The sequence below is a fragment of the Megalops cyprinoides genome, chromosome 7, assembly GCF_013368585.1.
Source record: "Megalops cyprinoides isolate fMegCyp1 chromosome 7, fMegCyp1.pri, whole genome shotgun sequence".
NCBI classification, from domain to species: Eukaryota; Metazoa; Chordata; class Actinopteri; order Elopiformes; family Megalopidae; genus Megalops; species Megalops cyprinoides.
The window spans coordinates 39,963,491-40,035,579 of record NC_050589.1 but is presented as its reverse complement, the minus strand read 5'-3'; the positions used below and the strand labels follow the sequence as shown (position 1 = coordinate 40,035,579).

Here is a 72,089-nt window from a genome sequence, read left to right as displayed (position 1 = left end):
CGTTTTCTGGAGGTCTTGGGTACCGGTCCCTTGGTGTGCACCCGAGTTCAGAAAACAGCTTTCACATCAGCAAAACGAACCAAACTAACGGCTCGGATCCGCACCAAAGGCTCTAGTGTGAAAGCACCCTAAGAAACTAACAGGAGACCCTTCTGTTGTTCAAAACTCCCCTTCTCCCTTCTCTCTTTCCTCTCCAAAACTCTTGGATGTGCAGTTTTGAATCAACTGTCTGACTTTTTCACACTGAATGACCTGCATGATCCCAATCAGTCTGGTTTCAAAGCTGTCCACTATACTGAAACAGCTCTTCTTTCTGTCACAAATGCTCCATACACTGCAAGAGCTGCTACCCAGTCCGCTATTTTGATCCTCTTAGTTATTTGTGCAGTCTGTGACACAGTAAATCGCCATATCCTCCTGTCTACCCTGGCAGCTCTGGGCATCTGAGGTACTGTTCGTAGGTGAGTTTTGTCTTACTTCTCAGGTAGCACCTATTCACCTTTTTCACCTGCATCGCCATATTGATTTCGAAACGAGTCTTGGGTGGGTAAATGATTCTAGTAAAGCTTCATTCATATTTCAACTGTGTTTAGCGATTTTAAAATTTTAGCTACCCAGCTGATGACTGTCATGTGAGATGACTGTCAGATGCGAGAACGAGGTAGCTAGCAGCTAGCTAGATAACAGTATCGAAATACAATTAACCAATGAATGGACAATATTCCAATACTAATTAACATCTCACTAACACATACAGGGTACACAAACTGTTAGCCAGCTGGTGGACACTTAATTAGCTAATATTTAATCCGTGTTTAGCGAGCTAAGAGAGCTAGCTAGGCAACGTCACCCAGATGACTGTGAGATCGAGGTAACATTAGCTAGCTAAATAACAGTAGCAACACACAATTTACATATGAATGGGCAACATTTCAACAAGAATGATCACCAGACTAACACATACAGGGTTCACAAACTGTGGGTAAGGTGTGCCCTTTTGCCTTTGGGCACAAGCAGTAGGTTTTGTGTCCATCTTTCACATGCCATGCCCAGCTAATGTCAAATTACCTCAGGGGGGGAACTGTTTGTTTACCTATCCAAGCCTCATTTTCATTTTCAATATGGTCACGAGGTGAAAAAGGCTAATGACACTACACTTATTTAAACGCCTTACTACAGGAATCCCCTCCAGGTTTAGTCCTCATCCCACTTCTATTTTCCTTACACACAAGATCGCTTAGCTCAGTCATTCCTTCTTATGGTTTCTCATATCACTTTTATTCTAATGACACTCAACTCTTCCTCTCTTTTCTCCATCTGATACCTGGATATTTTCACACATCTCAGCTTACCTAACTGATGTCTCTTCATGGATAACTAATTATTACCTGCACCTCAGTTTGGCCAGGGTAGAGCTTCATTATGCTAAGTCTTCCCTGCTAAGTCTGCTCTGTTCCAGGACTTGGCCAGTATCCTGGAAGATACAACAGTGGCCCCTATGCTGTGGAATGAACTTCCTGTTGTGGTCACAACAGCTGAATTGCTAGCTAAATTGTTACAGACTGAAGACGGGACCTCTTCAGTCTGTACCTCATTTACATACGTTGTAGTTTTGCTGCATGGTATGTAGTACACTATAGGAAGCCTCTTGTCAGTGCAATCCATACCTGAGAAGGAGTTACAAAATACTAACTGTATAGATGTCAATAAATATGAACTAATTTCTTGTGTTTTCTGGTTAATTAACTAATTTATGGTTTTATGTATGGATGTGTTGTTCAGTAGTATTATAAAAATGAAAAATAGTCCCAACTACCAACCTTCTGCTCACATGCAAGAAGTGGTGAATATGTAAAATATATGTAAGTCTGTAGGGTTCATAACAGCTCAGTTATGTCAGTTAGCTAGCTAGCAAAGAATGTCAAAACATGTCAAAGCATGATCACATACTGGAAATGAAAAAGATACATTTGGCTTATTTACCACAATATTGTTTTTTTTCATTAGTTTTATTTTTAGGTTTCACCCTTCAAACTTCATGTTTTCTCAAGTGATGTCTAGCTAGTTAGCTGATGCAGCAAATTGATAGAAATGGGCACTGAATGAAGTACTGTTTTTGTTCCCAGGGGCTTGACTGGAAAGGTGCTGCTGACTGGCATACCTATTAAAAGATGGGAAGAGGAAATAACTGCAGCTGGATGGGGGCAGAGATACCTCTGTCTTCTGAGTTCTTCAGTGGTAAGGATCAGAGAGAGGGGTGGGGTCAGGGGTAGGGAGTGTATGCTGTGTCATAAGGAACGGGTGACTGGTGATGTCAAGGCACAGGCAAGGACTCAGGCGCGGACCACGAGAACTCCAGAATCCAGGCGTTTATTAACAGAATGGTAGAACAAACGGGCAGTCCAAAACAGGCAGGGTCAAAATACCAGGAAGGCAGTCCAAACACAGTCAGGAATCAAAGCCGGGGACAGGCAGGGTCAAACCAGGTAGTCAGGAAGATCAGGTGAACAAGGCAGGACAGCAGGCAGGAGCAAGGTCGAAGAGCAGGCAGGGTCGATTCAGGGAACAGCGATCAGGCAGAAAACACAGCGGGAACGAGACAGGTAAAACACACTGCAACGAACTGGCAACAAGACAGAGACATGCAGGGTAGATATAGGGCTGGGCTGATGAGGAGATGGGAAGCAGGTGTGTAAGCAGGCAGGAGGGGATGATCGGGTGGGCGGAGACAGGGCGGAGAGTGGGGCAGGGCTAGAACACAAGGAAAACAAAAGCACATGGACAGGGAAAAACAAAACACAATAGCTAGGGGGCGGGAGCACTGACAGGTGAGCTACTGATAATGGCAGGTGGCAACCTTATTAAGAAGGCAGCAAGCCTATTATATACATATTAAAACAATTGATGTTTCAGAGAAAGGCTAAGCCCATGGCTCGGATTTGATTCCAGCTAGGCTTGGGCTGATACGTGATATTGTTTTATGTTGTGGTGTCTGTGGGCTGTTGCATGAATCTAAGTCTGTTAAACTTTTCTTCTTGGAAGTCATACTCTGCTGGTGTTGTGCAGTTTGTAATTGAATAAATCTGTTGGAACTAAACTTTTTAAACAAATCAGTGTACTGTTTCTACTGGTTCACTATTCTAAAAGATTTGTTCATTTGATTCATCAGTCAGGCAACCTCCCCAACATGCTTTGAGTGACAATTTAGGTTATTATAGAATTAATAGCCTACTATATTTTTAGCGGTATAGTGTAATTATGCTACAACAATATCTAGAAATTTTACTAAGGAATATAGTCAGTGTCATGAAGTCATATCAGCCTGTTTAAAATGGAACAATCTAAAATGAGATGACATCACTACTTTGCTGAATGAAGCTATTAATTTGATTAGGTGTTGTTTATCTTGCTTTATCACATAGTCAGTGTATGGGTTTTGTAACAAACTGGCATTACTGATCAGGGTTCATTTTCCTTTATCTGTCTTTGTTAGTGTAGTGGGCATTCAGGCTGAACAGAAGAAAGTCAATACAGTGAAATAAAATATGTGGAGATGGGCCTTGCGCTGTAATATCATATCTATCTTGTAAATACTTTAAATAGCCAATTGCACTTACATTACATTATTTAGCACCGTGTTTCCCAACCCTGCTCCTGGAGGCACACTGTCCTGCATATCTTCTGTGTATCCTTCCTGCTTGACTAAATCAGGTGTGCTCAGCTAATCAAAAGTGCCACTGATGAGTTCAGTCAGGTAGGTAGAGCAGGGATAGATAGAAGATATGCAGGACGGTGTGCCTTCAGGAGCAGGGTTGGGAAACGCTGATTTAGCAGATGCTCTTATCCACAGCAGCTTACATAGGTTACAATTTTTACATGTAACAGTTGAGCAGGAGGAATCCAGATGCAGAGATCATACAAAAAACACAGATAGGTTTAAAAAGACAAAAAAAAATCTTTACTAGAGACTAGAAGCAGGCAAACTTGGGACACAGGAAAGCACACAAGGCAGGGTAGCTCAAGACTGAGCACTAAACAAAGGAACAGGCAAGGCTTGTATTGAACACAAAACACATGACAAGACTGACTACACACAGGTGAACACGTTTAACTAAATTAGACAAGGCACAGACAGGAAGAAAGACCCTCTGGAGGATGTAGCAGGCAACAGGACCCGAAAGCAGTTACGAGGACGCCTGCTGGGTGTTGCGTGTAGAAGTCTCTGAAACCCTGACAGGATATTTACAGAGGAATTTACTGAGGTTTTTTGGATTAAGTACCTTCCCATAGGGTACAACGGCAGTGCCCCAGTGAGCAATTGAATTGGCAACTTTGTGGTTATGAGCCCTGCTCCCTACCACTACTCCACACTAATAATAAAGCGATTAAGGACATTTCTCTGTTACTGTCAAGATATAGATTAGCCTACCTAATAATGATATTAGATATTTCTGAAACTAAGTATGGACAGTTTTGCTGTTTTTAGTGAATGTTTAAGTCATGTTGATTCAAATCATATTTATTCATGGAGACCTCACTGTTTTGTTAATAACTAACATCATTCAGGTAGAATTAAGGAAGGAAGGGCATTTGATGACATTACATCATTTTTAATGGTCACATTTTTATTTTTTTACATCTTCGTGTCTGGTTGAACTTAACATGTCATGGTATCTTAACATACATAATGTTAGTTTTTGACTACTTTCAGATGAAGTATGGTTGTCATAATATCATAGTGGGAGGTGATATCAATGTTGTTTGGGATGCAAAACTGGATATTTCCTGATCTGATGTTGTTTATGATCATTCTGGTTTGGAGCATGAATGTAATGACTTTGGCATGTTGCATGTATTGAGGCTTTGCTTTGCCAAGGGCAGAGAATTCCCACACTAAGCAGTGCATCAGTCTCATTCAAGAATTGATTATTTATTAGTTTGCGGTGAGGTAGGGTGCTAGATGGTGTAAGTGCTTGCTATATAGGAGGATGCACCCATACTTATAATATCCCTTATATTATGAACTACATTATTAATAATAGCAGAGAAACTGGATGTATTTTATCCACAAACAATGTAGATTCAACTGACCCTGCTCTTATCTGGGAGACTGAAGGCAGGTTCCAGAGGTATGATTATGTCTTATGTCCCATTGAAAAAGTAAAAAGAGAGGGTGCTTCAAAATGATTTAGAAAAATCAATTGCAGGTCTATGATTAATTTACCTAACAAAGCTATAGTGGAAAAAAAATATTGCCATTACGGCTTCATTAGATGCACTCCTGTATGCTAGACAAAGGATTTACAAATATGGGAACAGACCAGGGAGATACCTTGCAAACGTTATTAAGGATAAAATTGAAAATATGTAATCAGAAATGAGTTCCAACACTGTAAATATTTGAGGAAGGATGTCACTAACAGTTAGACAATGTCATGAAAATCTTTATAAATCACAGTGTACAGTCTCCAATTTGAAGATGCACACCTTTCCAGACAAATTAAACCTCAACCTAAAACAAGTTTCAGAAGAGGAAAAACCTGTCTTGAACATTTGCTCTTAGAGGCTGAATTAGTAAAGGCAATAAAGTCTGTTCCTAATAATAAATATCCGTTTCCACACAGGTTTGGTATAGAATTTTATAAAGCCCTTTTTGATGTTCTCAAGTTGCCACTTCTTAATAGGTTTAATGATGCACTTGATGCAGGTACTCATTCTCCATCCTGTAAATCTTCCAACATTACACTCATCTAGAAGAAGGATAAAAACAGGGAGGATCCCACTTCATACAGACCAATTACATTAATGTTAGTCAATAGTAAAGCTTTGGTAAAAATTCTAGCACAAAGGCTTGAGGGAGCATTACCTAATATTATTAATCCTTATTATTAAGGGAAAGTAATTGTTAAATAATATAATGTAAGGTATGTTTTGAATATTACACAGTACTCCCAAGTATCCATGGTTGAAACAGTAATAGTGGGGGTGAATGCTGAAAAAGAGTAGGCCTATATGTTTGAGATATTGTAGTAAGGGACTTAGAGAGAGCCATATCACTACATATGGTGAATGAATTCATGTTTTGTATAAGAACTCTAAAGGACATGTAATTAGCAAGGGCTTGTGCACTGGAGCATTTAGCTTGGGCAGAGGCACAAAACAAGGCTGCTCAACTTCACCCCTGTTATTCAATATGGTGAATGAACCCTTAGCTGAGGAAATTAGGAACGATCCACATATTTACATTGACATTTATTTAGCAGATACTTTTATCCAAAGCGACTTACAAGTGCGGTACAATACAACACAAGCGAAAAAATCATACAGAGTCAACAATATTAGAAGTACTGCATGACAAAGTTCCAAAGCTTGGCCAGGCGAGGCACAAACTAGCAGGTAAAGTTAACGAGTGTGTTAAACCATTACAACCAAACCATTATGTTAACCATTACAACAAAACCATTACATTTTTTTATAGTTTAGAAGGAGAAAGAGACCACTTAATGACAAGGGCCTTGCACTCATCAGCAGCATACCTGGATTCATTTGGATGAAGCATAGAGCTCTGAAACTGCATGGAGTGCTCTTCATCACCATACACGTGGGATAGAACCACACCCAGTCCTGTCTCAAATGATCACAGCAGTTGGCAGTTTCTCTGGCAATCCCCTCCTCATAATGTCTGTTAATGGAGCTGCTGTGGAGGAGAAATGACGAATGAAATCTGTACCCAGCCAAACCAAGGAAGGCACAAACAGCTCATTCACCATTTCTTCACAGCTTCCACCTTCTTGCTTTGAGGTTTCAGCAGACCACGGGCGATGGTGTATTCCAAGTATTGTGCCTCGTTTTTACACTATGTAGCTCTTAGCCGGATTGGTGGTGAATCCTGCTCATTATACATAGTGCTCCTAGTACCACCTGGATGTGGGTTACATTCACAGCCCAGATGCTGGAGGCTGGCAGGGGCATAAGTCAGCACCATATTGCACAATCTCATGAAGCATAGGGATAGGATCCTCCAAGGTAAATAGGCTAACCGGTGCTGCCATGGTGCCCTCCTCTCCTCTCTTCAGTAGGTTAACATGGTACACCTGCTGTAGTTTCTTGGCATCAGGGCTGGTTTACATGGTAGTTCACTGGTCCTGCTTGATTCCTGATAATTAATTACAGTACTACCCCCTGCCAAATGGCAAGTGGACTGGTTATATATCCACTGCTGGGTGTGTTGGGGCTCTGCAATGTGCTCTCACACCACCGGCACTACACCTACACCTACGCATACATTCCTCCCACATGCTCCACAAAGTTGGGTGTGGGGAAGGATGTTCTGCCAAGGTTGCCTTGGTGAATGTCATAGAGTCCCCTTAACTGATATCCGTAGAGCAGCTCAAAGGGGGAGAACCCAGTGGATACCTTGAGGACCCCCCAGATGGTGAAGAGCACCTATGACAGGACCTGATCCCAGATCAGCAGTGGTGACCTCCTAGAGCAAGTTCTTCAACGCCTGGTTGAACTGCTCAACCAGCCCATCTGTGTGCAGGTGACATGAAGAAGTACAAAGGTAATGTATTTGCAGCAGGAGACAAACATCTGCCATTACCTTCAACATTTAGGGTGTGCCCTGATCTGTAAGAATCTCCTTTGCGATGCTCACATGGCTAACAAGGTGCACCAGCTCACGAGCAGTGGCTTTGGATGTTGTGACCCATGACATCATGGGTTCAGGGTAGTGGGTGGTATAATCCAGGATGATCAGAATCTACTGGTGTTTGAATTGGATAGGGGTCCCACCAGGTCGAGGCTAACGCTCTTGAAGGGAGTCTCTAAAATGGGGAGAGGAATCAGTGGTGCAGTGGTTACAAGCAGCTTGTAGTTCCTCATTTTCTTCAGCCAAGCTGGACTTATTTTCTTAAGCGCTTTCACTTCAGTATTGTCATTAATGTTCACTGCATTAAATCTGACAGATTCCTATTGGTGAGTTGCTGTGACTGATGTTGGCAGTGTATGAATTTAGCATATTACTGAAGGATATTTTATCATCAAGCATGAAATGATATGACTCTGAAAGGGTAAGCCTATGAGAAACATAATGGATCCTGTCAATCTAACAAAAAATCCCCCTTTTCTTAAAGCATCTTCTACAATTTGTACACCAATCAGTTCCATCAAAATTGCTGACACCATGGATGGAGAATGTGTCATGACAGAGATTTCAGTGCAACTAATGCTGCACTCATATCAGGCTAATCGGAGAAATAACATAACTCCAAGTAACAACCTAAGCTTTCATGTGATTTGAATGTGTTAGGAATTCCAAGAATGGAATAATGGAGGTTGTTTGTAAATTATTGATGCTCATCATAGTAATCATCACATTTTTCACAAATAATAGGTATCACCTCATTCAGTAAGATAAAGAAAGATAGTTGGTTGCATTCTGTGCATTCAGTGTTAGCTTGGCTAGCTTTTTGTTAGCTTGTAAATGATTCAGTTTAGTTATGGATAATAGAAACATAAACCACATGGTAACAGCAGTATGAGTAGGTATTGTGTGTTTGCACGTAATACTTGCACTGTGTCTTATTGTGCTTGGTAGCAGATGTGGGCTGAGGCATATCTTGCTATGGTAGCTTAATCAGCTCAGGTTAACATCTCAGGTCAACATCTCTTTTGGGAACTCCTTGCCTAATTTCCATGTTATATTATTAACATTATTTAATGCAGATTGCATAAAAGTACTGTTGTGCCACAAAATTTTGTAATGTTTCAATAAGCAGGAAGTTGTGACTCAGTAAAAGCACTCGTTCTGAGTGTAGACTGAGCACTATGGCCTGGGTTCGAACCCAACCGTGTCACTAGCCGACAGTGACCGGGAGCTCACAGGCAGAACACATTAGCTTCATCCCACTGGGGATAGGGGAGGGTACATCGGCAGGGGCTTTGGTCCCATTAGCAACAGTGACCCCTGCTGGTCGATCGGGTACCTGTGGTCCACGTGCTAAAGCTACATACAAAATGTCTTCCTCCGACTCTCCTCTGTGCTAGCTTAGCTTGTGGACTGCAGTGCGAAAAGAAGCAGCGGCTGACATCACTTGTCTCGGAGGAGGGCATGTGCTTGTCCACACTCTCCTGGACTGACAGTGGGGGTTGTGCAATGTGACCAAACATCGATGATGACAAATTGGGCATTCCAGAGTTTGGGGAACTGGCCATTCTAAACTGGGGAGAAAATGGGGAAAAAAAGATTAATGGGCTAGCTCTGGAAATCCATAGTTCAAGCAGTTGTCTTCCTTGTGGTTACATGTGGAAGTTAAAGTCAGAGTTCTAGGTCCAGCAAATTCCAGCCTTTTTATTACTAAATGTTTTAACTTTGTGTAATCTTTCCCTTTAAAGGACTTTCAGTGGCATAGAGGCACAAAGCCAGGTGCTTTCAGTTTGTCTGTGTCTCTGCACCCTATCACAGACTGTGCATGCAGCTCTACAGGCTGTCAGTATGTGTATATTGCTCTGTGGTCTGTCTCAGTGTGCATGTAGTTTTAAAGCCTATCCCATTGTGTGTCCTGTTGTGTGTCTTTCACAGTGATTAGCAGCGACCTGTGGCTCTTCCTCATCCCAGCTGGGCTGGCTGTCATCCTGCTAGCCTTGTTCCTGGAAGAGATGGGCTTCTTTTATCGAAATGTGGCCTCCTCCAAACGCAGGCACCTCTACCTCTGGATTATGGGCATGTACCCGGTATGGTCCCTTTGTGGTACTTCCAATTTTGAATAAATACAGAGTGTGACATTAATCCCTTGTTTACTGCTCTCTCTGTGTTATAGGTTTTTGGAATGACCTCTATCACTGCTCTTTATGTACCTCGCTCCTCTTCTCTCTGTAATTTCATTGCCTCCCTGTGAGTAACATGGTTTTCACACATAATATAAAAAACATACAAGATTGTTCTGTGGCTCATTAACAAATCTCTTTCTCACTCTCTCTCTCTTTCCTGCTGCTCTGTCTTTACCTCTGTCTTTCCCTATTTTGCTCTCTCTCTCTCTCTCTTTCTCCTTCTGAAGGTATCACTCCATAACATTGCTGAAATTCATGGGTCTGATCACAGACTTCTTTGGGGGAAAAGCCAGGATGCTGGAGGCTCTGGCTGGACAGCAGGTCTCTCCTGACCCTTTTCCCTGCTGCTGCTGCTGCTGTTTTCCCCTGATTTCCATCAACAGGTAATTCTAGAACCCTGCTGCTCTTAGCCCATGTTCATCAGTAACAGGCACTACATAATCCTGAGAGTTTGCCAACAATTCTGCTAAGTGCTAGGAGTGCAGCAGTAGGGCTATACAACTTGTCACACTGATGTCAGAAGTGGAATGTAGCCACCTGAGTCAGGTGAAGGGGAGGGCAGTGTCATAGCAGTCAGGCAGAGTGACATCACTAGTAAGAGCTTTATAGCATGACACACCTTATGAGGCCAGCTGGCAATTTGTGCTTTAGCACTGTGGTGCCTCCAACCTCTCTTCACCAATTCCTTCCTCTGCTCATCAGTCCCTCCAGTACCTCTCTCTTCTTCATGCCTGTGGCACACAAAGCAAGTACCCATTGCTGTAATCAAAATTTAAATCTATCCTTGCAGAGATTTAGGGACATTACCTAAATCCATAAAACCTGGGCCTTCTAGTGAGGCTGGTATATTAAACTTTTACTAGCAATGTCACCCTGCCTGATAGGCATAAACACTACAATGTCCTTCCATAAGTGAGTCCCTGAACCTGACATACATGAGCATATCTGCACGGTAAATTATTTTAAAATGCAAGCAAAGAAACTCGGCCTTGGACACAAGCAACACAAACTGTATCTGAGCAGCACCCACACACCTGCATTTAATGTGCTTCTGATTAGGCAGGTGTGGTCCATTAACCAATGGCTGGCATCGCATACACACAGATAATTACAGTGACATACAGTTACATAATTAACATTTAATGATTAACACAAACTAACACTTAACAAACATTCAGTGTCTAGGGGACATGTGAAGACTCTCCTTCACAGTGGCTAGTGGTGGTTTTTCAGGGGGCAGAGATCTCACATGTCAGAGATGAGAACCAAATCCTGGTCTCCCACTCCATGCAGTGACATCCCTACATTGAGAGTTCAGGAATTATAATAAGGCTGGATTGTTGCTATACAACTCTTACTAGCAACATGCTCAATTGTTTTTGCAACACAATGGTAAAACATGCTATCTTGTTTTAGCACCAGCAATAGTAAGACTTTTGTTATCAGGACCAGCCTGGGATGGATGATGGCAGCTGTTCTGCAGCTGTCTGTGGTGAGAACCATCCTCTTTTTCCTTACGCTGGTCCTCTGGACAGATGAACAGTATGACTATGGAGATGTGAGTAAATCAGCTATTATAAAATAACTGAACCCACACCCTGATGTAGACCACATTCCGATATGAATATGTTATTTGTTATTGCTGAAGGGCAACCAGCAGTGTCCCATTTGGGAATAAAACCTATAAACCTTTAGAACATAAGAACATATGATGACGAGAACAGGCCATTCGGCCCAACTAAGCTCGCCATTTCTTAATTAAAGAGTATCCAAAACTGCATCAAGTCTAGACTTGAACACAGCAAGGGTGTCTGCCACAACTACATGACCTGGCAACCTATTCCATGTATTGATAACTCTTTGTGTAAAATAATATTTCCTTATATCAGTGCGGAACTTACTCTTAACTAGTTTCCATTTATGTCCTCTTGTTTTACAGTCTGAACTCACCCTAAAAAATCTATTATAGTTAACCTTATTGATTCCTTTTATAAGTTTAAATACCTCAATTAAATCACCCCTAAGCCTCCTCTCGCTTAGTCTAAATAGGTTAAGTAACTTGAGTCTTTCCTCGTAGCTTTTATATTTCATGCCAGGAACTAATTTAGTTGCCCTTCTTTGAACCTTTTCTAGAGCTTCGATATCGATATTCGATATTTTTTATAGTGCGGTGCCCAGAACTGCACACAGTATTCCAGGTGCGGTCTGACTAAGGCATTGTATAATTTCAATATAACCTCTTTAGATTTATACTCAATACATTTGGCTATATATCCCAGCATCCTGTTGGCCTTTTTTACTGCTACAGCACACTGCCTAGATCCTGTTAAGCTTGGGTCAACCATTACTCCCAAGTCCTTTTCAAATTGAGCACATTCTAGTTTTTTCCACCCATGAAGTAGTCTTGTCTAAGGTTCTTATTTCCTACATGCAAAACTTTACATTTATCTAAATTGAATGTCATCTGCCAGGTATCTGCCCACTTTTAGATACTGTTTAGGTCTTCCTGTATTACCTTGATTCTATACTGTTGGCTTCCTGTATTACTAATGATTCTATACTGTTGGCTAGACCCCCTAGTTTTGTGTCATCTGCAAATTTTACTATTTTACTACTAACCTCTGCATCGAGATCATTTATGTATATAAGAAATAGCAAAGGCCCCAACACCGATCCCTGCGGGACTCCACTTTGTACAGGACCCTGCTCTGATACAATTCCTCCCACAGTTACAGTCTGCTTTCTATTGGACAACCAACTTCAAACCCACTCAGTGATAGCTCCTGTAATTCCTGCAGATGTCATTTTCAATATGAGTCTCTCGTGCAGAACTTTGTCAAATACCTTTTGAAAGTCCAAATAGATAATATCATAAGCTTGGTTTGAGTCCAGACATGCTGTAGCTTCCTCAAAGAAGTCCAGGAGGTTTGTTAAGCACGACCTCCCTCTGTGAAAACCGTGTTGGCTATCATTTAGAACACCATTTCGTTCCAGGAATAATTCCAAATTATCCCTAATGATGGATTCCAGTATTTTGCATGCAATACAGGTTAAGCTGACAGGCCTGTAATTTCCTGGTTCAGTCCGGTCTCCTTTCTTGTAGATAGGTACTACACTGCCATGTTTCCAGTCATCTGGTATTTCTCCAGTTTTAAGGGATTGCTTAAAAATAACTGTCAGAGGCTTGTAAACCACCTCTGCTAGATACATACAATCCTTGTTCCTTGCCAACACAATTGCATACTATTTTTTCCAACTAACTAGTATAAATCCATTTTCACAATATTGCAAACTTCATCAAAAGTGGTTGCTTCTGACTTTCACTGTTCCAGCCTTGAATCTACTTGCATGTTGCTTGTATGTAACGGTGTGTTTCGGACTTTTCTCCCATCAGGTTGACTCACTTAACCCCAATGTGTATGTCAATGCTATCATCGGTATCTCCACCTTCCTGTCATTCTACGGCTATCTGCTGTTCTACAAGGCCACCAAACAGACCTTGCGCGGCTACGGGCTCCGTGCCAAGTTTGTCTGCATCATTGTAGTTCTGATTCTGTGTGGGCTACAGAGCGGAATACTGGAGACCATGGGGGCACTAGAGATCATCCCCTGCACCCCCCCTTTCTCTGATCTCATGAGGTCCCAGCGTGAGTTCTGTACATACATAACATGAACTACATTGTTACTGTTTTGTGTGGCAAAAAGTGTGAAAAAAAGATACAAAGAATATTCTTTCAAAGAGGTTATAGTGTTTCCAGTCTACTGTTATTAACAGTTTATGGTTTACTTGCTGTTTAGCCGCTACGATTCTTGTAGTAGACTATACAAAGTAGTTTTTGTTATTCTCCTTACATCACCACTCTCACGACAGCCCTCAGTCCCGAGACTGCTGTATTTAACTTTCCAATTCACTTTCCTATTTCAGTTATTTACCACTATTCTGTAATTGTGGAGATGTTCTGCATTGGCCTGTTTGCGCGACACATCTTCCGAAAGGTAGAGCCACCACAAGAGGAGGGGCTGGGGGTGGACACTAACCTGGAGGTGGGACTGGCCATAAACCACCAGCAAAGGAGAGGACAGCAAGAAAAGGAAATTCAGACAGAGGAGGTGTGGCCACTCAGGGGACAGGTCAGCTTGATTTCTAGGGAGCCATGGGCAGGTTGGTCAGGAGGTGGAGCCTCTAATCCTGGTTACCACAGTGACAGTGAGGACAGCCTGTGCCGGATTGAGCATGCTCCTCTTGATCGCTTCCCCTTTCCTGTGAACCATGGACCACCACAGACAGAGGACCAAGAGAATACAGTTACCAGAACCTCCGAATGTGCCTCTATTGAGCTTTCCACAGTGACCCTCAGTGCAGAGATCAACTACACTGACACAAGAGAAGCCACCGTGGTCTAACTATAAGCCTCTGAGAGAAGCACAAATCATCTTGAAATTAGGGCACAAAGAGTGTTGGCTCCCTATACAAATGCAGATGGCACAGAAAACTTAAGAGGAATGCACTCCTATATATAAGGTCTTTATAATTTCTTCACTGTTCTGAAAAAAGTGTTACTTTATAGAAAAGCTGATTGCCAAATTGAGTTTCAAGCCAGGCTTTGGTGTTAGAGAAATTTAGAGATTACAGAATTTTATTTACAAAATTGCATCTCTTTCACTTTAATTTGAATGAATTCAGGACCATACAAGAGTAGGGTTTTGTGCATTTACGGCTTGCAAAATCTCCATTTCCTCACTATCAAACTGTACCTGCAACCAGCCAGAGGCATTTTCACAGAAAGCTCAGTCAGGCCATAATGGTATGCTGGCCAACTCTAGCTGTGACAATATTGACTGATGTTACGAATTTCCATGAATGTATCCTTTCAGTCACTCAAACGACTGTACATTTATGATCTGCATTATTAATTTCTTAATAAATTCTGATATTTAGGTTGAAAGCATTTGAATATAGTTCCTCTGCTCTGTGCAATATGTTCTGCATTCCACATTTGAAAGCTTTCAGTCTAATTAACAAATGCTACTGGTGAATTAAGGTTTTCAGTCTCTTTAAGTCTGGCCTTAGGTCTTGACTATCTTGGGTACCAGCAGAATTCTTAAAAAAAATTTCAAATCTCCATTTCTGAATCCTCCCACAGGCCTCCAAATCCATCCCCAAGAGGCATGTGGACTATAGAGATGGAGACTCAATATTTACCAAGTGATCACACATTGATTGGATCAATATTTTGATACTTATGAATTAATAGTTATTTGTACTTTACTGTACTGTTCTTTAGTATTTATTTAGGTGCACCTAAATACCTCATAAAAGCAGATGATAAATTACAAACCATAAGGGTAGATAGGCAGAATTTCTATATTTTAATGCTTTGCCCTTTATGCAACCCTGTTTTGGAATTGCCAGTTATATACTGTATAGGCATACATGCTGAGACAGACATCCACAAGATCAGCCTCTCTGCCAATGATGTACTGCTTTATGTCCAACAACCACGCACATTGTTCCAACACACCCTCATACTCGTAGACAACTTCTGTATTTCTGATTTTAAAATTAATTGGACTAAGTCAGAAATACTATCAATCAGTCTGGTATCTTGGTATCCAGTTCCCTTTTAATCCCTTTTAATCCCTTTTAATTATCTTTTCAGATTCGACCATATGCCAGTTGTCAATAGAGTCTCTGATAATCTCCCTTTTCATTAAAGGGCTGCATATCTGCAGTTAAAATGTCAATCCTCCTCAAAATCAATTAGCCATTGTCCATGATTCCATTAATTTCTAAATAGGCAAAGTTCAAAACCCTGCAGAGTGCCATCAGCAAAGTCTACTGAAAAGGCCAGACCCCTTCAATCAAACTGCAGACCCTGCAAAAACACAGACATCTAGTTGGTCTCAGATCCCCTAATTTCCTACTCTACTGCATATCATTTCAACATCTTCTAAAGGTTAGCCCCGGATACCAACAATACCCTGATCTGACTTACTTGTGGTACACTGAATATGCTCACCCTCTCTGATATGGCTTTCATAAAGAAGATCAAATCACTCCTTTGCTACCAGAACCAATACATTGCAATTCAGGTATGCAGGAAGGCCAACAAAATTCTTAAGCACAAAGTCTCCCCTATTTTTCGTATTTAAAGTTAAAAAGCTCCATCAACTTCTGCTTTGACATGGTTAACATAAACCTTCTCTCATCCCGGCTCCCAGATACCTCTATCAATTGGAAACATTACTCCAAAAATAACCAACTTCAAAGTTCTACCATAAACCTAACTCAGTAGATCAATCATTCTCCCTACCCACCAAAAATGGATTTAAAAATGGACTTTAGAACTTGATGAAGATAAATAAAGACTCCATCAGCTGTGGCAATATATACCTCAACACCTCCTTCTCTGTCAACTGCAGACTCCATCTTATCCAGTATAAAAGTTTTCACTGGGTACACAACACACAGAGGCAGCTATTTCTGATTGGACTCTCTGACGCACCAAACTGTTAACACAGTTCAACATGAGACAATGATTCATTGAAGCACTTAGCCCAGCTGATTTACATATGCAGACCTAGTTATCCCATCCATGTACACTGCAGGAAGCCTGGGAGCTGCCTCTGGAGAGAGAGATTTTGTGGGCCAGCACTGGGTTAGGAGTATGGGGTGACAGAAGGCTGTGAGGGCTGCTGTGGAGAGCAGTCCAGAACATGAAAAGCTGGTGTAGGCGGCAGAAATAATTGGACCGATCCATGCAGTGACACTGCAAACTGGCCACTGCCCTCACACTGGCCCCAGGCAATGCTGAGGCTGTGGACAATCAGGTCATCTTGTAAAGGAGTGCTCCAAGTCCCCCAGACATGAGAGATATGGTCTGGGGTCCACATAGATGGAATGTTGTGGACCCCTAGCTCTTTATCGTGACATTCCCTGTCTGGAGGAGCCCAGCAGCTGAGATGGAGAAGTGAGGCTCCCCCTCCCCTGCATGACTGTTCACAGCTGGAGCTTGCCATTGTGGTGAGCCGGACATGTGCAGGGGACTTTCATCATATCCCTTTCATGATGTGAGGAGGTGTCCTGCTCTGCTCTGGTGGACACTCAGTCTACGGTAGCCCTGGTGTAGCCTGGTGTGGTGCTGAGCTGGGCTCAGTTAGAACCAGTGACTGTGCAGCTACACACTGTGATGGTTGAGCTAGCACCAATGAAGAGAAAAGGGATGTTGATTTTAACAGTGAGAGGGGAGGGTCTATATGAATAACAGTCGTACAAGACCCTTGCATTCTGAGACTGGACTTTATGAAAAGTACAGGCTGACAACTGGACCTACACAGGGGTATTACAGATAGGGATACACCTTAGCTTAGACACCACACTTCCAGTACCACACCTCAAGCACTGGGGGCAGGGTGGAACTTGCCTCCTGGGAAAATAGATAAAAGGGGCAATGGTGTCAAAGGGCAGCGGGGTGGAGTCCCGAGGAGAAGCTGAGACAAAGTGCTCGCATGAAGAACTTCCCAAATGTTTGACCCATTTGTCACATTAATAAAATCTATTGTCTAAACGACCTTAGTGCATTTTAATAAAAATCTGAACGAACCACAACAACAAGTGAGGGCTGGCTGACTCTGCTGTCACCTAAAGGAGCAGGCCCAGTGTTTGCCCAGGTGGAGATAAGCTCACCCTTTTCCCTCAGTGCTACACCCTCGACATTACATTCATACATACTGATGTCCATGTTAAAGCACACATTAGCTTAGGTTACAACTGAAGCTCAGGTAGGGTAATTACCGTATCCCCTAGACCAATGCAGTGTTATTAAGAGCCTATGTATGTAGCCTATTTTCTGCCCTTGGGTCTCAGGTTGTAACAGGGGCACACTGAGCTTTCAGGGAGGCCCAGCAGTCACCATGGCTTCCCCTGGTATCTCTTCCCCACAGCATGCCAGGTGCTAGACACAAGCAGTTCAGCCACAGGAGTCCCATATGACTCATATTTTCTGTTCCCCTCCTACTGTGTGTGGCACACCCGCTACTCTACTGTCTCCTGCTTGTGTTAATTACCCCACAGTATCCCCAAGCACACATCCCACTGCCTGGGTCACACCCCTCTGGCCTAGCAGGGGTCTCAAATGGGAGAGGAGGTGACTTTGTCTGCAGTGAGGGAGATCTGGAGCAGGGCCTGCAATGGCCTTGACCCCCATCAACAGGACCAGCTGTGGCAGCTGCCATCTGAGTTCAGCGACAGCTTTTCTTTAAACCAGGATGGGATAGGTCAGACTCACCTGGTGGAGCATGAGATTGACACGAGAGATGCGTAGCCCATCCGGTCATGACCCTGCCACTCCCCACTGGTATGCCAGGAAGCCATGGACAAATCACTGCAGGAAATGCAACAGGCTGGCATCACTGAAGCCTCTGACAGCCCCTAGCAATCCTCAGTTGTAACAGTCCCTAAAAAGGGTGGCCAGTGGAGGGTCTGCACAGATTATAGATGCCCTAATGAGGTAACCAGGAAAGATTCCTACCATCTGCCTTGCATTGATATGTCACTGGACTTTGTGGCAGGATAAACTTGGTTTTCATCACTGAACCTCCACAGTGGCTACTGGCCAACGTCAAAGCAACAGGCTATTGCAGCTCTAGGCTCTCTCATTTGCTTTCTGTAATGCTCCAGCAACCATTGAGAGGCTGATGGACAGGGTGTTGGTGGGCATTCCCTGGCAGGAGTGTTTAATTTACCTGGATGACATTCTATCTTATGACAGCTCTTTCCTCTTCCCTGGGGGCATTTCAGTGAGTGCTGGAGATAGTGACTGGAGTAAGTAAGTCTGAAGCTCCATCTTGACCACTTTATGTGGAGAGAGGTGACCTTTTTGGAGCACAAACTCAGGGAATAGGGCATCAGCACCATGGATAAAAAGCACAGACAGTCAGAGACTAGTCTACCCTGACCAACTAACCACAGCTTAAGAGTTTCCTAGTCCTGGCTTCCTATTACAGGAAGTTTGTGTGGGGCTTCTCCTGCATTGTTTCCTCATTGTTCTGCATGCTACAAAAGGACAGGGTCTTCTCATGGACACAAGAGTGCCAGGAGGCCTTCAGCACCTGTTTGCTTTGATTGAGATTCCTGAGGTAAGTTCAAATTTGGCAAACTTAGGCGAATGTTCCAAGTGAACGGGTTTTCTTTCAGCTTTTAAATTTGAACGGTTTTGTGTGAACATTCCGAATTGTTCGGTTTAAACTGTAATAAGACGGCGACCAACAAGGCAATTGTATTAGCTGTAGCCTCTATTATTATCAATGATTTTACAGATGAAAACACGCTAGATGTAGTCGATTTGATAGTCGAGTTAGCATAAACAAATGACCACAGAGAGAAATCACTTAGCTAATGCTAAGGATCGATAACGATAGCATACAAAAAATAGGCTTTCAGAAAAAGTATCAATGTAACTGACAGTTAGACAAGGTATTAAGCACTTGAATTATTGTAAGAAGATTAAACCAAATCGAACACTTACATATATTTTCTGGGATAACTCCCATCTGGGCACACATCTCCCTTAATCCAGCGTCCATGTATGTTGGCCAAGAACTACCTCCTCAGACTGTTTGTGTGTGTTCGCAAATGTTTGCCTTTGTTTGCTAATTTGAATGCACCTCTGGGCTCGCACCACCTTATCCCACTCTGGCATTTGCTGGACACTGAGGCTACTAATGGAGGCATAGGCAGGGTGCTAGCTCAGACGGCACCAGAGGGGGAGAAAGTGGTGGTATATTTCAGCAGGACACTCAGCAAAGCTGAAGGCTGCTACTACATCATAAGCCAGAAGCTCCTCGCTGTGCTGATGGAGAGGTATTGGTGCTAAGGCTAAGACCCTCTGTTGACTCTGGCAGGGGTTCTATTGGGGGCAGTTCAGGGGGGATGTGAAGGACTTCTTTCACCGCTGTGACAGCTGCATCACATGGAAGGGCCCTCCAGTTCAGTCTCATGCCAAGCTCCAACAATACCCGGTGACAGTTGCTATGGAGAAGGTGGGAGTGGACAGGTTCCCCCTGATGACATCCACAGTGACCACGGGTCACTTGGGTATGTACATACTTGGGTATTTGCCATCATATATGATTGGCTGGGAATTTGCAATATATCTACCACTTCACTGCACCCCCAGAGTGATGGCCTAGTTGAACGGTTCAACCATACCCTGGCAGAGAAGCTGGGCATCGTCATTACTAAGCATAAGCATGGGTGGGACACTGACTTACCATTGGTGGTCATGACAGGGTGCTCTGTTGCCGAGAACTCCAACCCCTGCACACCTGCCCATGCTGGACAGAGTGATCTGCACCCCTGTGGAGTTGGCATATTGGTCTTTCACCTGATGCCCTGGGTGTTCCACCAGGGCCTGAGTATGTCAGGAAGCTCTAGGATCACTTAAAGACAGCTCACACTTTTGCTTGGCAGAGCTTCTTAAATGTCAGTGTATGGCAAAAGAGAAATTATGACATTCGGGCACAGGGAGGGCACTTTGATGCTGGGGAGCTGGTCTGGTTCTTCAGCCCACAGAGGAAAAGGGCCAATGCCCCCAACTGGACAGACATTGGTTGGGGCCCCGCAGGATCCTTGACAGCATGAAGGACGTGGTTTATCAGATCCATCTGCCTCTCCAGGGAGAAAAGGTGGTGCTGCACCACAACAAGTTATCCCATATAGAGGGGGCTCATCCCCCCTCAAACCCCTTCACCTCCAGTAGACATAGCCACTCCATACACTTCAGAGATCCACAGACACAGGGGAGGAGGGCACACACCGATGCCCCTTTCTGTGTCCCTTCTGCCACGGACTGTATCCCCACAGCCCCAGGCCCCCTTGCATGCTCCCCCTGTGCTACAAGCAGGCTTGCTGCCCTCACCACCTGGTCCATTGCTGGCCAGCCATCAGAGGAAACCGCTGGGTCACTTCTGAGACTTTGTGTGTTCCCTCGGGGGTTAGGAACTTTGAAGAAGGGGGGCTGTGTAGCAACCTCCATGTTGGACATTTAGGCCATTGTGAATGTGAAGGGTGTTGGTGGGAGGTTCTGTGCTTTAGCTGAACAGTTTCACGGGACATACCTGACAGTCATCCTGCTGTCTGCCAACCATAAAAAAATCTGAAATGCTTGTGTCAGGTGCCCTTGGGATTCGTATTTCAGTGGGGGCACTGGGGGTACTCCCTCTCTTTCTGCAAACTCCTTTTTCCCTGGTAGGTTTCTTTGGATTAGCTTATGAATAAATGGCGAATTAAAGTGGGCAAAGGTCATGCAGTCACCTGATGGAATGCTCTGCATTTTAATAAACCGGCAATTCATGATTATCATTGTTGGCAGCATTTTATTTATTTTCTGTGTGTGTTTAACAATTAGCTCACAAAACTCACAATATATTCTCTCTTCATAGCACTGTTTACTCCCTCTGGGACTACATTGCTTCAACCATGTTCTCTCCCCTTCCCTCTGCCTCCTCGGTGAAGTGAGTGGCCTTGACCTATCACCCCAATAAAACAAACTCCTCTTGATCTGTTTACTTCGGCAAAGAAAGGCATCCTAGAAAACTTCATGTTTGCCTTCTATGGCTTCTTAATTTTAAGTTCAGAATTCACCACTTCTGTTCACTTCAACCCATGAAGACACCTTTGCAACTTTGATCTCACCATCATCACTTACAAAGAGATCAGACTGCATCTCACAAACCAAAAACTGATCAGCAGGGAAAAGGAGCGTACATCTTCAACATCAAACTCAATACTTCCATCAGTCCTTAGAAGCCACTGTCAACTTTCATTCAGCCATGTCCTCAACAGTCACATCCCTCTCAACTCAAACACCTAAGATCAGTGCTCATCCTATTTGGTTTACAGACCAGTACTCCATTCATTCATTTCATATTGGAACAGCCACAATTGCAGCTCACCAAGGCATGCCTGACCACCTCATCAAACAGCTTGGGAGATCGCCCTTGGCTGCCTTTAACTCTTATATTCATTCTGCGCTACAAAACCTTCAAACAGTACAACTTGCAAGAGTATCTCTGTGAAATGTGACTATTTCTCCCTTTCGTCTCAAGGTCAAGAATTTCAGGAAGGCCTCTCTGTGTCATTTTACGGCTGCATTGATGTGCTTTTTTCCTTGGGCAGAACTGCTTCCAGTTAACTGTATATTTGGTCTGTCATGTAGGACTGACTCTGGAGCACAGGCTGTTCAGTGTGTGTGTGTGTGTGGGGGGGGGGTTCTGTGCCAGCCTACGGCCTCCCTGCTGAGTTTGCCTCCCTGGGCAGAACTACTTTCAGTCTACTACTACTTAAAGTCTATATTTGGTCTCTCATGCCTCTCAGCTCTGTAGGATTGAGTCTGTCTTACCTGTTTCTCTCAGGGAGCCTCTCAGTGATTTCCTATAGTTGCACTGATGTGTTTTCTTCCCCCAAACATGACTGCATCAGTGGATGCACTTACTACACTGCTCTGACTGGAGCGCCGGTTCTTTGGGAGGGGAGGTAGATCAGCACCATCCTATGGGTATGCTGATGTGCTTGTTGCCCTTGAATATTCCGTTTAACCAAAACTAGTGATTTTGTACTGAATGCTTTGTTTTACTAAGTGTCGTTGGACATTGCCAGGGATTTCAACAGCGCAAATGTAGACAGTACTTCCGAAATTCCACCAGTACATTTGCCACGTGTAGTGAAAACATGCTGGACCTTGTTTACACAAACATCCACGGTGCATACAAGGCCGTACCCCACCCCCACCTCAGACACTCAGACCACATCTCCATTTTACTGACTCCAACCTACAGACCCATACAAAAACAAGTCTGACCAGGCCTGAAGGAGGTGAGAACCTGGCCTCAGGGAGCCACATCAGCACTCCAGGACTGTTTTGACAACACAGACTGGGACATCTTCAGAGAAGCTGCCACCTATGGCAGTTCAGTGGACTTGGAGGAGTACACAACCTCAGTGACTGGCTACATTAGCAAGTGCATTGAGGATATTACTGTCTCCAAAACTGTCACCACCCAAGCAAAGCAAAAACCCTGGTCCTCTGCGGAGGTGTGTGCTCCGGTGAAAGCCAGGGATACTGCCTTCAAGTCTTGAGACAGGGAGCCTGTCAGCACAACCAGAGCCAAACTGTCCCGGGCCATCAGGGAGGCAAAGCGTGCCTACGCAGAGAAAATACACAGCAACTTCATGGACTCGGGGCATGTGGCAGGGAATACAAACCGTCATTGATTACAAACCAACACCTCAGGCTTGCTGCAGTGACGCCTCCTTGCCAGATGCACTGAATGACCCCTATGCACATTTTGAGGCACAGAACTAGGAATTTGTGAGGAAGATCACCCCTCCTCCCAATGACCAGGTCCTCTGCCTATCCACAGCTGACATAAGGAATACTCTATGCAGAGTCAACCCACAAAAGCTGCTAGATCAGACAATATACCTGGCTCGGTTCTCAGAGAATGTGCTGACCAGCTGGCAGGCATTCTCATGGACATTTTAAACATCTCCCTTAGCACAGCGACAGTAACTGCTTGCCTCAAAATAACCAGAATCATCCCAGAGCCTAAGAAGTCAACTGTGTCCTACCAGCCCGTAGCACTCACACCTATTGTCACAAAGTGCTTTGAGAAGCTGGTACTGAGGCACATGATCGCCTCCCAGACCACCTTGACCCAATGCAGTTTGCCTACCACTTTAACTGGACAACTGATGATGCGATCTCTACTGGCCTCCATCTCACTCTTTCCCACCTGGACAGAAAGGACAATTATGCCAGAATGCTGTTCATAGACTTTGCTGTTCATAGACAGAGGCTGGTAGGAAGTTGAGCCTACTGGAGCCATACTGACTTCCTGACTGACAGGCCTCAGTCTATCAGTATAAGGAAGAACACCTCCAGGGTCATCAAGCTGAGTACCGGCACCCCCCAGGGCTGTGTGCTCAGCCCACTGTTGTTCACTCTGCTGACACTTGTCTGTGCTGCCCAGCACAGCTCTAATCACATCATCAAGTTTACAGATGCCACAAGTGGTGGGGCTCAACAGTAACAACGACGAATCAGTTGGGTGGTGGACTGGTGCCAAGACAACAACTTGTCTCTTAACGTTGAGAAAACTAAAAAGATGGGCTGTTAATCAATACCAAGAATGCTAAGAATGTACTTGTGTTCTTGAGAAGAACGTTCTTGCCAAGTGTCCTTGACGAGAACGGTCTTGCAAGATCGCGAGGACAGAGAACGCACCTATCAGAGATTGAGATGCTATGTGTACTTGTGTACTTGCTATTGTGCAATACCCTGGGCGCAGCTCATTTAAGCAGTGATATGACAACTCTGGCATTATCAGCGCAACATTTGATAAACTTTTGTTTTATTGTGTTTGTGTATTACATTTGTGTTTTGCCATAGTATAGGCTGCTACTTTGTTCATATAATAAAGTTAAAGACGAACTCAAAAGTCATATTTGTCATTTCACTCATATGGCAGTGTTAGGATATTTTGCCTTTCTCTGCGGAACTCAATGCAGGATGATGAAGAACACGCTGACAACTGCTCTTAAGAGAATTGATGTTTATTTCAATGCGCAAAGGAGAGACAAACTCAGGACATTCAGGTTGTCTGTGCCGAGAGAGTCTCCAAAGAATCAAGTTGTGTGGTGTGTTGATATACAGTCCATGGTCATACATATCAAAGGACTGAGTTAAGTGGTGGGCTGGAGACAAATGGTCTTGTGCCATGAGAACCCTGGTAGCGCCATTCAGCAAAGATGTGTGACATCCCCGCTGCAGACACCACAGAGGCACCACACAAAGACACACAAACCACAGACACAGTAATAGTAGAAAGGAGACATAACACACCACATACAACACCTATACTTGGTACTGAATAAAACTGTGAACCTATCATTAGGATGAGTACTAAAATGTTATTTAACATTACAAGTGTGATGATGCCCCTGCCCTAAGCCAGCAGTGAATGGCCTTTAAAATAAATAAAGTATCTTGCTCGCTAAGTGGTTGATTGAGCAGGGGCTGGGGTTGGCTGAATAAGGATGGAAAGTAACATAATGTAAATCGTTTTAAGTACAGTTTTGAGGTACTTGTACTTGGCATGAGTATTTACAATTTTGGGGGACTTTGTATTGTTATTCCACTACATTTCAAAGCAAATATTCTACTTTTTTCCACTACATTAATCTATAACAGCTGCACATTCTAGTTACTTTTAGTAAAGGGTTTTACACGCAAAACATGCAGGCAGTTCATACAAATGATGTCCTTTTTTTAACTCAGAGTCAGCCAATCTAAAAAGGAAGCCGTCACAGCAACTATAACCAGCCCACAAATCCTTTTAGTTCCACTTAGAGGTTAATGCATCAAAAATGGAATACCTTTTTGTACTAAATTATGAGAGGACATGATATTAAGTTCTTACTTTTCTTATTTCAAGTAAACAGTACCTGTGAATCAACCTCTGAAAAAAAAGAAAAAAAAATCTCCTCAGCAGAATAAAAAATCTTCCTCCCCTGAATAAAATATTTATGTGAGACTATAGCCTTATTCATATTCATATGATCGATATGACATTTGAAAAGTGCGTATTACCTACTCCAAAAGTGGTAGTGTGTACTCAGCAGTATGCACTTTACAGCAGCTAGACAGGAGGAGGGACTGGTAACAAGGAACTGATGAAATTTATGCAAGAATCAGAGCTAAGCAACACCAGTAGACACAACTGCAGATGGGTTCATGTTCTGAATCATGTGTATGAATTTGGTTCAAAAACTTAAGTGTTTTAAGAATAAGCCATAAGCAGTCCCACACTGAGTGGTAAGAAACTTTCACTAGATCTAGGGATTATATGGTGTATGGAGTATTCAGATGTAAAGCTTCTGCAATGACGTGAAACAAGCATATTGTTGTTATATCTGCTGCCAACTGTCCCCTTAAAACCCCTGTTTGGTCTGGGTGTATGAGCTTGAGTTTTTGAGGTTTTAAGTATACATTTTATTTTCTGTTCCAACTAAACTGATGTCTCTGTAGTAGACACAATTTGTGCGATCTCTGCCCTTCTTAGGGTTAAGGGAGATTGAAGCAGTGTTGAGGTTGCGATGGAAGTATCCTTTTTCAATGGCAGGTTAACTCAATTCAAGAATTACTGGTCCGAGCACACCCCATTTGAAATTTTAAATAAAGTTCCATCAGTGGAATGAATTCCATCAATGGATTTTGCTTCAGACTGTTTAAGCATTAATGAATAATGAATGTAGTATTTGTATACTTTTTGCACAGTAAATTCTGCTGTATGTTGCAATAGATCATTGAGTTCCAGTCTATTTGTTTCTCTGTCACTTTTCTGTTGAGACACTGACTATCAGTGATTGTTCTAGTAAGGATTTTCCAATTAATCAGTTGTCTTGTTTTGATATAGGGAGAAGGGAAAAGAAATGTGTAGTGTTGCTCTGGATGAAGCCTTCAACAGCTAACCATACCATTCAGAAAACACAGAAATGAAAACCTAGGATGAATACATTTGTCATTGATTTAATCCCACTCAGACTGCCATCCTTCCCCACAATCCCAGAACAATTCATAAATTGACAATAATTCCCCTCCCTCACTTCCTGACAGTAGTCCTTGCTAGCCTAGATTTGTGAGTAAATGTAGTCGTTGTCTTGCCACTAAAACCTCTACCCTTCAATTTAAAAATACTGTCTTACTCTCAATGTTGAAGTCATTGATGTTAATTGGCTTCTGCTTTGTTTCGGCCCCAAAAATGCCATATTAGTCTGACCGCAGTCGGGGAGCTCCGTTGCCGATTTATTAATTGTTCGTGTATTTTGAGTAACCAATGTTTGCTCGTCGAGCCAACTGTATCCGTTAGCTGGTTGCGAAACCACACCCCAGTTTCAATTACGTATCTGGTTCCATCGTTTGAAAAATCTATCATAATTCTATTGGCTATTATGGGGTCGTGTGAATGAGGTTGTGTCCAATCAGACTCACGCCAAATGCGACACCCAACCCCCCCTTCCATGGAAAGGCGTTCTGAATTTGGCGGTGGGAAGAAGATGGCGGAAAGTTTGAAAGGTAGGAAGTTTTCCTTTAAAATTCCCACGCATCTCAATGGTTCATAGTGAAAAACGCTTCCCGCAGTTCCTGTTTGATGTACATCACAGCTCACACTTGTTAATGTTGTTAGCCAAAAATGGTTAGCCAAATCTAGCTAGACGGTCAGCTCGTTAACCATGCTTGCTCCCTAGCTAACTGATCGCCGCCGACCTATTCAAAACACGCATATGCAGCCAGTTAGCGATGTCACTTTACTAGCCAGGTATGGGACTCAAGTGGCATTAACTGGCATTAACTAAAGTTTTACAAACATCGCATCTAACCCCTGTGTAGATAGTTAGCAAACTGAACAGGCCGTAACGAACTAGCAAGCTGCTAGTTACCCAGCTCATAGGCGGCTAGCTTCACCAGGCGCCAAACAGAATAGTCTGATATGCTATCTACCATACAGAAATGTAGATTTGACTACCTGTGGAATAATTGTTTAACAGTAATGCTAATGTTTTCTATCTAAGCTTTATTGTTCTGATTTGTGTTCACAGTGCGGGAATTCCGCCACGGTCAACACAGATATGGTACACAGGAAACACGTACACAGAGCATACAATGCTTTGGCGTTTTTTGTGTCTGCTGCATTGACTGGTTTATCTAATGGTTTGGGGATGCGATGATATTAAGCTCTATGAACAGGATTAACTGTCAAGATAAGTTAAAGATGAATGTGTAGTGTGCAAATATACAGACTTTTAATTTAAATTTAATTTAGCAACACTGTTCTTCCAGGCAGGCCTGTGTGCCGTGTATGCGAAGAATAGAAGTAATATATGTTATAATGTATGGTTGGCCCTGTTTCTCTTTCTGTAGGCTGTACAGTTCCTTGTAAGCTGTCTTTTGACCAGCTGCAGATGCTGTGTCGGCAGGAGAAGATATCCTGCAAACAGCTGGGAGTGAGTAGGAATAATATCAATGTTTATGAGGTGGAGTACCTGTGTGACTACAAGAGGATGAAGGTGAGTCAATCCGGAATGGAAGGTACACACTGTCCACATAATTTCAGATGCATGCTTGCTCACGTCATTTTATATATTTTCATTCCTTACCTCTACAGGGTTGTCCTGGCTTTGATTCTGCCTCAGCACACTTGCTTTCAATTATTTACATGCAAATCATTATAGCTCCTCAACTGTCAGCAGCACTGCTGTTCAGAATTCACACTAACCCTGTGCTCTTCTACATGTTAATTTAATTATTTTTTTCTGAAATTAACACAGTTCTGTCACAGTGGCTATGTTCACAACCACATTAATATACAAACCTTATTGTGATGACCATAACCTGAATAAGCTAGTATTCTGGTTCTGAGAAACCTGAATAAGACATGTGAGATACTCCTCCATTTAAAGGAATGTTGAGCCATGTAAACAACATTCCTTGATATTTTCCTTACAAGATTATATTTGTGCATAATCAGTGTTTTACAAAGAGTCTTGGGTCATAATTCACTTGCTGGATAGCTGTCATGGCTAACAAGTGTTCAAGTTTTTTGTAGGAATTAGGAGGTAGTTGTTCACAATATGCTGTTTTGCAAATATCTTCTGAACCATTTGCCATATGATATGATAGGCAGAATTCCTGCTTATCCTGAGCACAGTTTATACAGGAATATAGCTAATGGTCATATTTCATAGTGCATGTAAATGTCTTATTTGAAATATGACTAATGTAAGTAAGGACCATCATCATGAATACCATGAGCATATAAATATAGTCAGTGACACATGGGAACTGTAAAGTGAAGAGGGTGATGTGCAGTGTGTGTGACTGTTGTGTGAGTGAGGGCAAAATCTTCATTGAAGTACCATGGATGTTTTCAAAGTGCAAACCTTTGTTCCTTGCCTCTTGGCAGCTAAACTGCCTGTTAAGTGAAATGTAGTTCGAGAAAACATTAACACCCTACTGCAATGTCACCAATTTAAATATTGCAGAGCCTGAAATTACTGATGGTGATCTGTTTCATGTAATACAAATTTCAGGGGGTAGAATTTTTAATTGATATAAAAAATTACTTAAAAATATATGCTTTTCCTTATTAAAGTAATTGGCAGTTGCATTCTAAGTCCATCTCACCATGGTAACTACCACTCTAGGTGCACTGAAAGTGAGACGAATGCCATCCTCCTATACACTTAAATGTAGCAGCTGTTTTTCACTTTGCAAGTCACTCAGCACTCTTACATGCTACTCTTCTGATGTCATCTGAACAACTCATGGGTGCCTGGGAAATCACAGGGTACCTAGGAAACAAGCAGGCCCTGCTGATGTACCCACTGCTATACCAGGTAGAACACTTTAGATGCTGTACGCCTCTGGTCATCATTGACTAATGCCACAGCTGAGATCAAACCTAGGCCACAGAGTGCAGCTTGTGCTTCAGTCTGTATAAGGTTGTTGGTCCAAGGGCAAATTCAGTTTTTCTGCCATGAAATATTCTGTTCTTGTACTCAGATGGGACAGTTGTCTTTGTAATCAGTGTGGGTTCATTTTTGAACCCCTGAGTGTACTGCATTTTGAAGCTGTACTGTATTTCTGAAGACATCTAATCCAGTTCCACACACACTTGAAAAGGGGAAGAAACAATGTACCAAGTAGCCTGTGCTTTTTAACAGCTTTCTGAAAACCCTCTCACCTGCCACCCATGAACTATAAACAAACCTTTATTCCCAATTCCAAGATATCACGGATGTCCATGGCACAGGTAAATGCGGGGCGAACCTACACACTCCACACATTGGCTAAACTTCTCAGGAGTAAAAAGGTACGCATGAAACTTTTTAATCAAACTTTTGTGTGTGTACATAAATGTGTGTGGAGACACGACAGGCTTATGTGTTCATTACTCAGTTTTATTTTCATTTCATGGTCACAGTCCCTTAGCCTTACAAATGAACACCTATTTCTTTTGGAGGTGGAGGTGATCAAAGCTCATTTAACAGTATTTTTATTTCAGTTTTGTCAATCCATTTTGTAATCTTTGAAATACGGGAAAGTACATTGGCTAAAACAAAGTAACTTGTGTAATTGCATGCAAATGCATTTCACAGAAAATGTATATACATGTGAAAAGCCATTTCACAAAAAATGTTTATTCATTTAATTATTTTTTTCCCTTACTAAAATATTCACTGTGAGGCTGATTCTGACATAAGAAAACAAGTTCTCATGTGGGAGATACACATTTGGGTGCCCTTTGCTTGAAATAAGGGCGTGGTCCCCCAAGTAAAGGTCTGTCGCATGTATTTCCAAGATGTGTCACGAGCTACATATGACAGTGCCATGCAAATTAATCTGCTTTGCAAAGATTTTGCTTGATTCAGCAGCTAAGTACTTATGGTCTGAGGGGCAGTTTCTGTCACATTGCATATTTTGATAGCACATTCCATCAGGAAAAAAGGGGACACCCCTTGATTTTCACTGGCTGTGAGCAAGTTTGATTCCAAATTTGATTTGTTACATACGTATATAATGTTTGGCTATAACATTATCTTTGTTGCTACTTAGCTCATGATATACAGTGTTGCTACCATACAGATGTGAGCCTCAAAATATCCAGTTAAAATTTTGCTTGAGTCACAATAACTTATGACTTAGCCTCCCTTGGCTCAAAAACAGCTGTAAAGGAAGTGGCTAGCTTAATCTACCTGGAATGGAGGCTGCCTCAAACTGCATGGTTACACTGTAGCATGTGCCAACTAAAACCCAAAACAGAAGTGTGCACACCCATGGAGAGTAACTCTAACATTATTTTGTTTCATGAAAAAATTAATGTTGGACCCTGCACTTAAGTTAGTTTCCTCTCTGCAACCTTTGCACTCATGAAAAAATGGTGTGCCATGGTAACAATCATTTGGTACACTGCCATTGTTTGTAATTGGACAGGCTATGTGCAGGTAAAAACATTGAGGACCAAGTTACCATTTGGCAGATACTGAATTTTACATTTCAACCTATTTGATAAGTGCAGAATTAAATAAAATATTGAGGATGTGCTTCCTTAAACTTAATGTTTCAGTGGTCTGAGACGTGCAGGCACAAACAGTCAATGAGAGCTCATCGCGATGCACATTTAGTAATGCGCTTTCAACCTGTGTGATTGATTAATTTGGTTACCCTAGCATGTGCTCACTGGCCGTACGAGCATGTACAGGTGTGCATAAACAACGTGTGTATCATTCTTGCAATCAATCACCAACTTTCAAGCATAAAGGACTAGAGCGAAAAGGTCTCTCCGTGTTGTCCATTTTATCATTACATGTTGTAATGGATCATCTTTTTTTTATTCCCATCATTGTTTCTACAGCTTTAGCAGTACACTGTGGGTCTTCATACGTACAACCCTACAATTTGAAATGTACTGAATTGAAGATACAAGAACGGTTTCCAAAATATTGTAATCTAACCAGAGATAACTTTCTATAGACATTTTATACTTTCTCAAGAATGCAGGTTGCTTAACAATAGCCGAGTATAGCTGATATCCAAAACGCAGATGCTGTGTCCATTTGTTGAGTGAAGTTGCATTCACTATGTTAGGCTGTCAGTCTTCACTCAGCCCTCAGGAGGCAAGTGCTTCAGTCAGTCCTGGAGGAATAACTTCACATTTATGATCTTTGGGAAAATAAACAATTTAGAGGCAGTTGTTCTGAAGATTCCATTCTTTAAAGTGATTGTGAGGCTCCTTATATGACTCAGATGTGTGACCAGACCACGTATCAGGGTTGGTGGCAAAGAATGCAGCAGCAGCTCCTCCAACATCTCTCTATACTTTGCATACTGCTGGAGAAGTGCAGTCAGAGAAAAAAATTTTGGCCAGGGAGCTTGTATCTAGGATGAGTGACTTCAATTAGCTTCTTGAATGCCTCATTTGTGACTGTGCTAACAGGCAGCAGCACTTTTGGAATTCAATATACAATTGCAATTGTCTTTTTGTCTGTTTGTTTTTGTCATTGGACACAGTGCTGGAAAATGCTGATGCTACCATTTGGGTAGTTGCTTTGTAGTATGCAAATGAAATATGATTAAACAGAGAGGTGAATTATGTTAAATTAATTGAACTTTTTTTATGTTTATATTGAGGGAAATTATATCATTTCTATATTTTTCATTATACCATATCATTAGGGCAAGCACACTCCTGTCCTTCTGTCCCTTATTGGTGTGGCTGTTCAAAGGGCAAGTGCACTACTGTTCTTGAGTCTATTATTATTATTATTATTATTATTATTATTATTATTTATTCTTCTAGCTCTAACTGCACCTAAACCATTCGCTCTACAGACACTAAATCAGCACCATATTGACCAGTTCATTCACCATTGTGCTTGTATTTTTATAAATTTATAGTTTTAATGATATATATTTTTTTAATCACTCTAATTTTACCCCCTTTGACCTGCACTCTTCTGTTACAGACTTTTTAAACTGCCATATCTCCGCAAATACTGGATCTACACACGGAAATTCATCAAAACAGGGCTTGTGCAGATTCTCACAGTGCCTTCGGATCAGCGCTGTGATGAATGGTTTTAGAATTATGACCCTTTGTTTGGAGTTTGGTATCCCTTTGTGCTAACCAGATTGACATTCGGTATTTAAATTCTTACAACGGAGCCAATCAGAGACATGCTGTGAACTTACTGCTCTGTGTCAGACTGCAGAGAGACACAGAGTGTGTGTAAAGGGAGAGGGAGAAGGGGATGGCAAGCCCACTGCACAAAAGCACCCGATTTCACTTCTGCTTTAGAAAAACACATATTATAAAACTGCTGTATCTCCACAAATTCTGGCTGTACACGCATTTTGTAGCAGAGCTGAAATGAGTAGCTCTTGTCAGCCCTGTGTAAAGTCAGTAGCAGTTTCAGCGGTTATGTCACTCCCTGAGACTTGAGTAAATACTGTTGTTTCCGATAGGACTAGTGGCAAATTGCCTTTAGCTCAACTGGTAACGAAGCTGGCCGTAAGGGTTTAACTGAGCAGCGAGAACATCGGTTCAAAACTCTCTTCGAAATAGGTTTTTTAAACAGCTTTATGTCCGTCAATTCTGGCTCTACACGCGTAACTTATACGTCAAAACAGAGGATACTTTGTGCAGATTCTAACTATGTCCTATGTTTTGAATAATGAGCTGAAATAGGCACCCAGGTCAGTCTTCGCTCTAAGTCATATAAACACATTCCTTTGTCAAAGGGAGCTCTCAGCGTCTGAAACGGGAGTGAGATGGTACATGGCAGCTAGAATAGCACGTAAGCTCAATAATACACACAGGCATTTTCTTCACAAAATGCACAAAAATCTACTCATTATTATTTATTCTTCTAACTCTAACTCTGCCTAAAACGTTTGCGCCACAGACACCAAACCAACGGCAAATTGACTGGTTCATCACCATTTGTGTGGTAGTATTTTTATGAATTTATAGTTTTATAGTTTTAACGATATTTTATAATATCTAATTGTACCCTCATTAAAAAAAGATAGGACCCGCACTCTTCTGTTGCAAACTTTTCAAACTGCCATATCTCCCCAAAGTCTCTACATGCATAAATTATACATCAAAATAGAGGTACACTTGTACAGATTCTCACAATGTCTTCGGTTCAGTGCTGTGATGAGCGGTTTTTGAATTATGGGCTGAAATATTTACCAAGTTCACTCTCCTGCACGTTCACATTCCTGCGTGCATTCCGACATTTACATATCTTCAACGTAGCCAATCAGAGACAGCTAGTGTGAAGCTGCTGCTTTAGCAACGGATTCAATCAGAAGACAGAGGGAGGGGGATAGGGAGACGGCAGGCCCAATGCACACACATTCAGGACTTCGCTTCCGCGCTTGAAAAACGCTTAACTCCTTACTTATGGCTCTATATAAATAAGTTATACATCAAAACAGGATAACTTGTGCAGGTTCTAACCATGTCTTCGGTTCAGTGCTGTGATGATGGTTTAAAAAAACACTAATTTTACCCCCATTCAAAACTATAGACGAGAACAATGGGAGTATTTCACTTCCATGTTTGAAAATACGTTTTTTAAACAGCTGTATCTACCTCTTTTGATGAGGATCGGTGAGCATCAAAGCTTGCCTTAGTGACATACTGAGTTGGATGAACAGTTCACATTTCAAACTAAATCTTGCTAAAACTGAGCTGCTTTAACTTCTGGCCTCATCCTCTCCCCTTAACGATCTCTCCATTACATTTGATAACACAATGCAGTCTGTATCCAAGACTGCCAAAATCTTGGTGCAGTTCTGAATAACAATCTGTAAGCGCTGTTGATTCTTTATTTGCAATATTTTACTTAGCAGCATGTTACTTTCAAATTGATACCAAGCCATACACCTGCTGGACCACTCCATTCTACAACCGTGCGATGTCACATGTTCCAAAATTGACATCCCCCAGCCCACCAGTGCTAGTACATTTTCTCCTTGGTGAGTCAGTTACAAGGTCACTGATCACTTATGTGTTTTTTTTTTTTTTTTTTTTTTTTTTTAAACTGTTGTAGGGTAAGTAAGTGGTGGGACCCTTCCAGTTGTGAAATTTGTCTGCGTGCTCTTTTTGTCCTGTTAAAAGCTACACATGACAATGTGATGCAAGCCAAAGATTTGGCTTGATTTGACAACTGATTTTATAGTTTCAGTCTGAGAGGTTGTTAGCTACCCTTTACTGTGCTTATCACATTGCATGTTTTGATAGCTGTATATAAATTTAAAAATATCAAAACACATTGTATGTCAAGCCCATGAAAAAAATCTAACCAAGAGCAACATAAGTACACTGCTCTCCATTTGCCATCCTTTTCTTGAGAGGTAGTACTCTGATAATGTCTGCCTGTGCCTACCAGGCTAACTAGCTAGGAGCAAACACTATCGTGTTTTAGTTGTCACCTTTAGCTGTAATGTTATATTACTGGGTTGCTGGGTAGGTAGTTAGACTCTTTTAGTTAATAATATATGATGTTGCTAATGTTACCATACAGGTGTGTGCCTTGCAGATTCCAGTTAAAAACGTACAGTATCTTGATTCATTCTGTTTTGCCTCTGTTAATTTTTTGGAGTATGTTCATTAGATTACAGCTTGTCAGGACAATTGCTGATGTATTTAACTACCACACTGCAACCACCACAAGAAAGATTAATGTGAACTTTTTAATGTGAACAAGAAGAGTCAAAAATTGATATTGAGTAACAGACATAAAATTTGTAGATTAGATGTAAAGAAAGGCATGTCACTGTGGAGCACGTACAGGAATGAAAAACATTGTTTTCTGAGGAGGAAAAATTTTGTTGTAAGAATCTTAGAGAATTTATCTACAAAAATACTCGTTCATGCATTTGCTTTTCTTTAATATGCTATTTAATTACATGTTGTCTTATGTTTGATTTAATTGCTCATTTTGAATTAAATTTGTCATTACCTGGAATGAGAATGTGAATGAAAATCTAAGATATATTGAATGAAATCACAGGTGCTGTGTTTGCACAATAGCTCTGTATAATTCTGCTTAAAAAAGGAAATGCATTATTTTGGCTGACAAAATTCCAGTGATGGGTTTTCACCTACCAGCCACCATGGCTGGTGGACCAAAACAAATTTAATTTCGGACCCTAATGTCATCCCTCTTCATTCCATTTTCTCAGTCACATCTCTTCTCTACCCTGGTCCCCCAGTGGTGGAATGAACTCCCCACAATAGTCAGAACTGATTCAGACTTGATCTTTGTTCAGCTAACATTGAAGTATAAACATTCATACTACCCTCACACATTTATTTTAGCTTCTAAACTTCCTACAATAGCGCATAACAGAATTTGACGTGTTATGTAATAACTCCTACTGTGGGTGACACTTAAGATCTACTATCGTCCATCTATTTACCTTCCTGTATGCTCCTAAGGTACCATTAAGCATTCTAACCTTATTGTATGCACTTCTGTAAGTTACACTGAATAAGAACATCTCCAAGATGACTAAATGTAGATGTAGTGTTGGGCTACATCTTTGGCATCCCTTAACCAAACATTCTAGTCACCAGTAGCGTTCACAATATTTTGTGGACCGTGAGATCCAAGTTAAATTGTCTAATGATTTGCCAACACTGTTCTAATGATGTCAATTCTCTTTGCTGTGTTGTTTGTGCTATATTGTGTTCTGCAAACATTTAACATGGTTACACCTTTCTTAAATAGTGTGGTCCTGTATGGCATCACATTAACATTCGCCATATTCAAAATGGTTCCTAGCTGGTTAGCTAGCCTGCTGTGCTATATTGAATACATTTTGTAGAATTGTGTGCTATTAATAATAAAAAGGCTGTTGAAACAGCTGCATATGAAAAGTGACTAGCCACAGTACCATGATAGAGCTAGTGTTACTTATGTATGTTTTTAAAATAAAAATATTTGACACTAACATTTTGAAATTTTACCATTTTATGCATAAGTGTTGAAAAGCTCATCTTGGTTCCATAAATGCTTTACCTGCCAAGCTTTCATAAAGTTTCAAAGTTGTCAGTGTCTAATGGCTGGGTTCTACAACGTCAGACATGGCTGCACTGGAGCTCTGAGAAAAGCTATTGGACACCATGTTCTCAGAAGGGATTAGTGGTTTCCAGGGCAGTGTGCAACTTTGTTCCACCTGTCTCAACAGATACACAGAAAACTGAAAAATATGTAAATGAGGTGTGTAAAATGTTCAGTGCTCCCAAGTCGGAATTGGCTCTATAGTGTTCCTGTTTTTCACTGCAGAATGCATAAATCTAAACGTATGAATCCAACACCTGACGTTTTCCCTTTGCTTGATTGTTTTTGAGTGTCAGTGTGATTTTTTTCATGCTGCAGTTTTTTCTAAATAAGGCAATTTTTCTGTCAAGGATGAGATAACAAATAAAACATGTGAAAGCTATAAAGGAAGCCACCATGGGGGAAGAAAAGGAGAACAGTGAAACAACATGAAAAAGCTTAATGCTGTCTGATTTCATAATATATATCTGTATTCTCTCTCAGGAGCAAGAGTTTTACTTGGTGAAGTGGAAAGACTACCCTGAATCGGAGAACACATGGGAGCCACGCAAGAACCTCAAGTGCGTGAAGCTGCTGCGGCAATTTCAGCAGGACATGGAGGCCGAGCTGCGTCGACGCAAGAAACGGCGCAGTGCCAAGCGGCTGGACACGAGCGTGACCTCATACCTGGTGCAGAAGGCCAAGCAGCGGCAGAAACTGCAGCGTTGGGAGGCCCACCTCAATAAGACACGCAACCACAAGGGGCGCATCTTTGTCCTGAATGAGGTGGACCTTGACGGCCCACCCAAGGACTTCACCTACATCAACAACTACAAGGTGGGGGAGGGGATTGTGATTAACGAGGTGGCGGTGGGCTGTGAGTGTACAGACTGCCTGGGCTCCCCGATGAATGGGTGCTGTGCTGGCACATCGCTCCACCGCTTCGCCTACAACAACCGCGGACAGGTGCGCCTGCGTGCCGGCCAGCCTATTTATGAGTGCAACTCTCGCTGCCGTTGCGGCCCCGACTGCCCCAACCGCGTGGTCCAAAAGGGTATCCAGTACGACCTGTGCATCTTCAAAACCAACAATGGTCGCGGCTGGGGAGTGCGCACCATGGAGCACATCCGCAAGAACAGCTTCGTCATGGAGTATGTGGGGGAGGTGAGGACAAAGGGCGTCGGGTGAGACAGGTGGAGGTGGGCCGAGTGAGTAGAGGCAGAGTACAGAGAAAGCAAAACAAATGAGGAGGACCCGCCAGTAACAAGGGACAGCTCTGCTTTATTATAAGACTTTTGCAATAGTGGCAGCTGTGCACTATGACTGTCTGAAAGGCTGTTGTGTGTATGGCAGATCATTACCACTGAAGAGGCAGAGAGACGGGGACACATCTATGACCGACAGGGTGCAACCTACCTGTTTGACTTGGACTATGTGGAGGATGTATACACGGTGGATGCTGCACACCATGGGAACATCTCCCACTTTGTCAACCACAGTGTAAGTATGAGCTGATCTCATACTCATATTAGAGAGGAACTAGTGTGGTTTGAACAAAGTAGACATACGGCAACTAGCAGCTGATCAGGGCCTGAGGCCAGTTGTGACATTGTGATAGCTTAATGAAGGTCACACCGTGAAATGTCAGCGCACATCCTTTTGATCACATGTATTTTTTAAAGTTGACTTTTTTATATGCATCTTGTCCCCCTCGTGTGTACTGGGGTTAGTTGGGTTCCAGAGAACAGGACAGGTAGCATGTGTTGGTCCAGATTTGGTTTAAACTGGAAAAAGATGTCTATGTCAGTCAGAGGCTGACCATGAAACCATGAAATAGGGGAGTTACAGTATAGTAAGCCTGTAATTACTGTGATGGTGATTTATTACTTGACATCAGGTTGAAATTAAGTAATATGGATGGTTAAATGCTCCACATATAGTGCTGTACTTAAATAAAGAAATTATGGCAGTGCAGTTCTATAGTTCTTAGTACACTCCTGTTCTAAATGTGCAGTAAAGTGAAAATATGTTCCTCATTACCAGTAATATTCAGGCATAAACAGCTTTAGGAAAAGTGTGTGTGACCTTTCACCTCATGGCTGTATTGGTGGTTCTGTTCTGTTTCTGCCCCCCCCCCCCCCCCCCCCCTTCCCCTTTTCTTTCATAGTGCGACCCCAATCTGCAGGTGTACAATGTGTTTATTGACAACCTAGATGAGCGACTCCCAAGAATTGCATTCTTCTCCACACGACCCATCAGACCTGGGGAAGAGCTCACCTTTGACTACAAAATGCGGAGTGAGTATACACACTCAATCCACACGGGCGACAGTAAATATCCGGCTGTATGAATGGATAAAACTGTAATTTGATCTGGATAAGAGCGTCTCCTAAATGACAATAATATAGAAGAAATGTATGTGTCGGCCTGTAAAATAGTGGTAAAGCAGGTGATGCCTCTCTTGTTTGCAGTTGACCCGGTGGATGCAGAGAGCACAAAGATGGACTCCAATTTCATTCTGGCAGGGCTTACCGGGTCTCCCAAAAAGCGTATTCGAGTGGAATGCAAGTGTGGAATGGACTCCTGTCGAAAATATCTGTTTTAGGGGGACGATGACACTGGAAATAATGACAGAATCTCTCTCTCGCTCTCTCATATATATATATATATATATATATATATATATATATATATATATATATATATCTTTATATATACTGTATACATACATACAGAGTGTGTGTGTATAATTACACTTACACATATATACACACACTGTATGTATATAGTGTATATAAAGATATTTAGATCACATATGTATGTAATGTATATTTTCCTTTACTGGAGGAACTATTTTACAAATTCAGAGCAGTATGTAATAATGTAATTCTGATTTATATTAATCTTTTTTTTATCATCCATTGATCCCTGTTCTAATCCAGACTGAAATCAAATTGACTCATGTTTGGTCAGCTTACAGGAACAGGGGAGTGGATATAGCTCTGAGTTTCATCAGATTAAAAATGTAACAATGTTGACTAGTCACAATGGTGCATTCTATTCAGATTTTATTATTTCTTCTACAGTTGCCAATGCCAGGAGGTGACATTGTAGTCTTTCTTAAATTGGTAATATTTGCAGAGTTGTGTGATCAGAGCAACATATCACATGAATACTAACCTGATGTAAATTACTGTCAGTCCCAGTTGCTCTGTTTTGCTGAATTGCGTACATGTGGGCAGGCTTTGTGTGTGTGTGTGTGTACGTACGCGTACAAATACTGTTGTGCATGTTTTCTGTGTACAAATGTTTGTGTAAAATTTGTAATGGGTGTTTTCAGGGTCATGTTTAAGCATGTATTTATCAGAGAAAAGTCATACATACATACATGTGTGCTGCAGTGATAAAATTCATATTTTTTTATTTGCCATGGCTGTTTGGTTCTATCTGAACTATCGGTCTATTGCCCCAGTCTTTGAAATCTGACTTGGGATGAGGTGTTTGTACAGTTCTCTGCCTAAACAGTCAAATGTGCACTATTTTGCAGTTACATGGCAGCTCTTCCTGACAGGTCTCCCAAGCCAGGATCACATAAGCTGATTTTGTGTTTTCATTGTATGGGCTACGATAGGTGCAGCTTCATCTAAGCTCTGCCACACATCTCTTTTCATGTGCAAATTGAACTGTGCCTCAGAATTAGGCTTTTCCTGTGCACTGGGAGTGATTAGATGACAGGCTGTACTTGTTGAATGTGAACGTTAACTTTCCAGCCTATCATTGTTGACAAGTCCATTTCACAAGCAATTACTGAATACTGTAGTAATGTTGCATAAAGTCTAGTGGTGGCTGTTAGCTCTCAGTTACTTCTCCTCCTGTCTGTTTTTGTTTTTCTTTCTCTCTTTCTGATTATGGCTTATTTGCCAGTGTCTAAACCTAATTTGTCTTGTTCTGTTGCTTTTAATGTATGTGGTGGATTTTATGGTTTTATACATTTTTTAAACTCATCCAAACTTGCTAATGGACACACTTTTGTAAAAATTGTAAATAAATTTGTTGTATATTTCCTGAGAGGTTATTTTAAACAAAAATGGGGGGGGAAAAACAGAATAAGTTTAACTGATGTGGTGCACTTGTAATATTTCAGTTGAAGTTCAGTGAGTTCTCAGGACATTATACCACTGAGCTCCACAAGGTTACGTGTCTTTCACTTGAGAACACACAGCCCTGTTCAGTTGGAGGTACTAAGCACACAACTCCAAGGCATGTACCCTCTGTGCTAGGTTGGGCTGTAGTCTAAACGACTGTTAAAAAGATCATCCACCTCCCCTTAATGCACCTTAATATGAAATATGTTTCAGAAAAAAGTATCATTTTGTGTTCAAAGGTTCTGTCAGCAATGACGGAATGATGAATGGATATTTTTCTGGCAGTGAGGACCATTTTATTGTATTTAATGTCATAATTCATAAGTCTACTTGTATGACAGATGTGTTTGTGAGAAGCAGTTTTAAGTAGAATGTGGTCTTGTATTAACATTAGCAAGCTACAGCTAAAGATAGCTATCTCACTAGTACATTGGTTGTGCATATTTGTTGGGTGATTCCCTTTGAGAGAATATTCCCTTTTGAGAAATAGTCACAATAATTGAAACATTTAACACCATCAAAATAGATTGAATTACATTATTGCCATTTAGAAGACACTTATCCAGAGTGACTCATGTATGCTAGTTTTATTTTATCCAGATGTTTAAATTATAATGTATATAGGCCTATAAGTAATACATCAAAACAATGCTACGTTTGTGCAGATTCTCACAATCTCTTCTGTCAGTGCTATGATGAACAGTTTTTGAATTATGAGCCTTTGTTCAGTGTTTGGTATCCCCTTGCTCTAAGCAGATTAACATTTGATATTTAAATTGTTTCAATGGAGCCAGTCACAGAGCCATGCTGTGAACTTACCGCTTTGTGTCAGGCTCCACCGCAACAGTGTGTGTTTGAAGGGAGGGGGAGAGGGAGACAGCAAGCCTAACATTTCACTTCCGTGTTAGAAAAACGTATTTTAAAACTGCCGTATCTCCATTAATGCTGGTTTTTGTAGCAGAGCTGAAATGAGTAGCTTGTGCGAGACCTGTGTAAACCCAGTAGGAGGGTTGCCACCTTTGATTTGCGAAAAACTGGGACACTTGGACCATTTTTTTTTGGGGGGGGGGGGGGGGGGGGGTGTTAAAACCATATTTGTAAATATACTATGTTAACAGTTGTAGGACTCCCTATTGCCACTCACTCTGCACTCCTTTGTCAGCTGCTGTCCCTTTCTACATTAAATAGATTTTTTTACTTTTAACATATAAACATATACTGTCTAATTATAATCTACTATAAAATCTAATCATATGTCCAAAGGTATACTCCCTATAGAAATGAAAACATGATTAGATGTATTATAATAGATTATAAACAACTATTTAACTTAATGAATTTGGGCAACCTAACACTGACATTTCTACCTCTTTTTCGCACTTACTTTATTCCCACAATCCGTACATAAGTAGCTGTGGCCGTGAAGCACTCCGTGGTATAGGCTACACTGCTAAACTCCGCTGTTGGTATCCTGTCTTCCTCTGGTGAACCTTTTTTGTCATAAAAGTTAAAATGACTAGATTTTTTGCGTTTGCTTTATACAAAACTCTGGTGCTTCTTTGTTATGATTTGCATAACAAACAAATCTCTGCACGATTTCCAGCGCTGTTTCCCTCCATATTTAACTGAAATTTTGGCTAGACACAAAACAGGTGGAGGAGAACGGGTCTCCTTGGGTGGGCCTTACCCATTCAGAAAAGCTAAAATTCTCATTTCGACCAGTCTGAGTTGTACGTTGTAAATCGTTTTTTCTTTTACGCTGGTGGCTCGTCCGATTTTGTTTTGTCCTCCTCGTCCGTCTCTGCCCCCATTTCACAAAACCGACAAAATAAATAGAAAGTTAAAAAAAAATAACGTTACCTCTAGCTAGCAACTGAACTCACGGTGGGGTCGTGGATGCGGATGCGGATGCGCGCGGCAGACCGACAGCCCGGGCAGTTGGTAAGCAATAAGGTAAGCTTTCGTATTTCCGATACCAATCAAATAAAAGTATCCACCTTAATCCTGGGTCGCTACTGTGTAAACAATAATGGGTGTAACTTCCGGTGAAGCAGCGGAAGTAGCCATAAGCGGCAACAACTTATGCTTCTGAGTGGCTAGCCACCCACGACGGTCCGTTCAAACACGTCTAACATATAGTGTTACATATGTTGCTTTTTGGGGGAATATATTTCTTTCTGTGTCATTAGCATTGCCTGAAATGGCATTACGGAGCTCCGGTACATGTTGCGCCATTCGCGGCTGCACTAATAACCAGGGTAAGCTAAATGTGTGACTTCAACAATGCTTTGATCATGCCCCAAAAACAAAGAGGGACTGTAGCTGTCATCAGTTGTAGAGTTTCCATCGCCTGCCAAAACATAATGAATGGAGACGATACTGGCTGAAGAACCTAAACTTAAAGAGACCACCGAAAACGCTCTATGTGGTTTCATGTCACTTGGTTGACAAGAAACCAACGGAGGCAAACCCACATCCAACTTTGTGGTTGGGCTGAGAAAGACCACCAGGTTCATATAAATATATTTAGTAATATAAGATATGTCTAATTCATTGTACAATAAAATGATATTTATAACAATGAAAATGAGTCTGTCATCTATGGCAGAGTGGACAAAAAGCTTGACGTGTGTCTGTATCTACCTTTTCAAGAAATAAAACGAAAATGGCCAGATGGGTCTGCAAAGATCCCTAAAAGAATTCAATAGAGATACAGCTGCTGGATTTAAAGTTAATCCACGAATGAATGAATGACCTGGCGCACTTAACGCTTGCTAGTTAGTTAACTAACATTAAGTTGCTAGCTAGCTAGCAAACGGTACTTAAGATCAGAAGTCAATACCTTAGCGTGCAGTACGAATGTTAAAATTAAGTATTTGTTCATAAGAGACATGATGAAGCTGTATTGGTTTGATAGCTAGCAAAGTGCGTGAAAGCCAAATTAGCTAGCGAGCTAGCTACTTGCACATTCAGCTGAAAAGTACAAATACCAGTTTACAAAAACAAATCTAGCCAGCTAGCTAGCAGGGTTTCCGTTAGCCGGTAATTACCGGGTTTTGCCTGGTAAAATTTATTTAAAAACCGATACATTAAACCTGTCAGGACAAAATGTCCGATAATAATGCTTAAACATAACAGCACGGTGAAGTTGGCTGGACGTTTGATATTCGGTGGATATTCGATTTTAATTTGTCTCCGATTTGAATCGATAACAAACTTCGACTTAACGTGATCAGGGTAACAGAAAGTACGCATTATTACAGTGTATCAAAAGAAAATATCAACATTTGTTGTCGCTATAGATTTCTATCCGAAACCAGCTTCACGGAAGTTCACCCTATGTTCTGTCGCTAAAGTCTGTGTAAGGGACCGTCTGCAAATTACACCATTATGTTTAATCGCTATTAAGCAGTAGGAATACAATACGCAGACCTAGACGTAATGTAAATTAAACTTCAGTAAACTTAGTAAGTTTTTAATCATGATTATTATTGTAGTATTTCCCAATCAGAAATTGATATAGCCGCTAGCCTACAGCTGAGAATTTAATGAAATGACAACTATGGAAGGAGAAGTCATTTCTGACAAATAGGCCTATTCATCAAAAATCAAAGAAATGCCTTTCCATCATTCTGACTGCTGCAGTAGTTCCCAGTCACAGTGTAGTATGTAGTCCTAGTATTGTGAGATTTTCCAGAAATGTAAATTTATATGGAAGCAGCTCAAATATTCACCAAAAATAAATTAAATGATATTTTTCCATTCCGATTGCTGTAGTAGTTCCCAATCACTACCTGCTACTTACTACAGGTCAGGTTTTCCACACGTGTACTTTTTTTTTTCATGCAGAAACTTTGCTAGAGTTTTATTGTCATATTTTCCACAGCTCTGATAGCCAACAGATGAATTAACCTTGCTCCTAGAGTCTTACTTCTTTACTTTCAGCAAGCAATAAATATGTGCAGATGTTCAACATCAATTTTACAATGGATTAGAGTATAATTATTACATAATCACATCATTATTAATTGGAAATGAAAATCATCTTCATGCTTTGTGTAAGCCAGTTGTGTTTAGATTCCATGTGAACTGATGATGTGCACTTGAGGTTATTTAAAAAATCGAAATACTAACTAGAGTGTATAGTAAATGACAAATTAATATTTATTGCATCCTGGGAGTGAAGGAAATAGTTTCTAAAAATAAATTTATTTTTTTATCTTTTTTGTATGTGCAATGTGACCTTGTCTACGTGTTTGTTTTATTAACTGCCTGTCTGTTTTTTTTTTCACCTAGTTTTTTTTTAGACATGAAATGACAGCAACAGAGCAAACATAAGTCAAACAACAATAACCACATCAAAAGTAAAAAAAATAATAATAATTAAGAAACATCTAAGACAAAACAGGAGTATTACAAAAGCGTAGAACAGACAAAATTACTCAATTGTTCACAAGGTGTAGAATATTACCCCGAGTTCTCTTCATTAGCCAATATTTCACCCACATCACTCTGCTCAACAAAATCCAAAAATGGACCCCAATCCTTTTCAAAAGTGTCTTGTTTACCCCTAACCATATATGTTATTTTTTTCTATTGTTAGGCATGATGACATTTCCCTTAGCCATTGGGCAATACTAGGTCTGTTCACACTTTTTTTTTAAATAGACCCCCCTCATCCCACCCTCTAGCCAACCCCCATTCTTCCTCCCTCCTCTAGCCCCCCAGCCCTTCCTCCCCCTTACCCTCCCCATACCCTCCCCATAGACAGGGTGGAAAGGACAACCTATGGCTGGATCAACAAATGGGCAAAATAAATGTATGTATAAGTACATGTGGAGGGAAAAAAAGAACCCCCCCCCCCCCCATCTCCACTGATGTCAACCCAAAAATAAATACTTTTCCCAGCAATATAACTATGTTGTATATTGTGTGAGAGTGTTTTGGTATATCGCCCAATATCACTGTAAACAAGTTTAATTGAAAACAAACATCTTGCATTGATAACCATTCTTGAACCTTTGTCCAAAATAAGGCCACAATTCGACAATATCAAAACAAATGCTCTACAGATTCCACCTCTTCTTGGCAGAATCGGCATATGGGGGATGGGTCAATTCCCCAGTTATTTAACATCTATTTCATTGCCAGGAACTTATATATTAGTTTGTTTTGGAAATATCTTATTTTTGAATCTAGTGTTGTTTTATAAAGGATATTGAAGATCTGATTCCATGGGATTGGTGTATCTAACATTTTTTCCCACCTATCTAAAATCTTGTATGGTATGGCAACTAAGTTATTTGTTCTTAAGTAAAATTTGTAGATATCTTTATTAATCTTTGTTTTTTTAGCCAAGCTGCCATTTTCATATGTGGCCTACAGACTAACTGGTATCCAGTACCATTTCTAATTTTCCTTTTCCACATTTGTGGTAAAGATCTGATAAGTTGATTGTATTGCTGTAATGTGCAAACAGTTCCATAAATATGAATTAGGTGTGTATATGACATGAGTTTACCTTACCAACTATATCCTTCATAAATATTATGCCTTTGTCAAACATTTGTTTCCAAAAAATCATTGTTCTATCCATCATAATGTGGGAGTTCAGTCATATGATTTGTTATAAGACTTGTTCTGTATTTTCTGGTGGATGAAATTGGTATTGTAACCAACTTTGTAGAGCCTCTTTCAAAAAAGTGGAGACACTAGAGAATATGTAATTAATTACTGAATAATGCATAAGCTTGACTTGTAGGAATGGAAAAAGGCCTTTTTTAAACATGGGGTGAACATCAATAATCTACTGGAAAACCATTGTGAGTTGAAATAGAATTTAGGAATAAGGGAGGCTTTAAGTGAGAGATTCAGTGCTTTCAAATTTAGTAATTTTAAACCACCAGATACGTAATCATTATAGAGATATGTCCGCTTAATTTTATCTTGTTTGTCGTTCCATATAAATTGGAACACCTTCTGTTCATATGTTTTGAAAAATGGTTCTTCAGGAGTTGGTAATGCCATGAATAAATAGGTAAACTGGGATACAATTAATGAATTAATTAAAGTTGTTTTGCCATAAATGGTCAAATGTTTTCCTTTCCAGGGCTGCAAGATCTTTGTGATCTTACTGAGTTTATTATCAAAATTAAGTGTTGATATTTCATTCATGTTCTCTGGGATGTGAATACCAAGTACATTAACCGATCTATCTGTCCATTTGATTGGTAAATCACATGGTAGGGAGAAATCTGTATTTTTCAGTGGTCCAAGCCTCAATATGTGACCCTTATCATAGATTGGCTTTAGTCCAGAGAGGTTTGCGAAGTCATCTAGATCTTTTATAAGGTTTTGTAGGCATTTATTGTCAGGGCTCAGCAAGAAACTTGAGTCATCAGCATACATTGAAATTTTTGTATTTAGCCATTGCAATTCCAAACCTTTGATGTTATTATTTGATCTTATTTTAACTGCAAGAATTTCAATTGCTATGATGAATAAATGTGGGGATAAAGGGCAACCTTGTTTTACCCCCTGTGAGAGTGCAATAGGTTTTGATAGATATCCATTATTTATAACTTTACTAGTAGAGTCATTATATAGAACTTTAACCCATTTTATTAAAGAATCTCCAAAATTAAAGAATTTCAAACATTTATATATAAAATCCCATCTTATTTTATCAAAAGCTTTCTCAAAATCTGCTATAAAAAGTAATCCTGGTTTCTTTGTTCTATCATTGTGTTCTATAATTTCAAGTAACTGTCTTATGTTATTTGCAGTATTTCGTCCTTGCATAAAACCTGACTGGTCGTGGTGTATGATATCAGGTAAGACATGTTTAATACAAAAAGCTATGCATTTGGCTAATATTTTGGCATCATAGCACTGAAGTGTAAGGGATCTCCAGTTTTTCAGGTAGACTAGATCTTTATATTGGCCACTAGGTTCTTGCTTTAGCAACAGAGAGATTACACTTTCTTGCTGAGTACCTGTGAGCATACATATGAAAAATTAAAACATGTAAGGAGGGGTTTTTTGATTTGTTCATAAAATGTTGGTACACTTCAATTGGAATACCATCAAGGCCGGGTGTTTTTCCCCGCTGAAAGGACATAATAGATTGGTAAAGCTCATTTTCTGTAATTAGACCTTCACATGATTCTTTCTGTTCGTCAGATATTTTAACATGAGTATCAGGAAAGAATAATTTGCAGTTGTCTTTATTTGATTGTACGGGTGAGTACTTAAATGAAAATATCTCTGTAAAATATTTCTCTACTTCATTCAAAATATTAATAATTTTAGTATATTTTTCTTTGCATTATTTCTCTGTTGAAGGTTTAAAAAGAATTTATTGCATTTTTCCCCCTTCTCCATCCATTTTGCTTTATTTTTGTAACATATAATACTTGACCTGTCATATATTAGTTGTTCAAATTCTCTTTCTGGTCCAATTTGTCAAACACCTCCTGAGTTGCTTTTGAGCTGTCCACAAGTGATGTAAGCATTTCAATCTCTTTTTTACTTTCTAGTTTGTTTAACCTAAACTGTTTCTGTCTTTGTGAGGCAAATTTAATTGAGTGTCCTCTAAAAGCGCATTTAAATGTGTCCCAAATAGTAAGAGGGTCTGTTGATCCTATGTAATGTGAGAAAAAGTCTGTGATAAATTCCTTTGTTCTTTCTACAAATGTACGGTCCTCTAGTAATTTTTGATTGAATTTCCAATACCCACGACCACGGGGATATTCAGTCATTTCTAAATGGAGTGATACAAGTTGATGATTAGATCTTACTTTGTCTTCAATTAAAACCTTTTTTTACTTTGGATATCAAGGAGAATGAAATAAGGAAATAATCTATGCGACTTGCCTGGTTTTGTCTTCTCCATGTATACCCATGTGATTTTGGGCTTTTTAATCTCCAAATGTCTATCAGGTCCATTGTGTCCATTATAGATGTAATTTCTGTAGAAGCATGCGGGTGGTAATTGATTGAGTTACTACCTTTACAATCCATAAGTGTATTCTGAACTATGTTATAATCTCTAACCATTATATAATAATCACTTGTAAATTTTGCAGCCCTTATGTTATTATAAATTAACTTCAAGAAGTTTGGATCATCGTTATTCGGGCCATATAAGTTAATCAAACAGACTTGCTTGTCTTCAATAGTTATGTTTAAAATGATCCATCTTCCTTGAGAATTTATTTCTGAAGCTTGAGAAGTGATTTTGAAGTTATTTTTAAATAAGATCATGACTCCCCTAGAGTTTTTTAAACCGTGGGAAAATAATATTGGTCCACCCCATTCCTCCTTCCAAACAGTTTCATCTGAAGGTACCGAGTGTGTTTCTTGCAAACAGATAAACGGGTATTCTTTATGTTTTAACCAGGTAAATACTTGTTGTCTTTTTTTATCTGTTAGGCCATTACAATTATAGCTTGCAATAATAACTTCCTCACTTTCCATTATTTAAAGGCTTAAGTTTAAAACTTGTAATGTTTTTATATCATGGTCAAATCTTGGAATGTATACATTGTGAAGAAGATGGAAGATAAATGCTACCTTAATATGCAAGAAGTTGTCCCTCCACTGCCCTCCCATATCAGCTAGAAATATGCATTCCTCCTCAATCCACACCACCCTCCCTTCCCACAACAGTGCCCCCCAAACCCAAACCCCCTTTCTCTTTGAAGAGAGATGAACAGAAAAATAGAAAGAAAAGAAAAGAAAGCTGGTGCTTCTTACAGGTAAGATTTTAATTCCTTTTCTGATACATTATAAAGGTAATAGTTTTGTTACTTAAGTGTTTGTTGCTCTGTTCATCATTAAGGTGCAATGTTTTTAATGTTAGGTTGCAGAGTTATTCTTAATAAGAAGTCACTGCAGTCACCGTAGGGTGGTGAATTGGAAGTGCCTACTGGATTGTGAATGAGAGGACAAAGGCTTGCTTGACCTCTCTCAATTCATTTTAATGTGAGACATGAGTGAAGAGTGCTGAGTATGCAGGGTAAAGTAGTGGGCGTGCCAGCTCATATTCAAACGAGGACCGAGCAGAGCATTGCCATTGGCTGGGTAATGTTCTGATCTGGCCAATGCATCCATGTAGCCTATGCGTCAAAGTAAGCTTGGTCTACATAATAACACAGGGGGTTGGCAATAAAAAGTAATTGGCTTCCAAATTTGTTCAAAACTGAAAAATTTCCGTGACTTCCTAAATTTTATGACTTTCTTCTACTATGAAACTAACCTGCAACGCTTGGCCAGAGAGGGTTGAAGCGGAGCGAGAGGCGCAAACTTTCGATAACTTCCGCATTCTAATTCCCCTTTATGCAGGCGAGAGTAAGCTCACACTGCATTAATGTGAATGGGACACTCGTGGAATTTCACCACTAAATTGGTCGTGATTTTTCTGTGGAGTTGCTGAGTTTTTTTGGAACCACTCATAATCAGTAGAAGTGTACGTTTTAATTTCAAGTGAAATTTAGCTGTCCTGGGTGTAGAGCGGTTGAGAAAGCTAGGCGGTCGTAGCAGAACATTACCTAGCCAATAGCAATGCTCTACTGGGTTAATAATAAAAACCTGTTTAATTGGTTTACTGTGCTTGCGGTCGTCGTTTAACATGAATTCAACGTATCCTGAAAGCAAATTTTATTTAACCGACAGTAGTTTCAACAGCACGGAAACTAGCTAGCTAATAGCCTTGGCTACAATCGCTGTTGCCAAATCATTCAAACGATGACTAACGTGAAACTGGTTGCTAAATAAATACACACACGCCTATCAATATCATCTACCATACTTAGTCTTTACTCCAAAAAAACGATCTAATGTCTGCCTTTAGATCCATGTTTCCAAACCAAAGGAAACGCGCCAGAAAGACCATAAATTCACGTGACAATGGTGTGTCGTCATCTCCACACTTTATAACTTTGCGCCCTCCGAAATTGTGTATGAAATACGATAAACACGTAGTTACTTTGCACCCCTAATTATAGCTCAGTTGAGAAAAATGTTGAAGTGGGGAATAATGAAAACATAAGCCTTCTTATATGTTCAATGTCATTTTATTCCTATAAACACTATTTTTAGAGATGCGATTTTTAAAAAGTTGTTTTTAAGGACAAATCGCGTGGTTGTGTGGAATTATTGTTCGCATTTTATGTCTTTATTAGTGTCCAGGGACTTTATTTCATATATTAATGATGAGGGAACAGATTTTGACAAGGTAGCATAACTCACCTGAATAAGGTGTTCCCCTAACGGAGAACTAAAGGTATCCATCCAGTCACGTGACAGCTCGCCAAACAACAAAAACCACTGAGTTTGGACGTGGGCTCACATATTAATTGCGTAGGCTAAATGCGACATATGACCACTGCAAAAGACAAAAATAAGGAAACAACATTAAAATAACAGAACATTAATAGGAATGTATGGTATTGTATGTGCGCCATGACATTTGAAACTAGCGGCAACTCGTTTGGGCTATTTCGCTTTCCGTACATCTAGTTGTGCTTGGGTGTCTGGAGCTTCCGTGATCAGACATGGTTTCTCAAGGGGGAACCTGGATTCCTAAAGGGAACAGGATCGGCTGCTACACCGGCAAGAAAAAATCCTAGCGGAAACCCTGCTAGCTAGCTAGAATACAAACAAAACAATAAACGTAACTGCATTTACATTTATTCATTTAGCAGACGCTTTTGTCTAAAGCGACGTACAAAAGTGCATACAAAAGGCAAACAGACACCGGCACAAGAGCAAGATGTATACATGTCATACAAAGCAGATAGTGCTGAGGCTGAGCACAAGGTCAGTGTAGCGAGACAGAGCTAATCTGATCTAGGGATACATATATCAAATGCAATCAAGGGACGAAGAAGTACCACTATGCTACCTAGGTAAAACGTGCTACAAATAGCCTACAAGGTGAGAGATAGAGCTACAAGTACATGCCAAGAATCTTAGGTCAACAAGGTCAAAATGACAAGGGTGTCAGTCCAGGTAGAGTCTGAAGCTAGTTACTAGCCTGCTGACAAATACAGATATCACCTTGCAAACAAACACTTAGCTAGCTAGCTACAATAAAAAAACAACGTAGAAAGCTTGCTAGCTAATTTGGCTTTCACGCAATTTGCTCAGTTGTCATATTACTAAGAGCTAGCTGGCTATCAAACTAATGAAGCCTCATCACGTCGCTTCTGACCAAATAGTTAACTTTACCACAGACACTGCACGCAACCTGTTCTGACAACTTTAGTACTGTTAGGTAGCTACCAAATTATTTACATTTACATTTATTCGTTTGGCAGACGCTTTTATCCAAAGCGACTTAGATAGGTTACAGTTCTTTACAATGTTCCATTTATACAGCTGGATATTTACTGAGGCAAGTACGGGTTAAGTACCTTGCCCAAGGGTACAGCCGGCAACCTTTCGATTACCAGTCCTGCTCCTTATCCACTATGCTACACTGCCACCCAAATTATCATTATAGTTAGTTCGCTATCTAGCTAGCTAGGTAGTCTGTAGGCGAGTGTTTTAGCTAGCTAGTTAGCCAAGTGCACCAGGTCTTTCTTAACATCGGTATCGGCTATCGGCCAAATTGTTATTTTGTACATCGGTATCGGCCCAGAATTTCACAATCGGTGCATCCCTATGATTTGTTATTTTGTTATCGCTCACAAACGCAGGTTCCGGTTCAGTGGTGTAACAAAGCGGAAGTCGCTCCCATAATGCACGCAAGGTATCATGGGAGCTAGGAATAAAGTGGGTAGAGACGGCCAATCGTCGCTGTGTTTTACCCGTTTTCACACGTTTACGGGCACAGGATTGGATGTATAAACATAACCAGGAAGAAAACAGAATAGCAGTAAAAAGAAACCAAGTGAAGTTTTATTTGAAACTATGAAATTCTAAATTAGAAGTACATTTTCGCAAAAAAAACGGGGCAATTCGTGTCCCGGGAAAGATTATTAATTTTCCGGGACAGTCGCTCAAAAAAAGGGACAATCCCGGCAAACCCGGGACAGGTGGCAACCCTGCCCAGTAGGGTAGAAGGTCGCCGAGCAGTTTCAGCGGTTATGTCACTCCCTGATACTTGATTAAATACCGTTGTTTCCGATTGAACTGGTGGCAAATCGCCTTTAGCTCAACTGGTAATGACGCTGGCCGTGAGAGTTTAGCTGAGCAGTAGAGGGTCGAAACTCGCTTCAAAATACGTTTTTTAAACAGCCGTACTCAGCACCTCAAAATAGAGGTACACTTGTGCAGATTCTAACCATGCCAGTGTCTATTGTCTAACCATCACAATTGTAATTATTTAATACACTGGAATAATGTACGTAATGATTTTAAGCCTCGGTGAGCTTTCCGTGAACTAGCTAGCTATCTTGCTAGTAATCACATTACTTTCCAATAGAACAAGCTAGCTATCTAGCTAACGTAGCGGTAGTTTGGTTGTCCATCGAACAAAGGTGAAGTGTTTTACAGCTACTGAAATACTTAACATGATAATCTGATTAAATTGAAAAAAAAAAAAAAAAAACTGATCTAGAGCTTAGTTATTTAGTTACACGAACGTTAAACTAATTTTCTCTCCAGGGACGCGAACAATCTATGACGTCATCCTGCCTTCAACGTGTGTCCCGATTTCGTTGGCTTTTGAAGTTCCTTTTCAGTTAGGATGCTACCTTATAAGCAGGTTTGGGGAGTTAGGGAGTACATGGAACGGCGTTATGTAATTAGGACACAAATAAGGTGACTGTATTCCGTTAAAGTTACAGAAAAAAGGTGTAATAGGCCTTTTCACGCCGCCATATTGGAAAGCAACCAGATCCTCGGCAAATATGCCAAAATTCCGGCTCTCACAGGTTGCTGAAACGGTGGATGTATACTGCAAAACAAAACGATCCAAACTGGACCAAACCACAGCAAGGTTTGGCTCGACGAACATCAAACCCCAGTCTTTAAGTCGACGTGTCAAAAACGGACTTGCTGGCTGGGGTTCTGTCAGAGACCCATGGAAAAATACGAGGCACCGCATCTTTTTAAATTCTGTTTAGACCACTAGTTGTTGTAAACAGGTCGTTGCTGCGAAAGTGCTTGCTACAAACAGCTGTCACACACGTTAAACAGCAGGCCCTCCTCTCTCCCAATGGCTTGAATCCATACTAGTGGTATTCAAAACGATTCTTTTTCGTGATTCGGTTCCTTTCGTTCAGTTCAATAAAATGATTCGAATCTTTGACTCACTGATTCCTTCATTTCCATATCCGATGGGGATACACGAATCTGTAAATAGTTTTATTGTATTTTAAAAATTACTCCACATTGTTCCAAACATCAAGTCCATTATTAGCCTGCTCTGCGGCAAAACAGCACGTGTGAGAAACCAAATATCAATGAAATTAGGCATAATTAGCTAAATCGTAATCATTATGTGAAACTGCACCATGTCGTTCAAACAATCATGCAGCCACAAAGTATACTTCGTCTTTAGGAAGGTAATAGTACCCCACATTTTAACAGGTATAATAGCCTAAGTAGGCTACATGTCATTTGCTAAAATTTAAAAAAAGCACTGACGAAAAAGAGCCATGCTTGTATCAAAACCAAAATACTTCGTTTTACAAGTTTTGAAGTAACCAAGCCCAAACATTTTAATATACTTGTAGGCCTAGTCAGTGATGATGTATTTTTATTTGTTGTTAATGTAGATATGGTACGCTACAAATGTGATGCATAGGCTTATGGGAATTGTGTGCCCTTGTAAAAGTGTCCTGTAACGCCGTGGCCACAGCCTCAATTGTTCCGCATAAAATGTATATCAGATGTTTAAGGGCTTGCAATTCCAAAGAGATTACAATGACTGGGGCTTGTCAGTTGGGGCGGGGGGGGGGTGGGGGGGGGGGCAGTAGGGTGGCCAGTAATTTTAGCATGGTGGTCATGGCCCCCCGGCCACCCCTTGGGGGTGCCCTTGGGTGAAGCTGTATTGGTTTGATAGCTAGTAAAGTGCATGAAAGCCAAATTAGCTAGCTAGCTACTTGCACATTCAACTCAAAAGTACAAATACCACCTTAAAAAGACAAAGCTAGAATACAAACAAAACAATAAATGTAACTAGCTAGCTACTATGACGTTCTGCTGACAAATACAAATGTTGCCTTGCAAGCAAACATAGCTAGCTAGCTACAATAAAAAAAAACAACAACGTAGAAGGATAGATAGCTTGCTAGCTAATTTGGCTTTAACGCACTTTGCTCAACTGTCTAGCTAGCTATCAAACTAATACAGCCTCATCACGTCTCTTCTGACCAAATAGTTAATTTTACCACAGACACTGCAAGCAACAAGTTTAGTACTGTTGGCTAGCTAGCTACCAAATTAACATTATAGTCATATTTGGTAGTGATGCAATCCAAAAGTAACAGAAAGTAATGAAGTTACGTTATTTTAATATTGTGATACTTGGATTAGGTTACTGACTACAGTTTTTAACAGGTAATTAGTAATGGACTCTATGCACGCATCACTTCCGCGTTTGATGTGAGGCCGCTCTGAATTTTCCAGTCAGCGAGACTGAACACGGAAGAAAACAGATCATGGCAGAGTCGACGAAGTTCACTCGTTGTTTGCTGGAGTTGCCTAAACTCACAATCAGTGATGTGTGGAGAATTGTCCGGGCGTCCAATACAACACTGCAGAGCAAACTTGAGAAAGGATTCAAGTTTTATGTGTCATCTTATCTCTGCAATTTTGAAGGTAATTTGCTAACGCCAGCTACCCTGAGCTAGTGTGGCTTTGGGGTTTTATATTCATGATCCATCCAGCAGCAGGGTAATCACGTTACTAGATATGTTTCTCATAATGTGTTTATAATGTTTTCTTAAAGTGTCAGGTATAAATAGGGCCAAATGAGATCTCTGTGAGAGCTCACTGCAACCGCTCTATGAAGAAAGAAGAGACACCACACCAGCTGAGAGTAGGACTAGTAAATTAAATGTCACGTTCAAAGTTCTGTTGAACATGTTCTGAGTTCTTACACTTCTAATGTTACCACACTTCAGCTTCGATAACACAATAGCTGAAACAGTGGTAATGCAGTTACAGGATAGCTGAGGATAGCTAAGTGGAAATTGGCAAGCTTTCTAGTTAGTCTGTAATACTGCTACAGACTCTCGAGTTGTTGGTAACTGTAAACTTGTCTTGTCGGATATTTATTACCGTTTCTGTAATTCCTTGTCTTTAGGAAACGTATGGAAACTTAGCACAGAGTTACATTTAGCAGATGCTGTACATAGCGGCACACAGCAGTGGTGGCTAGAAGAGCTGTCCTGCCTTCTTTGAAATGACACTAAATGACATTCAGATGTCATTATGATATTACGTAAAAGTATGCACACAAATCGAAGTAACATAAACAACAAGAACATTAGCGGAGTTTAGGCTGTTTTGGCGACTGTCATTCCTATAGCATTCTACGGTCGGCGGAAGGAACCAAGCAACCTGAGATTTCACTGGAAATACGTCATGCACAGCCGTGCATATAGGGCATTGTATCAGAATACGTTTTTAAAGTAACCCACCCAACCTTGCTTATAAGGGAGCTCACTTCTAAGAATGCAGGCAGCAGGCAGCTGACTCAGTATTGGGACACAGCCACTGAGATAACGGAGATAACTAAATGTTGGTACACCGCTACCAACACGAGAGACAGAGGCAGGTTAGAATCCACAAACAAATTGCCTGAAGTGACTCTGCGAAGAGAATTTAGGATTAGTGGACAAATTGGAGAGAGTGGACAAAAAGACAGACTGTCTTATCCCAGTTTAGTACATCACATTGAAGTTGGGTTAGAGAAGGGACACTCAGAGACTGAGATTATTGAAGCTGTTTCACCATTCTTAAGGGTCACCACAAGGTTGACAGTGCTACTGACCTTTACCATCAGTTAATCAACATCTCTCAGGAGCCTAAGGAGACAGCCTTGAACTTTGTCTTCCGGGCAATGGAGCTGAAAGAGAAACTTCTATGGAAGGCCCTGAACGAGGAAACTGATGAGCAGCACAGCAGAGCCACCATCCAGCGAAAGTCACTCCATTCAATTGAAACAGGGTTGCTCAGCAACTCTGTTAAGTTCCAGATCCTGCCCTACTTGAATAACATTAGGACAACAGATGAGGAGCTGATTGAGAGGGTGAACAAGGCAAAGGTGGAGGGAGAGGGGCAAGAGAAGAGAAGGCTCACCACCAGCAAAGGTCACAGCGGCCAGAAGCTCCACACAGAAATCAAGAGAGACCCTCGCCTCTGTAGGCCTCCCAGTCACGTCAACAGCCTGGTGCTACCACTGTGGTCAAAATGGTAAAAGGGAAAGAGACCAAAGTGGAAAGTCAAAGTACACAACAGATTATTGGAAGAATTGCGAGCAGAAATGAAACAGATGTTCCTTACTGCCATGGAGGCCAGAACACAAGCATCAAGACCTAGACGAGAGAGAGGCTGCCAGAAGTGTAGGGAACAACAGGTGGGGCAAAATTGTTCACACTGCTTCAAATGTGGGCAGGAGGGCCACTTCTCTTGTGGATGCAGAGCCCAGAGCAGCCAGTCGGGAAACGGGCAGGGACTGCTGAGGCAGGACCCTCAGTAGTCTACCAGAAAGTGTCCCAACCCCAACGGCAGTTATCCAGTGATGACAGGACAGACATGAGTGGGAGGGAGCATAGCTGTTACGACCCTCGGGTTATCATGTTTCTTGTAAGTGTTTTTGTGGTTGTGTTTCGTTGTGGGGGTGTGCCTCTTTGACCATTACAGATATGCAGCGACAGGATTGGCCGGAAGCTCACCTCTGCCCATTGGCTCCTGGAAGCGGCAGGAGTTTCAAAAGAGCAGACCTGCAGTGACAAAGAGGAGAGACCCGGCGATAGAGAAGAGAGCGCACCTCTGTAATCTCGTTATCTCATAGTTTCGTTTTGTGGTAGTCTATGTGTTTAGTGTTCCTCAGTGTTTTCAGGACGGTCCGATTGTTCTGTGTGGTTGTGTTTGTCACTGTTCTGTATATATTTTCTGTATATATTTTCACTATTTGTACATACACCTGGGGAATAGTAGGAGTGAGCTGCCTTTCTTTTGTTGTTGTTGTTTTGGTTATCTTCTCCTGTTTTTTTGAGTAGTTAGGGAGTCAGGGTAAGCCTTTGTCTTTTTTTGTTGTCTTTTGTTTGCCTAGGATAGCTATTACGGGTTTCCTAGGTAGTTTCGTTTTGTTTATTATTTTGGTCTGAGTGCACACCGAAGCTTTTTCTCCCCTGTTTTTTTTTGGTTTATGAGAATAAAACCTCAAATGTTTACCTGAACTTGTCTGGTAATCAGTTGTTGGTCACTGGAATTCACTATTTATGTTGTGCCCTATCGCCCCTAGACCGGGGACGTAACACAGCTCAAACGTTCTGTTTACCCAGCTAATTGCAATGACTGAAGAGACAGCAGATGTTTCAGCGAGCATAACCTCTGTTTAATACCTACCCCCTCAGCACCAGGCACAGGTGTATGGTCAGCTGTTACCTCAACAATTGTCCTGTAGCTGTATTGTGGGACACAGGGGCACAGTCCAGCATACTGAATGACCCCTGGTGATGGAAGCACCTCCCTCACACAGTCATCTGACCCATTGAAGAGATCCTGGAAGAAGAATCCCTGACAGTTTTGGCTGTCAATGACACACCCACACCCTTCATTGGTTGGTTCGAGGTGAGCTTCAGGTTAGACAACAGCTCTCAGAGAACAACCGAGCTGTGTGTGCCAATTCTAGTGTCCAGCAACCCAGCTGTTGCTGCCAATCCTATAATAGGTTACACCATCATTGAAGCAGTCATAAACAGGTCTGAGAGCAGAACCAGAGAGGGGAGGAAGTGACTGGCAAAGCCTTGGCCATAACAGTTGAAACTGCTCAGAAGGTGATGAGGCTGGTGCAAAACACAGATCCTGACCAGGAGACTGGTGTAGTCAGAACAGCATGGAAGAGCATGCCCTTACCGGCTAAGCAAGTCACTACAGTGCACATCAGGGCACATGTTGCTTCACAGTTCAGGGGCCAAGACATGCTCTTCTCATCAGATGTGCTACACCCACTGCAAGAAGGTCTCGTCCTTAATGAAGTGTTGGTGCGTATCCCTGAAAGGAAGGTGATGTATGTGCCCATCCCCATAACAAACACCACAACATTTACCTGGAATGGTGTTGTTGGCCAGACTGGCTGTTACGGCCAGACTCCTGCCAAAGGTGACTACAGGCAGTCACAGGACAGTTAGCAGGATAAATACTCCACACATAAGTAAATCAACCCGGCTACTCACTCTTTAGTGTTTGGTCCAGCGGATAGATGATGCAGCGGTGAAGTCCTTCAAAGTTTAACTGGCTAGATAGTATTTATACAGGTCAGAGTAAAGATAGATGAAGAGATAGCAGTGCACAGGAATTTCAGAAAGAGTGGTTTGAGAGAGGGAAGAAGGTAATGTGGAGTAGAGAAAAGATGAGTTCTGGAGATCGGTGTTCAAAAGAATGAAATAAAACGGTGGGGGCCAGCCAGTCTGCAATAGACTGTCAGACCAGTTCCACTATCCTACCCAAAACAACAAAACAAAAACTAGAAAATAAATGCGACAAAATGCACCACCGTCTCGCAGACTTTATACACACAGTTGCACATAAACTCTAAATGAGAAACGACTATATTTGCACAATATACCACGCTGGTACTCACAGTAATTCCCCAACGACTGTGCTTGCCACCATAGACATTTAAAATTCCTGAGGTGCACACCTTTGTGCACCCGTGATTCTGATGTCACGTGACCCATAACCCCTACTTCCGTGCACCCTTTACCTGACGTTATGCAACATACCCGTAACAGCTGCCTAGAGTCAGCGAAAGCTGTGTACTCAGCAGCTGTGTGGCCTGTAGAGAAAAAGCCAGCACCCAATGCAGCAGTGACAGTGAGCCAAAGCCCAGAGAGACACCACCACTCTGTAAGAATGAAAGCCACAAGTGTGGGACCCACCTGTGAATCTAGATCACCTCACAGAGGCCCAACAGGGAACCGTAAGGAAAATCCTGAGAGAAGAGTGCCAGGCCTTTGCATTTGATGACAATGATGTGGGCTGCATCCCATCCCTCAAGGTGCACATAACACTTCACAATTAAAGTCCAGTGCAAAAGACTTACATGTCGGTGCTGAAGCCTCTCCACAAGGAGGTGAAAAAGTACTTACAAGATTTGTTGAATAGGGGGTGGGTAACACCATCTTGTTCACCATACTCCTCACCGGTTGACTGCGTTCTTAAGAAGGATGGAAGCTTACGCCTGTGCTGTGACTACCGAAAGCTGAATCAGAAGTCAGTCCCTGACCGCCACCCCATACCAAGAATACAGGACATGCTGGATGCAGTGGGAGGGAGCTCCTGGTTCTCCGTGTTAGATCAAGGTAAGGGTTTCCAGGTACCACCAGGGTTTCCTTGATGTAGAAAGCCAGCCACTGACAGCATTCATAACCCCTTGGGGTCTTTACCAGTGGGTGCACATACCCTTTGGCCTGAGTTCTGCCCCTGCAGAATTCCAACAGAGCATGAAGCACTGCCTAGTGGGCTTGAGGGATTCCATTTGCTTGCCATAACTAGATGACAACTTGGTACACAGTGGCAGCTTTACTGCTGTCTAACCCAAATGTCTTAAAGTACATTGTACAACTTTAAGACTCTCTCTAATTCTATCTGCCCAGTGCCGGCCAGAAGCAGATGTGCTCCCCCTCTGAGCTGGGTTCTGCTCAAGGTTTCTTCCTGTTGATTGGGGAGTTTTTTCTTGCCACTGTTGCCTTAGGCTTGCTCTCAGGGGGTCTCAGGCCTGGGATCAATGTAAAGCTGCTTTGTGACAATTTGTGTTGTAAAAAGCACTATACAAATAAAATAGAAAGAAAGAAAGAAAGCTTTGAGGACCACTTGAAACATGCAGTGCTCCAGCAGTACATGGAACATGGATTGGTGGTGGAGTGGTGTAGGTTCCTTGGCAAGATGGTGTCCGGGGAAGGGCACACTATGGACCCAGCAGAGATTGCTCCTGTGAAGGTCTTAAAAGAAAGAATACCAGCAACAGTCTGTGACCTGCGCCAGATGTTAGGATTCCTTTCATACTACCGGTCTTTCATCCCCAATTTCTCCCAAGTGGTTCATCCACTGTACAAGCTACTGACCCTCCCTTACAGTGCCACTAGCACACCAAAAATGAACACTAGAAGACAAAAGAAGACTGGGGAAGCAAAGAAGGGGCACCTACAATCACGCAATCCCATACAGTGGATCACCTCACACCAAGAAGTGTTGAATCAGCTAATTGACATCCCCATGAAGCCACCGGTCCTGGGCTACCCCGACTTCACACAGCCATTTGTGTTACACTGTGATGCATCCCAGGAAGGATTAGGTGCAGTGCTGTATCAGCGTGAAAAAGGTAAAATGAGAGGATACCTGGCTCCCACGCCTTGAGTCAGTCAAAGAATTACCATCTTCACTCTGGAAAGCTGGAGTTTTTAGCATTGAAATCGGCCATCTGTGAGCGCTTCTGTGACTACTTGTACCACGCTCCATCCTTTGTAGCATACACTGATAACAACCCATTGACGTACATGCTCACCACGGAAAAGCTCAATGCTACAGGTCACAGATGGGTAGCGGAGTTAGCTGATTACAACTTCACCATATGCTATCGTCCTGGAAGGAACAATGCTGATGCTGATGGACTGTCTAGGATGGCCCTCAACATAGAAAGCTACGTGCAGAACTGCACTGAGGAGATGTGTCAGGAAGTCATATGTGCATCTATGGAAGGTGTGACTGTGGAGAGGGAAAGCCCGCACCAAGGGACAGGAGTTGTCCACACCGATGACTTAGTTCAGTGAAAGACCGTGTCAGTGGTAACAGCCCTTCACCCCAGCACAGATCTGTAAAGGTCAGGGGGAAGATGAGACCCTTGCCAGAGTCTTGTGGTACAAGCGACAGAATGGTGTCTCGCGTCGCAGAACCTTCAGACGAGAGCAGCTGATCATCCCTAGAGCTTACCACTCCCTGGTCTTCAAAGAGCTGCACCAAGACATGGGGCACCTGGGGGTTGAAAGAACACTTAGTCTCATTCGAGATCGGTTCTACTGGCCGCAAATGTACAAGGACATAGAACACTTCGTCACCAATGTATGCGAGTGCCTGAAGAAAAAGAAGCACAGCAGCAAACTTGAGTGCTCTTGACACTAATCCATACCACCTACCCATTTGAAATGGTCCCAATAGACTTTCTTCATTTGGATAAGTGCAAACATGGATATGAGTACATATTAGTGGTCATAGACCATTTTACCAGGTTTGCACAGGCGTATGCTACAAGAAATAAGTCTGCAAAAACCGTCGTCAACAAGATCTTCAACGATTTTGCACTCAAGTTTGGGTTTCCAAGCTGTTGCATCATGACATGGGCAAAGAGTATGAGAACAGACTGATGGCAAGGCTAAAAGAATTCTCAGGCATCCAGGGATCACACATGACACCCTACCACCCACAGGGAAACGGGCAGGTAGAGAGACTTAACAGGACAGGAAAGATCCAGTCATACTGGGACGATCAGGTGTACAAAGTAAGGAGTGGAAAGGTGGCAACAATCCGGTTTCTGAAGTGAGACCAGAGAATGGCAAAGGGAGGAACAGAGTTGTCCACAGGAACCTCCTGTTGCCCTGTGATCACCTACCACTTGAGGAACCCGCAGACCTGACCCCCCAACCGAAGAGAAATCCGGCAGACCCGACCTCCCAGCCAAAGAGAGGCAGAGCACCCTCAAATGGTAAGACTGTGCCACCTAAGAACCAGTTTCAACAGCCTGATTTAGAGAGAGACTCAGATGACAGGAGTATGACATCATCTACCAGTGGCATCAGAGCACTGACATCGGAGATCAGCAGAGGCAAACACCACTGAATCTGTATGCTGAGCCTTTCCAGTCTCAATGTTGTTTTTATCACTGCCTAGTCAAAAGTGATCTGTCACAACACCTTCAACGTGAAGAGGATGTGCCACTACAGAGTGAAGGGGATGTGCAACTACAGAAAGAAGAGGATATGCCACTATAGCCTCAGAGACCTGAACTCAGCTTAGTTAGTCAGGACAGCGATGAGGCAGACTCCTCTGAGTTGGACCCGGGTCTGTCACAACTTGTGAAACAGTACCTGCAGAGACAGAGAAAGCGGCCCATTATGCTGTGTTATGAGACCTTAGGTCAGCCTTCCTCAGTCACCAGAAACTGTAGGGTAACAGGGACTCCGGTTAGTAAGCCATAAACTTTCTGGAGGCCATGGGGGGTTGAGAGAGTGTGTTAATGAACTTTGATGAACTTGCAGAAATGTCAGGAAACATTAAATTTTGTGGGGGAGAATGTGGCATGTAGGCTTTTATGTGCATTGGTGTGAGTTGGAATATTTGTGTTTATGTGGTGCATTCACGATTACCCCACCTTGTTTGTACATTATGGTTGTCTCTTGTGTCTCTGCCATTGTTGTGTCTGTCTGCCGGCCACGCGCTGTGAATTGGCGGCGGGTGCAGTTGGCAAGCTCGGGCTGGGCTCTTGAGTTGGCTGTTGGAGGCGAGACCGCTGAGGGGCGGCTGAAGTTCCAGCTCAGCTCACCGCTGAAACTTTTGTTTTCGTGTTTCAGATTAACATCCAACATTAAATGTGTTGCACCAGATTGAGCTTTGAGATTCTTTCTACGCATGTAACACACATGTTTACAAAACAAAGTTTTTAAGGTATTTAAGGGATTCTTTGCCCTCATTTTGGTTGGTTGGTTGGTTGGTTGAACGGGAGTGAAGACTGGTCAGAGTCAAGTGTGTGGGTATTAATGGAAAACCCTGTAAACAGTTTTGTTTTTAACGGTTTGTTATTTTTTTGTTTTTGTTGCATCTTTGTTGCTTAAGTTCTGTTTTTTGTTTATTTTGATACTTCTGCCACTTGTACTGTATATAGCCTTCACCTTCACCTGCACGCCTGGGAACTAATACACCCTTGCCACTTCATTCGTCGTTTGGCTCCATTTTTGGATTTTTTTTTTTTTTTGCCTGGCTGCTGCGGTTGTCCCGTCACACTCGGGTAGCCAAATTATAATACAACAATAAAAAATGCCTTTCACATCATCTACTTCCAAGAAAATATTCCAAAATTTAAAAAAAAAACATTTTTACGAGAGTTGTAATGGAAGGGAGACCAAGTGTTTGAAGTTTAATGTATTTCCCCATTCAATGAAATTCGGGGGTTTTTACAATGGCTGTGCAATATATTTTTGAATGTAATGATCTGTATTTTTAAAGATCTAGTAAAAATCAAAATCAAATAGTGTGGAACAGATTATAGAGACTGATCTGTGCTCCTGTAATCCCCATGTGCAGTAGTACTGTTTGGTAGCGATATCACTGTGTGGAGCACTATTCTAAAATACACTTGATTCAATAAAAGTTAAGTTTTATGTTGGTGAATTATGAAGTGGTTTGCAAGGTCACACCCATGGTATGTCAGTGTTGACTTATTCACATAACTGTTCATTATTAGCCCAATCACAACTGGGTGAGTATTCCAGGAAACTTAACCAATTGAAAATTTTTGACAATGTTCTGTAAGTTAATGGTGTGAAATGAATTAAACAATAGTTGTTTATTCTGGTTTTCAATCCATCCTAGTTTAAGGTGAGAAACTTACTAGCTATAATAAGGACGGCTGAGCAGTTTTCCCAATCTGATGTCATGTGTGCAATAGTTAGTCTCACGTGTCTCTAACAGGGTTTAAATTACTTACTGTGAGGTCATGATTTTTTAAATCCTGTTTTCGACAAGTGACAAGTAGTAAAAATGCATCAAAAGTAGTTTTATTGTCAAGTTGGGGGGAAAAAGCACTTCAAATGTACAGAAAAGATTTCTGCATCAGCATTCAACCCTCAACCCTTGGCCCAAAATTAGTGTCCACAAATGTAAAATCATGAAAGATATGAATCCTGTACAGCATGACAAGGAAATGATGGTCAATATTAACAGAGCATATATGGATATTTGTTCCGTCATCATTGTTTTATCACAATTTCTGAGTGCTTCTCAGCTTGAGTGAATTTGTTTAGAGGTAAGCCTTTAAAATGATTCAGCAAGGAGGCATCTTCAGTTAAACTACAGAGGTGCAAACTAAATCCTCAACAAAGACTATACCTTTATCCATGATGCATTTTTACATTTCTGGATCATTTTCAGGTGAAGTTCATAACTACAGTAACCATATCAGGCACTTAAGCGTAATTTGAAAGTGGAGTTTATTTCTGTGCAATTATTTTAGGTCCATATATTGTGTTCACCTTGTCACCAATAATCTCATAATGAAGTCCTGATTGTGCATCCTATGAATTTCATAAATTAGTGAGAAATTAGTAATGCTGGGTCCATTTTATCACTTTTTACTGAACACAGATGTGTTTACTGTACTGTTAAGAAACAGGACTGCCTCTATCATCAGTTCTGATAAACATACATTCTTAACCTTCCTGTGTATCTTAACCTGCCACATGCAAGATTTCATTCAATCTATGATATTTTTGGCTTTGTGAATGTCATTATATCAGGTCACATTTCTGGCTTTCTGCAACCATGAGAATCAGCCAAGAGTGCTGTAGTGACAGATGGAAAAACAGATTGTGTATCTTTTAACTGGAGTCACACACTCACCTAAAGGGTGATTACTGGCATTTTACTGTCACACATTCATCCAGTCAGTTCCATAAACTGACTGATGTAATGTGACTGATATGTGATTCATACCCATGAGATAAAGAAAAGCAACTCATCCTAACCACATGTTGTGGAAAAATACTAAGCTGTAATCAGATCTCATGTATGTTCCTTTTCTGTCATTTTACTTCCTTACACCTATGCACTAAACATGATGCAAGATTATGATATAGAAACTAAACTAGGAAGATAAGCATGTATTCTACTTTTTATCATGTGGCTGCATATGACCATGGCACACATCTAAACACTTTGTGGATCTAAATTCTGTGGCTGCCCACAATTAAACCAGCCATACCTGCAGTTGAAAAGTGTAAAAGCAGAAGAACAAATGATTCTAGAAATGGTTGTGATGGAGTCACTAGCAGACTCCTGCAAACCATTTCACAAGCAAATATATGTTATCACATTGATGCTATGTGATGCTCTGCGATAAAGCTCTCTAAAGCTCTGCCTAGTGACATCAAACACACTCCAATCCAACTTCTGAGGAAATGCAGGGGAAGCTTTTGGGACAACAGTAACCATTGTAACCATTGTGGTCTGTATTTGATCCAGAAGTGAATACAGCACAGAAGAGTGTCTTCAGCATGCCCTTATTGTGAACAATTAGCAGGAGTGACATTTTTCAAAAATAAAAGTATCTGTTGCCATTTCCTCTACAAATATCCAGTGGCTGATCCCCAACCATGTGTTCAAGTCAATTAGTTGTCACACACACACACACACACACACATATGCATGGTAAAAAAGCAATGATCCAGCTCTGTTTTTGTCTGTCCATATGAAACACCTTAAATAATACAGAGGTCACAGTTCATTTACAAAAGATAGAATGCCTGTAGAGGGACTTAGTTCAAGTTCAAACAGCCATGTTTGTTCATTAAAAAACCACACCTTGTCCCCACCCACTCCCTCATACCAGGTTAGTTTATGTCTGCTCCCAACCCCTACTGCTAACCACCCCCAACAAAAAAGTGTCTCTGAGAAATCATCAAAAATCCAGGTGACTCAACTGGTTGAATCCTTCCATACATAAGTTCTGTATTATTCTTAATGTCATTATGCAAAATTGTACACTTGTGTCCCGACTTGGCAAAATTATTGATATTCGTTGATATGTTTCACAGGGTTCTTGGCAGTTGAGGAATCATTTCTCACTGCACACAACAGAAGCAAAGCAGGACAACTGTCAGTCAATGAAACAGTTTTATGTACTTGCAACAGCTTCATAGAGACTGAGTGAGAGCTAACTGTTTTGTGTTGTGTATATATACATCTCCCTTCCTTAGTGGGTTTAAGCCTATGACACAGAATAGTGAATAACCTGCTCATGTTTTGTAATTTTTTTAAAACATTCTACATCTGGTTGTCACCCCAAGTCTCATTATTGGAAGTTTAAACTAAGAATGCAATTTAACTGATAAGAAACCAATAAATGTATGTGCAAAATATGAGTACAGAATTTTTTTGGTTTTCCCTATTTCTTATTTAATCTATTAAAAATGGACAATTTAACATGAGCTAAATACAGGATGTTGCATTTTTAGAATATCAATTTCAAATCTGAAAATATTTTAAAATTTTTAACAGAATGAACCATTCCATTAAACCATGAAATAGATGGGGCCAGAGAAACCAAACAGCTTTTATTCCCGGAAAGATGAAGGAAACATCCAGATCTTCCTTGTTACATCATACATACCAGCAATACACTTTTAGTCTTTTAGTCTTTACTTCTGGTTTTGGATTAAAGCCACCAAATTCATCTAGATTGTGTCTAAGCTGTTCAGGAAGAGTACACTTTTGAAGCACTGGAGGAATATTTTACAAGAGTAGTGCAGACCTCATCCAGAGGTTGATTGATAAAAGTATTAATCTTTTATGTTCAGTTCTTTATATGTCTTTATGTTCAGTCACAGTTTGCTCAGACACATACTTCTCTTTATCTGAAGAACAATATATTTCAGGGGTAAAGAATGGCCCTCTGAATTAAAGTGGTGTATGTTTAAACTTTTAATTGATTTCAAATATGTCAAAAGTGAGAATACATGCATCGGGCTCTTAAACTGAATTGTTCTGCAAAACATGTTTTATTTAATGTATATATTGATTAGTGGCTAATTATAGTTTTCAATGGTAAAGCAAATTATATGGCCACAAATTTGAAAGAATGGTTTCTGGAAGCCCTCAAATGGAACTGTGGTGTGTGTGTGTGTGTGTGTGTGTGTGTGTGTGTGTGTGTGTGTGTGTGTGTAAAACCAGTTGCAGTAGTTACTACCCAATGTAAAATGATGATTCATTGCTCTTGGATAAATATGTCTTATCCAAGCTATGTTCCTTCAAACAGCACATATCAAGGGTTCTTCCTTCTTTAACTGGGACAAACCACAACTAATAACATACAAATGTCAAAATAAATACCGTATAGCCCGACACTGATTATCACAACTCTTCAAAACATACACTGGATTAAAGGCCACATGTCTTCACAAATACCCCACACCCTGACTCACCACACCCCATCAGCCCCTCACATGACACAGTAAAGCTCTCGTGGACGTTGAGGTTTAGTCCTGCAACAGGATGGCAGATGGGCCAGCAGCCCCTTCTTCAGGTCTTTGTTCAGGATGAAGCAGATGATGGGGTTAACCCCAGCCTGGGCAAAAGTCATCCACACAGTGGTGGAAAGGTAGCGATGAGGGATGGTGCAGGCCTTCACAAAGACTCGCCAGTAACAAGCTACAATATAGGGTGACCACAGTACCAGGAAAAATAGTGTGATCACATAGAACATCCTACCTAAGCACTTCTCCACCTTGAATTCATCCATCCCCAACAGGCAGTGGTTCTGGTTGTGTAAAGTCTGCCGGATTCCCAGCAGAGTAGGGGGCATGGGACCCCGACCAAACCCTGCAATCCAGTTGGCTGCTGCCTGGCCTGTGGCACCAGGGCCATGGAAGGTCCAATTCTGGCTGATGGCTGGAACCATCTGAACTGGTTTCATCTTGCGGTGCTTGTACTCAAAGAACAGGAGCTTCATGTAGACTACGTGGGTAGCCAGAATTAGTACCACAAGCATCAGCATGAAGCCCAGTGTATCATTCGCCTTGAAGTAGCGGTGCTCAAAGATACACTGGTCTTCCTCCCGGATGAACTTATAGGTACCCACATCAAAGACTGGTGGAAATGCCATGGCAACAGACAGAGTCCACAACATGCAAACCACAACTACACAGGTCCAGAAGGTCATGCGTTTGGAATAGAAGCGGTGGTGGGCAATGGCCATGTAACGCGTCACACTAATACAGAAGAGCATGAAGGCAGTGTGGAAACAGAAGAGTACGGCCATGAAGGCCACCACCTTGCAGCTCAGCACACTGTAAGTCCAGGTTGAGCCATTCCTGATGGACACCAGGACAAAGGGGAAGCAGACAGCTGAGCGGATGGTGTCAGCAAGGCAGAGGTCCAGAAGAAAGTAGTAGGGGGCTTTGTGAAGTGTACGATCCCTTAGGACTAGCAGAGAGACCACCATGTTGCCCACCAGGCTGATACAGATGATCAGACCCAGGAGGACCAGTTTGATGTAGGTGGACATGCCTGCTGATGAGTCCCCACTCACTGGTAAGTCTCCACTCACCACCATCCCTCCTGTCACAACCACAGCTGTGAGCAAGCCCCCTGGTCCGTCACTGCTCTCATTGCCATTGGCCATCCCTCTGGCTCTACAGTCGCCCCTCCTGATTCTGTGAAGGTGCTGTCCTCTGCCTTTGTGGCTGCTCCTCCCCACAATTCAACAGGAACTGGGGGAACTCATTCTGCATTGCCCCACTGTTCATAGACACACTCCTCTCTTTCTCCAGAGCCCTGTCACCTCCCTCCTCCTCTTCACCACCTCATTCAGCCTCAGTGCCTGCAAAAATAGAAAATCGTTTTGTAACTAAAGATGTTTTTCTAATATTCGAAAACCTGCATTTACACCAAAATACTACATTTACTTAAAACATCCGAGCAGGTAAAAGCTATACTTCTAATGTAGAGTTCTATGTTAAGTCTTTTCCAACAAGTAAAATGTATCTGCTAGAAAACACACATTTTTAATATTATTACACCTTGTCACTAAATTTGCAATATTAAAACATACCAATAATTCACTCTTCCTTGTAACTCGTGTGCTCTGAAGTGCATTTGAAAGGTTTCCTTACATTTCACAAATAATTATTTTCAACAAGGGTCTCTTCACTCTGCTATCCATCGACCTACTGATGTATAAAAGTATCTTAACCTTCAGCCATACAGACAAATTATCTGAATGTATCTGATTAAAACTGATATTCTTACCTGTCAAGTTCTGATCAGTCAATTCAGCATTCCAGCAGTGCATATAATCATGGTCTACAACAGCTAAAATCTTCCTTACCTTAGCGTAAAAAATAACAGCATTGCACCCATAAGCAAAACATAATGAGACATGCCCCCAACTGATTGTTCTAGGTAATAGCTGTAAAATAAACCAAATTTGACAGGATTGAGTGAGTGAGTTGAGTGAAGGCAGAAAGCAGATGCTGACAAAAACAAATAAAAATGCAACTTGTTAACTAGCTAGCTGTGTGTGTGGTGTGTAATTATAAAGGGATTAACTGAGTGGCTACTTAACTATTTATCCCTTGCTAGATAACTAGACAAGCAAACACTACCTTGCATGTACATCAATAAAGTGATGAACTTTCTCACAACTATTGAAAAACTGAACTTATTAGGAATTGATAGTGTTATAGTGGATTAAAGATTATTTCTGCATAGAATACAGTAAAGTTAATGCAATTAGTGTTGAGACCTCTGCTGTACCTTATTTACATAAAGAACCTTGATATGGACATCGGAAGCAAAATAATTAAATGTATTTATGACACTAAACTGTGATGGGACGCTAACAGTCTGGAAGATACAGTGAACAAGAATTAAATAGGATCCAGAATGGGCAAGACACCTGGAAAATGAAGTTTAACATTGCCAAAGGTGTACATGCAGTCAATAACAATGTAAGGTATGGTTATTTTATGGGAATGTCTTAAACTCAAAAAAGGTGAATATAAGAGATCACACAGGCTTGTTTGGATGTAAATATGGTGCTGAAGAAAATGCTGGGATATACAGCACAAACTAGCAATTACAAATCAGAGGTCTCTCTCTCTCACTCACACATACACTGCACTGTAAATACTATACCTAGGAATTATGCTATTCAAAGGACATAGAGGTGCTTTACTGTTTCCAAATATTTTATTTAAAAAATTATGAAAAGAGACTCAAAACACTTTACTTTACATTATTGGCATTTAGCAGACTCTGTTCCAGACTGAATTACACTGTGCAGACTTAATCAAGTGGCAACGTTACACAAGCAAGATACCAGAAACATAGTGCTGAGATTACAAATGTGTGCCAAGACTGAAAAGTACAAAGCACATATATATAATTTCACCTAAGGAGAACAAAAGAACATGCTTTGAGGTGGGTCTTCAGTCTGCTCATTTCACCACATGGGGGTCAAGACAGACAGCATGTGTGACCGAGATGCGAGGTTGCAGGGGCAAGGCAACCAAGTGTTCTGAAGAACCTGAGTGCGGTGGTCTGACCACTGTATAGGGTTAAGTGATCCATCACCGGTAGCCAGTGAAGGGAAATCAGGAAGGATGAGACACAAGGGAATTTGGGCCATTGCAGAGAGATTGAGCAGCAGTATTGTGTAGAAGCTGAAGGGGTTTCATTGCACACAGCAAGGAGGGGGTTGAAGATGTCCAGGCAGGAGAGAACCAGGGCTTGTTCAAGGAGCTGGGTTGAGTAGGTGGTGAGGAGGGGGTGAACTGAATGAGAAGCCATGGGAGAAAATAACAGAGCCAATTGGTCTTGTGTACAGGGAGAAAAAAGGGGGACAAGGACTCTGAGGAACACCTGTAAGGAGGATCCAAGGGGTTCATACAGCTCCTCTCAAAGACAGGATGGGTGTGTCCTAAAAGATAAGACAAAATTCAGCTGAGAACAGTACCAGAGATTCCCATTGCTGCCAAGGCAGATAGGATGATGTGATGACTTGCTCTGCCAAAGGCTGCAAAGAGGTCTAGAAGAATGGAGACAGCAGATTGGGAGGCTGCCCTTGCAGAATTAAGGCCAATGGTAGCAGAAAGAAGAGCCATTTCAGTGGAATGTCCAGCCTTGAAGCTAGACTGACTGAGGTCAGGAAAGTGTGAACGCTTATTGAAGGCAACATGTTCAAGGGTTTTGGAGAGGAAGGGGAGAAGAGAGACAGGTTTTAGGTAACAGAAGGGTCCAGTGTTGGTTTCTTGAGCAGAGGTGTAACACAAGCCTGCTTAAAGACAGACGGGACATGGCTAGTGGTCAGGGAGTTGTTAATAACTGGCATAATGAATGGGAGAACATCAGGTGAAGTCTTATTTTTTTAATAACATATTTTATTGTATTTTTCAAAACATAGAACAAATAAATGACAGCACATAGCACTACAACATATCATGAATCTTTTGAGAAGAAAAAAAAACATTTGGCAATTTACAAAGTGT

The 72,089-nt window shown here is 41.4% G+C and overlaps 3 protein-coding genes across 4 annotated transcripts; 2 read left to right on the top strand and 1 right to left on the bottom strand.

Annotated features, from left to right (window-relative positions):
- Positions 1-2,171: 2,171 nt before the first annotated feature.
- Positions 2,172-14,235, top strand: si:dkey-16n15.6 (organic solute transporter subunit alpha). Its single transcript, XM_036532447.1, has 7 exons — positions 2,172-2,238; positions 9,584-9,735; positions 9,822-9,895; positions 10,059-10,214; positions 11,278-11,389; positions 13,226-13,478; positions 13,757-14,235. Exons 1-7 carry the CDS (start codon positions 2,172-2,174, stop codon positions 14,233-14,235), a joined length of 1,293 nt encoding a protein of 430 aa, XP_036388340.1.
- Positions 14,236-26,935: 12,700 nt separating this feature from the next.
- LOC118781156 (histone-lysine N-methyltransferase SUV39H1-like) lies at positions 26,936-39,136 on the top strand. Of its 2 annotated transcripts, XM_036534064.1 has the most exons (6): positions 26,936-26,966; positions 27,813-27,958; positions 37,013-37,672; positions 37,862-38,008; positions 38,676-38,805; positions 38,980-39,136. In XM_036534064.1, exons 1-6 carry the CDS (start codon positions 26,948-26,950, stop codon positions 39,111-39,113), a joined length of 1,236 nt encoding a protein of 411 aa, XP_036389957.1. In that variant the 5' UTR covers positions 26,936-26,947; the 3' UTR covers positions 39,114-39,136. The 2 variants fall into 2 exon arrangements, with proteins under 2 accessions (XP_036389957.1, XP_036389956.1); XM_036534063.1 differs by lacking the exon at positions 26,936-26,966 and having other exon boundaries at positions 27,785-27,958.
- A 27,987-nt stretch (positions 39,137-67,123) lies between these two features.
- On the bottom strand, positions 67,124-69,575 carry gpr173 (G protein-coupled receptor 173). The gene has a single exon (XM_036533852.1). It carries the CDS (start codon positions 69,221-69,223, stop codon positions 68,042-68,044), a length of 1,182 nt encoding a protein of 393 aa, XP_036389745.1. The 5' UTR covers positions 69,224-69,575; the 3' UTR covers positions 67,124-68,041.
- Between the last annotated feature and the right edge of the window lie 2,514 nt (positions 69,576-72,089).

What these genes read in the sequence shown, in the direction of transcription:
- si:dkey-16n15.6 (XM_036532447.1), top strand. Translation starts at nt 2,172, where the DNA reads ATGGGAAGAGGAAATAACTGCAGCTGGATGGGGGCAGAGATACCTCTG. An exon ending in GTCTTCTGAGTTCTTCAGTG is followed by an intron (nt 2,239 to 9,583) that starts GTAAGGATCAGA and finishes TGTCTTTCACAG; the next exon opens with TGATTAGCAGCGACCTGTGG. An exon ending in GGATTATGGGCATGTACCCG is followed by an intron (nt 9,736 to 9,821) that starts GTATGGTCCCTT and finishes TCTGTGTTATAG; the next exon opens with GTTTTTGGAATGACCTCTAT.
- LOC118781156 (XM_036534063.1), top strand. Translation starts at nt 27,785, where the DNA reads ATGGTTGGCCCTGTTTCTCTTTCTGTAGGCTGTACAGTTCCTTGTAAG. An exon ending in TCATGGAGTATGTGGGGGAG is followed by an intron (nt 37,673 to 37,861) that starts GTGAGGACAAAG and finishes TGTGTATGGCAG; the next exon opens with ATCATTACCACTGAAGAGGC. An exon ending in CTTTGACTACAAAATGCGGA is followed by an intron (nt 38,806 to 38,979) that starts GTGAGTATACAC and finishes TCTTGTTTGCAG; the next exon opens with TTGACCCGGTGGATGCAGAG.
- gpr173 (XM_036533852.1), bottom strand. Translation starts at nt 69,223, where the DNA reads ATGGCCAATGGCAATGAGAGCAGTGACGGACCAGGGGGCTTGCTCACA.